Raw genomic sequence first — 70,815 nt, forward strand, 5'->3', positions numbered from 1 at the left:
TCCCTCAATGGACTCTCAACAGACTCATATGCGAACTGTGATTGCATTCATGAGGCGTCAGCGCGCGTGGCTCGGCTTATTAACGGCTGCCCACACATAATGGGCGCGCAGTGCAGGAAGCGCCACCCATCCAATTAGTGAATCCTCGCGCTGATTGGCTCGCGATAATTGCCTTATCCCTCCCACCCCCACGATTGGCCAGGGATGGGAAGGCACGCCCACGTGATTGTACCACGTGATAGTGCTCCATTGTATATAAAGGAGGGCAGAACCAACACAGAATATCTGCGCTTCACGGAGTTGGCTCCTGAGGTAGGCATGGTGCCTAGAGGAATTCGGTTTTGGTACAGTGGTTGCTTTGACCTCTTCAACCCATTTGTGAAGTGCTCACGAAAAATTTCAGTTGCGCCTTTTTGTCTTTAGACACATTAACTGGGTGCTTTTGCCGTTTAATGGTTTGCAACGATCTTTTAAAAAATTCGCCGGTTTCATCTCCCCGCATTTTTCTCACACCATCCCTCCTGTACCGTTTCTAAATCTCACCTACCACGGATAATTTCCGCGGTTGAGAATCTGCTGTAATTTGGGTCATTCGCATAGTGTGCCTATCCACTGGGGAAACTCGTTTAAACTGACCTGAAATCTGAGGGTTTCATGGAGGAAGCTAAAAACCCAATGTTTGAGACTTGTCTAATTTGACAAGTTTACAAACCCGTCTTATCTTGTATTGCCTTAACCCTAATCTGATTCGATACCTAAAATGACTGGTCTGGATTTTTCCTACTAAAAGACCTCTACTAGGCATTTTTGAGCCAGGATGGTTTTGTCTGGGCGATCTGCGTATTGATATTTGATTGTTCTTGGATTAAAGGATTAATCTGGTTTCCCCTCGCCACCTTAACCCATCTGCTTTTGTTGCGATAACCCGTGTAGGTCGACCTGCAGCCAAGTGCCTGGATCGTCTCGCTGAGCTTTTGACTTCGTGGAAAGAAAAAGGTATCTGTGCTACCGCTCCCTACATGACGCGTGCAGCCCTATTACATTCCCAATGCTAGATGGGTTACTCTGACCGTGTGGCTTGAGGGTTGTGGAATGGGCCTGTACTGTATATCCTGCTGGTTGATGTAGGAAGATAAGGTAGAGTTAATTATTTGATACTCCTGGCCACCAATAATGCCCTGCAGTTCCATGAGCGTGCCTAAAAGTAACTGTTAATTGTTCAGTGGTGGGTTCACAAGAGTGCACTTTGTGCTGTAAGATTTCTCAATGTAAAATAGTTTATTAAGTTTGCTTATTTTAATTTCCAATTTGCAAAAGCATAACTATAATGATGAACATGAAATGAATGTCTATTGGGTATTAATCTGGTGCCAATGGTTTGCAGACCTGAATTGCAAAATGTTCAACTTTAAGATGAATGGTACATTGTTCTATGGTGCACTGTACTAATGCTTGTGTTTACACTCGGGCAGCCATAATGGTTCGTGCTTTAAGCATTCTTGCCATGCTCTCCTTTCTGTCTGCCAGGTTGACATAATGTCGTACCCACTTGCGCTGCACATCATTGGAGGCCAAGGTGGAAATGCTTTCTCGTTTGATGGAAGGAGCAATGCGGCCACGCTGCAGAAACTCTCCGTGAGCGTTGGAGGCTGGCAAGTGAGGGGTGTGGAGGTGCGGCTGACTGACGGGCGAAGGCAGACATTCGGCACCGTGGACTCCTCTGCTCAGCAGTTTGAATTCCAGTCGGGCGAGTTCATGTCGCAGCTCTCCCTGTGGGGCAATGGGGCCGGCACGCGTCTGGGTGCCATCAAGTTCAGAACGAGCCGCAACCGCGAGTTCTTTGCCAAGATGACGGACTGGGGGCTCAAGACCGAGTACAAGATCGAGGTGGGCTCCGGCATCTGCTTGGGCGTTCAGGGCCGAGCGGGGGCTGACATTGACTCCATGGGCTTCCTTTTCATCAATGATATAAAATCGTCGGTGATCCAGAACATGAACTACCCAACTTTGCACCAGGTTCTGCCTAACGTGCAGATGGAGGAGATTAAACAAATGGAGTACATAAACGACACCAGCGTCATGCAGTCTCACACCTTCGAGAGCTCCAAGACAATAACTAAAACGTCATCGTGGTCTACGACCAACAGCATCGAGTTCACCTTCAGCCTGACCGTGTCGGCAGGCATCCCGGAGGTCGTGGCGGTGGAGACCGGCTTCAGCTTCACCGTAGGCTCTTCGAGCACGTACAAGATCGAGAACACGGAGGAGCGGATGGAAACTCTCACGTTCCCCGTCTCTGTTCCTCCGCACAAGACCGTCACCGTTGTCGCCAGCATCGGGCGTGCAAACATCGACCTCCCGTACACGGCCCTGCTGCGCATCACCTGCATGAACGGCGCTCTCTTTGACGTTCCCCTGCGTGGCGTCTACAAGGGGCTCACTTACACCAAAATGACCGCCCGTGCTACTGAGAAATAGAGCTGCGTTTTGTACCGTTTTTCATCAAATGTTCTGAAAGAATAATTGTGGCTGACTACGAATAAAAGCCTTCTGCACTGCAGTTTTTGCCTTTTCCGTGTTTTGTGGTCGCCATGTAAGGAAAATTCATTTTATTTTCCCTTTCAGTTTAAGTGTTTAGAGACATGAGCATCTCATTGGCCAGCAGGCCTATAGTAGATCTACGCTGCTCACAAGCTCCCACATTCCCATTCTTGACCTGGGTTGGTTGGCATGGTATATTTCTACTAGATTTCAGTATTGTCAAATTGCTATGCAGAGCATCGATTCGAATTTCATTTCGAGCTGGGGAGTAAATTGTGCAACGGTTGCCGGCCATTGTACCCCACTGGCTAATAACCATAAAATGAATGGGAACGTCACTTCAATCATATTTAAGGCTTGCCAAGCCACACATTACTGCTTCAGGTAGCAATGCGTGTGTCTCAATTGTGCAAAGAAGTACTTTCTCCAAAGGGCGACCGAATTTATTGCTTTTTGACAATGAGTTGCTCTGGCTTATGCCCTGTAGAGGTCTGAACAAGGCACGGAGAGAATGCATCGAGCTCCCTCCAATTGTTACGGCATTAACAGTTCTACCTTCAACCTTGACCATATTTGTTGCTCAATTGTTTTTCCATGAATAGATCTCGCCTGGATTAGCACCTTGGTACAGAACTTAAACGTAGTGATTGCAATTCCTTTTTTTAAAAGGACTCCTTCTGCATGTTCACGATCAGGGGTCGCGTCAATCGGGATTCCAATGCTTAACTTTTTAGAATGGTTAAAGTATGACTAGGTTTCCTTACCAGGCTATTGTGACCTGTGCCTTGATCTTTCCTGGCTGCAATTGTTAGAGGACATGGTGGTCATCAACTGACGATATAAACGTTTTAGGTAGCACTCTGCCTTTTTCCTGGGTTCCGCTGGATGATCTTGTTAACTGCGATATGCCTCTCGCTCCCAACACTGGCCACATGCACACACACCAGGACTGGGAGAGGTTGACGAGGGTCCAGAAAGGGCATCTGTCCATTCGTGAGGCACACGAGGACACCAACGGGGACTCCTGTAATGTCGACGTGGTGGTGTCACGATTGGCCCTTCTACAGAATCTCCCTCCCCAAAGTCCCCTGTCCAGTGGTCACGTGACTGCAAATTGAATCACGTGCCTGTCTATCCTGAAGTGTGTGGCCTATTTATCCCAGCAATAAAGGTTTAAAAAGCAATTATATTGCAGTGCGAAGAGATGTATCATTTATTCGCAACACAAACATCGCTGGGTACACTTTCAATCCCACCGTTGCGCTTGCTGCCATTTAGCTGCAACTGAGACCACAAACGAATAATGGGCGTTATTTGACGATTGTTATTGGTGTGGTTAATTACAAATAGCATCGACAACGTCAATCCCTGTACCGAGTTTACCGAGAGTAAACTCCCATAAGTGACGACAGGGAATTGGTGGCTGAGAAATGATCACAGAGATGTGAGTGGAGGGAATAAGATAGGGGCAATGGAGATGATAGGGGACGTCGGCAAGAGTGACGAGAGCTCAGATCTGTGGATTGAGATATAATGGTACAAGGAGGGAGCTGTGTGGGATGGACGTGGAATAAAGGGACTGGAACCCTTACCTGTCTTTGGAATATTCCCCCCCCCCCCCATTATTGAGCATTATAATAGCTTCGCAATGGTACAGTCAGATTATTAAGTCACATTATAATGAATAAATGAGACCAGACATGAAAGTATGTTTCATCTGTTACGTCGATTAACTACGTGCAATAGGGACACACTTTTACCACATCCTCAATACGTCGTTTTAGATCATGTCGTTCCATTTGAATGTATTTGATCTCAATAATCACATTATATCAGAATCAAATGTTTAGTTCCCAAGTAAAACACCCTGAGGTGAGAAGGGATTTTTCAAGGGAAACTCGGCCGGCAGACAACATCAAAGCATTCCACAATTGAACAAATTAGTTACAAGAGTGCAACACTAGTTACTACTGGCCAAGACTAATTCGAGAATCTATAGAAATTGATAGAAGTAAAAATAATTTAACCGTTCGGATAGCTACAAACTTAGTGCTTCTTGGAAGCGAATCATCAAATAATACATTGTTTAAATGCATGCCGATACAGGTCACCATACTTCAACGGGGATCACCGATGAACAATAACAGGGACATCTATTTAGTGCACACAATCGACAGTAGGAACAAGAGCAATGAGCTTGCATAGACAGCATGCTTAATGTACGTGGAGTAGCATATAAATAACTCAACTTGTAATGGATACCCGTAATAATTTATACGCATTCCTAATCCCCATCCCCCTAAATTCGCGCAAGAAATGCTCACAAGTGATGTCATCACATCTAGCTATCTATTTAAGGAACGAAACAAGAGGATTTATCCACAAATCTGTTTGGCAGCCTGATGCAGCTAGTTATAATGATTGGCGAAACGTACTACTCGGATTGTAAATGTTGTGGCGTTGCTCTCCAATCCACCGGTGTGCTGTACGAGTAACGAATTGGCATGTTGTGTTAACGTAAGAAACCTTAATAATTGGCTTTGTAAGGTGCTGGCAGGTTTCATGACACATTTATATATTTACGCAATCTAACAAAAAAAACTTGTATATGGATGGTATTTGTCACGAAAGCCTACGTGTTAAACTAGTAACGGTAGAAAGTGACCAGAGGCACGTACAGTTCTAAGGTCATTACTTAATATGGCACTCATCAACACTATGCATTTCAAGATGGCGATGATACTGAGGCTAATTTGACCTTTTACTTTGGGGCTGTGTTAAAAAGTTTAAACAAAAACTCTAAAAATAACTTGAATCCGCAAATCAATTGACTATCAAGGCCTCGTATCGGGACCGTGATTGCATTAACGAGGCGCTTGTAAGTAGCTCGGATGATAAACGGCGGCTCACACAATGGGCACGTGTGCGCGGAACGACCACCCATGCAATGAGCGAATCCTCGTGGTAATTGGCTCGCAGTGATTGGCCTGGAGAGGAAGATGGACGGAGGAACGCGTGCGTAATTATGCCACGTGACATGAGCTCCCTCAATGGACTCTCAACAGACTCATATGCGAACTGTGATTGCATTCATGAGGCGTCAGCGCGCGTGGCTCGGCTTATTAACGGCTGCCCACACAAAATGGGCGCGCAGTGCAGGAAGCGCCACCCATCCAATTAGTGAATCCTCGCGCTGATTGGCTCGCGATAATTGCCTTATCCCTCCCACCCCCACGATTGGCCAGGGATGGGAAGGCACGCCCACGTGATTGTACCACGTGATGTGTGCTCCATTGTATATAAAGGAGGGCAGAACCAACACAGAATATCTGCGCTTCACGGAGTTGGCTCCTGAGGTAGGCATGGTGCCTAGAGGAATTCGGTTTTGGTACAGTGGTTGCTTTGACCTCTTCAACCCATTTGTGAAGTGCTCACGAAAAATTTCAGTTGCGCCTTTTTGTCTTTAGACACATTAACTGGGTGCTTTTGCCGTTTAATGGTTTGCAACGATCTTTTAAAAAATTCGCCGGTTTCATCTCCCCGCATTTTTCTCACACCATCCCTCCTGTACCGTTTCTAAATCTCACCTACCACGGATAATTTCCGCGGTTGAGAATCTGCTGTAATTTGGGTCATTCGCATAGTGTGCCTATCCACTGGGGAAACTCGTTTAAACTGACCTGAAATCTGAGGGTTTCATGGAGGAAGCTAAAAACCCAGAACATTAGAATTGCAGTTCATGGGAGTTCTCCGAATTCCGTTTTTGAATTGTGGTCTGCCGCTGAATGTTTGAGACTTGTCTAATTTGACAAGTTTACAAACCCGTCTTATCTTGTATTGCCTTAACCCTAATCTGATTCGATACCTAAAATGACTGGTCTGGATTTTTCCTACTCTAAAAGACCTCTACTAGGCATTTTTGAGCCAGGATGGTTTTGTCTGGGCGATCTGCATATTGATATTTGGTGGTTATTGGCTTATAGGATTAATCTGGTTTCCCCTCGCCACCTTAACCCATCTGCTTCTGTTGCTATAACCCGTGTAGGTCGACCTGCAGCCAAGTGCCTGGATCGTCTCCCTGAGCTTTTGACTATTCGTGGAAAGCAAAATGTATCTGTGCTACCGCTCCCTACATGATGCGTGCAGCCCTATTACATTCCCAATGCTAGATGGGTTACTCTGACCGTGTGGCTTGAGGGTTGTGGAATGGCCTGTACTGTATATCCTGCTGGTTGATGTAGGAAGATAAGGTAGAGTTAATTATTTGATACTCCTGGCCACCAATAATGCCCTGCAGTTCCATGAGCGTGCCTAAAAGTAACTGTTAATTGTTCAGTGGTGGGTTCACAAGAGTGCACTTTGTGCTGTAAGATTTCTCAATGTAAAATAGTTTATTAAGTTTGCTTATTTTAATTTCCAATTTGCAAAAGCATAACTATAATGATGAACATGAAATGAATGTATATTGGGTATTAATCTGGTGCCAATGGTTTGCAGACCTGAATTGCAAAATGTTCAACTTTAAGATGAATGGTACATTGTTCTATGGTGCACTGTACTAATGCTTGTGTTTACACTCGGGCAGCCATAATGGTTCGTGCTTTAAGCATTCTTGCCATGCTCTCCTTTCTGTCTGCCAGGTTGACATAATGTCGTACCCACTTGCGCTGCACATCATTGGAGGCCAAGGTGGAAATGCTTTCTCGTTTGATGGAAGGAGCAATGCGGCCACGCTGCAGAAACTCTCCGTGAGCGTTGGAGGCTGGCAAGTGAGGGGTGTGGAGGTGCGGCTGACTGACGGGCGAAGGCAGACATTCGGCACCGTGGACTCCTCTGCTCAGCAGTTTGAATTCCAGTCGGGCGAGTTCATGTCGCAGCTCTCCCTGTGGGGCAATGGGGCCGGCACGCGTCTGGGTGCCATCAAGTTCAGAACGAGCCGCAACCGCGAGTTCTTTGCCAAGATGACGGACTGGGGGCTCAAGACCGAGTACAAGATCGAGGTGGGCTCCGGCATCTGCTTGGGCGTTCAGGGCCGAGCGGGGGCTGACATTGACAGCATGGGCTTCCTTTTCATCAATGATATAAAATCGTCGGTGATCCAGAACATGAACTACCCAACTTTGCACCAGGTTCTGCCTAACGTGCAGATGGAGGAGATTAAACAAATGGAGTACATAAACGACACCAGCGTCATGCAGTCTCACACCTTCGAGAGCTCCAAGACAATAACTAAAACGTCATCGTGGTCTACGACCAACAGCATCGAGTTCACCTTCAGCCTGACTGTCTCGGCCGGCATCCCGGAGGTCGTGGCGGTGGAGACCGGCTTCAGCTTTACCGTGGGCTCTTCGAGCACGTACAAGATCGAGAACACGGAGGAGCGGAAGGAAACTCTCACGTTCCCCGTCTCTGTTCCTCCGCACAAGACCATCACCGTTGTCGCCAAAATCGGGCGTTCAAACATCGACCTCCCGTACACGGCCCTGCTGCGCATCACCTGCATGAACGGCGCTCTCTTTGACGTTCCCCTGAGTGGCGTCTACAAGGGGCTCACCTACACCAAAATGACCGCCCGTGCCACTGAGAAATAGCGAAGCAAGTTGTACCGTTTTTGATCAAATGTTCTGAAAGAATAATTGTGGCTGTCTACGAATTAAAGCCTTCTGCGTTGCACTGCAATTTTCTCTTTGAATGTTTGTGGTTGCATGTAAGGAATTTACATTTTTACAAGGTTCTAATGTTTGTACACCGATATTTCGCCATTTACTGTTGGCAGGGATTATTTTGTAGTTACATTGATCTTCATACCCTCTAGTCCCCATTGAATGGCCATTATTGAAACTGAGTTAGTGGCATGGTATGTTTTTACAATTTTTGCGTCGAATGACCATGTTATGCACCACTTAAAATAGGATGGGCATAATTCCAAAACGGACGCCTGCTACAGTACAAATTAAATTGAAATGTCCTTTTCCAAGCATTAACAGACTTGTTAAGGCACACTTCATTCTTTCTCCCAGGGAGCAATGCATGTCTCGCAAATAATTATGCAGGGATGTGGTTTCTAAGAATGACCATCAGTTGCTTGTTATTTAACAATGTGAAGCTCTGCCTTGTGACCTTTACAAGGTCTCGTGCCAGGGCACATGTAGTGCATGGTGACTTCCCATAAAAAAAAAATTTTACGGCTTTGAACTTCCCAGTAAGTACATTAGTTGTGCACGTATTTTTCTGGGGTTGCAACTTGGGATTGACATTTGGTTACATTTCTAAAGTATGGCGATTTCTTTGTCCAACGGTTGCTTCTACATGGGCATGTGACCTGGTGCACGTCAAACTGGATTCCAATTCCGATCCTGTGTTAGGAATTGGAAACGCTTGCAAGGGTGGAGTGACAAGGTTTCTTAACCAGACTATTGAGACCCTTGTTCCCTGTGCCTTGATCGTTCAAGAACACGAGTGGTCATCGATACATTATTAAAAGTATTGGGTGCACTGCATTGCTTTCATTGTTTTATCTTTCCAATTACGACACGGTTCTGGCTCTCGTTCCCAACACTGGCACGTGCAAACCAGGACTTTGAGCGGATGACAAGTGGCCCACGTTTTTTTGTTGGTCTGGCTTGGGTGAGCGTCTACATCATGGGACTACTGTTGACAGTACCAAAATGAGAAAGGGGAAAACCTATTCTCATATTTTAGAACTGAAAAAGGAGGTCCCATGATGAAGGTAGAGCATGTTTAAAGCCGAAACCATTATGGTTGCCAGATAATCAATAAACAATCAGAGTTCACCATCGAATGGAGTGTAGTGTACCATTCATATTAAAGTTGTGTTTTTTGTACTTCAAAAGGGTTGAAAAATATTGGGCACCAAATCTATACCCAATAGCCATTTATTTTATGTTCATAATTAAAGTAAATTATGGTTTCACATTTTGGCAAGTAAAATAAGCAAACTTCACGCCATCCATGCGAGATTGTAATAATGCTTCTGCAAGGATTGCTCAGTAAAAAGTTCACGCTTTTGAACCCACCACTGAGTAATTAACAACTGTTAGGCACAAGCATGCATGCTCATGGAACTGCGGGGAATTATTGGTGGCTGGGAGAATTTTTTTTAAACTTTACTTTACCTTCCTACATCCATCAGCATATACAGTATAGTCAATACCACAACCCTCGATCCACACGGCCACAGTAACCCATCTAGCATTGGCAATACAAGGCGGGCTGAACATGTCAGGTTGTAGGGAGCGGTTGCACAAATACCTTTTTCTTTCCACGAACAATAAAAAGCTTGGATAGACGATCCAGGGACTTAGCTGAAGCAGTTGGTTTAACATAGTGTGGGGAAATCAGATTGAACCCTACAATCCAAGACAACCAAGTTTGCATACGCAGATCGCCCTGGCAAAAATCATCCTGGCTCAAAAATGCCTAGCAGATGCCGTTTAGAGAGCAGGCACAATCGAGATGGTCATTAGGTGTGTAATCGTATTTAGGGTTGGGGCAATTTGATAGGATGGTTTGCAAAACTTGTCATATTAAACCAGCCTTACATTTTAAACAATTAAGAGAACTCCCAGAAACTGTCTTAGAGGTGGATGTGACGATTTAAAAGTTGCAGGGCTTTCAGCTTCCTCATACAACCCTCAGATTTCAGGTCAGTAAAGAAGAGTTTCCCAATGGATAGGCACACTATGCTAATGAACCAAATTACAGCAGATTCTCACCGCGGTAATCATCCATGGCAGGTGAGGAATATTAACAGTACAGAGCATGGGTGGTTTGCGAAAAATGCAGGGAGAGCAAACCTACGAAATTTTTTTAAAAAAAATTAAAAGCACCCAGTTAATGTATCTACGGACAAAGAGACGCAAGTGAAACTTTTCAAGTACGCTTAAAACATGGTTTGCAAAGGCCAAAGCAACAACTGTTCCTAAATCGTGTAACGTTAGGCCCCACACTTATATAAGAAGTCGACTCCGTGAAGCGCAGATATTCTGTTGGTTCTGCCAACCTTTATGTACAAGGGAGTGCACATCACGTGGTACAATCACGCGGGCGTGCCTTCCCATCCCAGGCCAATCATGGGGGTGGGAGGGAGAAGGCAATCATCGCAAGCCAATCAGCGCAAGGATTCACTAATTGGATGAGTGGCACTTCCTGCACGCGTTCCTATTTTGCGTGAGACTCCATTAACGAGCCCAGCCATTCGCGCTAGCGCCTCATAGACGCAATCACGGCCCCCATATGTGTTATCAACCACGCAAAAAAGACTTAATTACACTTTTTTGGACCATCTTATCTGACAGGCACTATTTTACTTTACTTTACCGAGTGTTAACATCCCCAGTGTTTAACAGTACTCTCTTCATTGTTCAGCCAGCATTGGTATAAACATGGGCATTTTCGTTCTTTTCTATCATGTGTATCTGGCCTCCCCTCCCCCTCTCTGTCCAATGCGTTGGCGTGTGCAGCAGTAGTTGCTTGCGCACAACCGCGTCCACGCCGTCGTCCATCCTTTTGGCCCCGCCCCCCTCCCCCTCCCGATGCGTTGTACGTGGCACTCCGTGCCGTCCTTGAGCCCCGCCCCCCTCCCTCCCGATACGTTCCATTCATTGGCTACCACATTCTGATGAGCTCCCCCCCCTCTCCTCCCCCCTCAACTTGCTTTTAAGGGATTACATCTTGAATCATTGCCTCACTTGATGCAGCAAATCTGGCTGTGACGGTCCCACCTGATGACGGAGACTTGTGTTGCCTCCGAAACGTCGTGATTTTTATTGTTTTATTTTTATTAATTTGAACTTCATTTTTTACCTACGTGGCTTTACCGAAAGAACTAAGAGTATGAATCCTTGCAGTCACGAAAGCTTCAAATCTAGGTAGGAACGTGGTTCAACCAATCCGGAAGCGTACATGTTTGGGAGGGGCTACCTCTGGTTGGCTGCTGGCTCGCGGTCACGTGACGCACTTCAACCAATCCGAGAGCGTACATGTTTGGAAGGGGCTATGCAAGACACAGACAAAGAATCCCTGGTGGGCAGTGTGGAACTGTTTTTCCTACCTGTATAAATTTTATTTTATTTTTATTAATTTTGATGTTTTACCTACGTGACTTTACCGAAAAAACCTAAGAATATGCCCCCATATGAGTCTGTTGAGAGTCCATTGAGGGAGCTTACGTCACGTGGCATAATTACCCGCGCGTGTCTCTCGCCCATCTTCCCCTACAGGCCAATCACAGCGAGCCAATCACTGCGAGGATTCGCTCATTGCACGGGTGGTAGTTCCGCGCACGCGCGACCATTGTGTGAGGCGCCGTTCATGAGCCGAGCCACTGCCACGCGCTTCGTTAATGCAATCACGGTCCCGATACCAGGTCGTGAGAGTCAATTGAGTTGTGTATTCAAGTTATTTTTTTATTTTTAACATGACCCACACGCAAAAAGGTCAAATTAGCCTCGCTACCATCGCCGTCTTGTAATTCACATTGTTAATAAGTGCCTTATTGAGTATAGACATTTGAACTGAACGTGCCTCTGGATATATTTTCTGTAACTTATTTGTTCAATTGTGGAATGCTTTGATATTGTCTGCTGGTGGGTCTCCTTCAACAATGATATTTTGAGTCAAGAGGCTCTACTCTAGAAATACACTTCTCATTCTGATTTGATGTTTTACAGGTAGAAACAACAGTTCCACACTGCCCACTAGGGATTATTTGTCTGTCTGTCTGTCGTGCATGGCCCTGCCCCACCAGAGCCCTCCCATTGGCTCGCGGGCGCCTACCAATGGGAGCGGTGGGTTGGTAGAGGGGGGGTTAGTTGTGGGGGGGGGGGGTTAGTGGTTGGGGGGGGTAGTGGTGGGGGGGGGGGCACCGCCGCGACTCGGGCCAATGAGCAGACGGGCGATATTTCATTCACAAAATGGAACTGGGGAAGGGTGGCTCCATTCATAAAATGGAAACCTTGAAAAGAAAAAAGCGGATCTTTTTGCCTCGTGTTTCATTCAACATTCCCAGCCTTAAGGTGATTCAGTTGGGGGTGAGAGGGGTGGGGCTGGGTGGAGAGGGGAGGGTGGGGAGGGGTGGAGTGGGGAGGGTGGGGAGGGGCTGGGTGGGGAGGGGAGGGTGGGGAGGGGCTGGATGGGGAGGGGAGGGTTGGGAGGGGTTGGGTGGGGAGGGGAGGGTTGGGAGGGGTTGGGTGGGGGGTGGGAGGGGTGGGACTGGTCACCCCGTGGTGCCCTTATAAAACTCAACGTTTAACCTACTCACTACACTATACACGACACACTTATGCAGGTAGGAACAACAGCTTCCACACCGCCCACCAGGGATTATTTGTCTGTCTGTCGTGCACAAATGCGCTGTCCAACCAAGTTCCCACCTGTCCTCTCCAAAGGAACGTGTTTTCTGACGTCAAGCACCTTTAAATGGAATGACATGACCTAAAACTACGTAATGAGGACGTGTGGAAGGTGTGTCCATCTTGCATATATGTAATAGACGTAACAGATTAAACATACGTTAATGTCTGGTCTAATTTCTTCATCAGAATGTGACTTTATAATCTCGCTGTACTATTGCAAAACCATTATGCTTAATGATGGTTACCAGTCTTAATGGGGTGGAGCGGGTATTCAAGCCAACACGCAGACAGTAAAGGGTTCCAGTCCTTTTTCCACCTCCATTACACACAGCTCCACTCCTTCCTGTCCAGTTCTCTCCATCCACAGCGCTCGCCCCTCTATCATTCCCTCTCGTCACACATCTCCTCAATCTCCTGCCTTCACATCTCAGAGTTACTCCCGGTAATGTCGGTCCAGGGATTGATGTCAATGCTTTATAATTAACCGCAATAAGAAAGATAATGTTCGGTCACTTTTACGTTTGTGGTTTCAGTTGCCACGAAATGGCAGCAAGTGCAACTGTGGGATTGATAGTGCAACTAATAAAAGTTGCATAGTCACACCGAAAGTATTAGTCGATGTTAATCTCGTCATTTGACCATTGCGAGCATTTAAAATTCCTAACTGGTTAAGAATTGCAATCCAAATTGAAGTGCACCTGATCACATGACCATGTTGAGGCAACCGTTGTACAATGCAGTAGACGTATTTAAAAAGGTAAAAGTGTCAATCCAGCGAAGTTACAAACCCAGAAGTCACAATTTTGAGCAACTATTGTAGCGACTGAAGTTTAACGCAATGGCAATTTTTAAAGGGAGAGTCACCATGCACTACATGTGTCCTGACGTTAGACATTGTCAAGGTCATAAGGCAGAGCTGCACATTGTTAAAAAACGAGCAATGTTGTTGGTGATTCTTTGAAACCGCTTCCCTGCATAATTATAAATGAGATCTGGGAGCAAGAATAACGAAGTGCCTTGTGACAAGTCTTTGTTAATGCTTGGACAGGGACATCAATTCAATCTTTACTATTATCCACCAACAGGGCATGACAAGCAGCCATTTAGGAATGTATTGATCATCTCTAAATGCAATCCTATTTTACATGGTGCATAGCATTGTCATTTGACAATGCTAAAATTCAGTGGCAATATACCATGCCACTAACCCACCATTTCAAGAATGGGGAACAAGATATGAAAGCTCAATGGAACTACAAAATAAGCCCTGCCAAGAACCACAGCAAATGGTGAAATAAAGGTCTATAAAGTATAAAATGAGTAGACATGTAAATTCCTTACATGCAACCACGAACATGCAAAGAGAAAATTGCAGGTGCAATGCAGAAGGCTTTTATTTGTAGTCGCCACAATTATGCTCAGAACATTTGATCAAAAACGGTACAAAATGCTGCTCTATTTCTCAGTAGCACGGGCGGTCATTTTGGTGTAGGTGAGCCCCTTGTAGACGCCGCTCAGGGGCACGTCAAAGACAGCTCCGTTCATGCAGGTGATGCGCAGCAGGGCCGTGTACGGGAGGTCGATGTTTGCACGCCCGATGTTGGCGACAACGGTGACGGTCTTGTGCGGAGGAACCGAGACGGGGAACGTGAGAGTTTCCATCCGCTCCTCCGTGTTCTCGATCTTGTACGTGCTCGATGAGCCCACGGTGAAGCTGAAGCCGGTCTCCACCGCCACGACCTCCGGGATGCCGGCCGAGACGGTCAGGCTGAAGGTGAACTCGATGCTGTTGGTCGTAGACCACGATGACATTTTGGTTATCTTCTTGGAGCTCTGGAAGGTGTGAGACTGCACGATGCTGGTGGCGTTTATGTACTCCATTTCTTTAATCTCCTCCATCTGCACGTTAGGCAGAACCTGGTGCATAGTTGGGTAGTTCATGTTCTGGATCACCGACGATTTTATATCATTGATGAAAAGGAAGCCCATGGAGTCGATGTCCGCACCCGCTCGGCCCCCAACACCCAAGCAGACGCCAGAGCCCACGTCGATCTTGTACTCGGTCTTGAGCCCCCAGTCCGTCATCTTGGCAAAGAACTCACGGTTGCGGCTAGTTCTGAACTTGATGGCACCCAGACGCGTGCCGGCCCCATTGCCCCACAGGGAGAGCTGCGACATGAACTCGCCCGACTGGAATTCAAACTGCTGAGCAGAGAAGTCCACGGTGCCGAATTTCTGCCTTCGCCCGTCAGTCAGCCACACCTCCACGCCCCTCACTTGCCAGCCTCCAACGCTCACGGAGAGTTTCTGCAGCGTGGCCGCATTGCTCCTCCCATCAAACGAGAACGCATTTCCACCTTGGCCTCCAATGATGTGCAGCGTAAGTGGGTACGACATTATGTCAACCTGGAACAGACAAAGGAGAGAATGGCAAGAATGTTTAAAGCCCAACGACATTATGGTTGTCCGAGAACAAACACAAGCATTAGTACAGTGCACCATAGAACGTATCAGTCATCTTAAAGTTGAACATTTTGCAATTCAGTTCTGCAAACCTTTGGGCACCATATTAATATCCAATAGACATTCCTTTCGTGTTCATCATTATAGTTGTGGTTTCGCAATTTGGAAATTAAAATAAGCAAACTTCAGGTCAACCATTTTAGATTGTTATTTTGCTTGTACAAGATTGCTCTGCACAAAGTGCACGCGAGTGATCCCACCACTGAACATGGAATTGTGGTAGCCAGGAGTATCAAAAAAGAATTAACTCTACCTTATCTTCCTACATTAACCAGCAGGATATACAGTACAGGCCCATTCCACAACCCTCAAGCCACACGGTCAGAGTAACCCATCTAGCATTGGGAATGTAATAGGGCTGCACGCATCATGTAGGGAGCGGTAGCACAGATACCTTTTGCTTTCCACGAATAGTCAAAAGCTCAGGGAGACGATCCAGGCACTTGGCTGCAGGTCGACCTACACGGGTTATAGCAACAGAAGCAGATGGGTTAAGGTGGCGAGGGAAACCAGATTAATCCTATAAGCCAATAACCACCAAATATCAATATGCAGATCGCCCAGACAAAACCATCCTGGCTCAAAAATGCCTAGTAGAGGTCTTTTAGAGTAGGAAAAATCCAGACCAGTCATTTAGGCATCGAATCAGATTAGGGTTAAGGCAAGACAAGATAAGACGGTTTGTAAACTTGTCAAGTTAGACAAGTCTTAAAACATTCAGGGGCAGACCACAATTCAAAAACGGAATTCGGAGAACTCCCATGAACTGCAATTCTAAAGTTGCAGGGTTTAGCTTCCACCATGAAACCCTCAGATTTCAGGCACGTTTAAAACGAGTTTCCCCAGTGGATAGGCACACTATGCGAATGAACCAAATTACAGCAGATTCTCAACCACGGAAATTATCCGTGGTAGGCGAGATTTAGAAACGGTACAACAGAGATGGTTTGAGAAAAATGCAGAGATATAAAACCTGCGCATTTTTTAAAAGCTAGTGCACACCATTAAACGGCAAAAGCACCCAGTTAATGTGTCTAAAGACAAAGAAGCGCAACTGAAATTTTTCGTGAGCACTTTACAAATGGGTTGAAACGGTCAAAGCAACCACCGTACCAAAATCGTATTCCGCTATGCGCCACACCTACCTCAGAAGTCAACTCCGTGAAGCGCAGATATTCTGTGATGGTTCCGCCCTCCTTTATATGCAATAGAGCACACATCACGTGGTACAATCACGTGGGCGTACCTTCCCATCCCTGGCCAATCGTGGGGGTGGGAGGGATAAGGCAATTATCGCGAGCCAATCAGCGCGAGGATTCACTAATTGAATGGCTGGCGCTTCCTGCACGGCGCGCCCATTTTGTGTGGGCAGCCGTTAATAAGCCGAGCCACGCGCGCTGACGCCTCATGAATGCAATCACGGTTCGCATATGAGTCAGTTGAGAGTCCATTGAGGGAGCTCATGTCACGTGGCATAATTACGCACGCGTTCCTCCGTCCATCTTCCTCTCCAGGCCAATCACTGCGAGCCAATTGCCACGAGGATTCGCTCATTGCATGGACGGCAGTTCCAAGCACGCGTGCCCATTGTGTGAGCCGCCGTTTATCAGCCGAGCTACTTACAAGCGCCTCGTTAATGCAATCACGGTCCCGATACGAGGCCTTGATAGTCAATTGATTTGCGGATTTAAGTGATTTTTTGAGTTTTTGTTTAAACTTTTTAACATGGCCTCAAAGTAAAAGGTCAATTTAGCCTCACTATCATCGCCATCTTGAAATTCATAGTGTTGACGAGTGCCATATTAAGTAATGACCTTAGAACTGTAGGTGCCTCTGGTCACTTTCTACCGTCACAAGTTTAACACGTAGGCTTTCGTGACCAATACCATCCATATACAAGTTTTTTTTGTTAGATTGCGTAAATATATAAATGCGTCATGAAACCTGCCAGCACCTTACAAAGCCAATTATTAAGGTTTCTCACGTGAACACAACATCCCAATTCGTTACTCGTACAGCACACCGGTGGATTGGAGAGCAACGCCACAACATTTGCAATCCGAGTACGACGTTTCGCCAATCATTATAACTAGCTGCATCAGGCTGCCAGACAGATTTGTGGATAAATACTCTTGTTTCGTTCCTTAAAAAAGATAGGTAGATGTGATGACATCACTTGTGAGCTTTTCTTGCGCGAATTTAGGTGGATGGGGGTTAGGAATGCGCATACATGATTACGGGTATCCATTACAAGTTGAGTAATTCATATGCTACTTCACGTACATTAAGCATGCTGTCTATGCAAGCCTATTGCTCGTGTTCCCACTGTCGATTGTGTGCACTAAATATACGTCCCTGCTATTGTTCAACGGTGATCCCCGTTGTGTAGGTATGCATTTAAACAATTTGTTATTTCATGATTCTCTTCCAAGAAGCACTAAGTTTGTAGCTATCTGAATGGTTAAAATTATTTTTACTTCTATCAATTTCTATAGATACTCAAATTAGTCTTGGCCAGTAGTAACTAGTTTTGCGCTCTTGTAACTAATTTGTTCAATTGTGGAATGATTTGATGTTGTCTGCCGGCCGAGTCTCCCTTGAAAAATCCCTTCTCACCTCAGGGCGTTTTATTCTGGAACTAAACATCTGATTCTGATATAAAGTGTTTTTTTACATCAAATACATTCAAATGGAACGACATGATCCAAAACGACGTATTGAGGATGTGGTAAATGTGTGTCCCTATTGCATGTAGTTAATCGACTAAACAGATGAAACATATTTTCATGTCTGGTCTCATTTCTTCAATATAATGTGACTTTATAATCTGACTGTACCATTGCGAAGCTATAATAATGCTCAATAATCGTTTCCAGTTTTAAAGCGGGGGTGGGGGGGGGGGTGAATATTCGTCACACCAACATGCAGAGACAGGTAAGGGTTCCAGTCCCTTTATTCCACGTCCATCCCACACAGCTCCCTCCTTGTACCATTATATCTCAATCCACAGATCTCTGCTCTCGTCACTCTTGGCGACGTCCCCTATCATCTCCATGACCCCTCCCTCATTCCCTCCAATGACATCTCTATCATCATTTCTCAGCGACCAATTCCCTGCCTTCACTTATGGGAGTTTACTCGCTGTAAACTCGGTACAGGGATTGACGTTGTCGATGCAATTTATAATAAACCTCACCAATAACAATAGTCAAATAACGTCCATTATTCGTTTGTGGTCTCAGTTGCAGCTAAATGGCAGTAAGCGCAACGGTGGGATTGATAGTGTAACCAGCGTGTTTGTGTTATGAAACCCGTTCCTTCGGAGTGGGCAGGTAGGAACGTGTATACTCTTAGTTCTTTCGGTAAAGTCACGTAGGTAAAAAAATAAATTAAAATTAATAAAAATAAAACAATAAAAATCACGACGTGTCGGAGGCAACACAAGTCTCCGTCATCAGGTGAGACCGTCACAGCCAGATTTGCTGCATCAAGTGAGGGAGGGATTAAGTACCAGTTGAGGGGGGAGGGGGGGAGGGGCTTATCAGAATGTGGTAGCCAATGAATGGAACGTATCGGGAGGGCGGGGGCTAACAGAGGGACGGGGTACTCGTGGTTGATAACATCTTTCCAATGATTACTAAGTTTGTACCCATCATCACGGTTGAAATTATGTCTGTGTTTGTATATCTGAATGGCTTCGTGTACAACCCTTTGATGGTAGCCAGAGGGTTTGCAGAGCACCTTAGTCTCGGAGAAAACAATCTCATGAGAGCCCACCGCGTTGTAGCAATGATCGGCAACGGCGGAAGACTCAATTTTGCCGTGTTTCAAATCTGACTTGTGCTCGAGGACACGATCAGAGACATGACATTTCGTTTCCCCAATGTAACAGTCACCACAGATGGACCATCTTATCTGACAGGCACTATTTTACTTTACCGAGTGTTAACATCCCTAACGTTTAACAGTACTCTCTTAATTGTCAGCCAACACTGGTATAAACATGGGCATTTTCGTTCCTTTTCTATTATGTACATCCACAGTAACATGCGCACAAACATGTCGTTGACCACGACCACGAGTACCCCGTCCCTCTGTTAGCCCCCCCCCCTGGTACTTAAGAGCTTACACCTTGAATCCCGCCTTCACTTGATGCAGCAAATCTGACTGTGACGGTCCCACCTGATGACAGAGACTTGTGTTGCCTCCGAAACGTCGTGATTTTTATTGTTTTATTTTTATTAATTTGAACTTTATTTTTTACCTACGTGGCTTTACCGAAAGAACTAAGAGTATGAATCCTTGCAGTCACGAAACCTTCAAATCTAGGTAGGAACGTGGTTCAACCAATCCGGAAGCGTACATGTTTGGGAGGGGCGCACCTCTGGTTGGCTGCTGGCTCGCGGTCACGTGACGCACTTCAACCAATCCGAGAGCGTACATGTTTGGAAGGGGCTATGCAAGACACAGACAAAGAATCCCTGGTGGGCAGTGTGGAACTGTTTATCCTACCTGTATAAATGGTACATCTCTTCATACAGTTGCTGGGATAAATAGGCCACGCCCTTCAGCATAGACAGGCACGCTATTCAATTTGCAGTCACGTGACCACTGGACGGGGGACTTTGGGGAGGGAGATTCTGTAGAAGGGCCAATCGTGACACTACCACGTCGACATTACAGGAGTCCCCGTTGGTGTCCTCGTGTGCCTCACGAATGGACAGATGCCCTTTCTGGACCCTCGTCAACCTCTCCAAGTCCTGGTGAGCATGTGGCAAGTGTTGGGAGCGAGAGGCACATCGCAGTTGACAAGATCACGCAGCAGAATCCAGGAAAACAAGGCAGAGCGCTACCCAAAACGTTTAGAGTCAGTTGATGACCACCATGTCCTCAATAACAATTGCAGCCAGGAAAGCTCAAGGCACAATAGCCTGGTAATGAAACCTGGTCACACTTAACCCTTCTAAAGAAAGGTTAAAAATTGGAATCCTAATTGACGTGACCATGCAGAGGGAGTCCTTAAAAAATAAAATGCAATCACTACGTTTAAGCTCTGTGCCAAGGTGTTAATCCAGGCGAGATATATTTATGAAAAAACAATTGCAAGCAACAAATATGGTCAAGGTTGTAGGTGGAGTGGTGTTAATGCCATAACTGGAGGGATCTCAATGCATTCTGTATGTGCCTTAATCAGACCTCTTCAGGGCATAAGCCAGAGCAGCTCATTGTCAAAGAGCATTATTTTTGTTGCCCTCATTGCTCCCCGAAGCAGTAATGTGTGGTTTTACAAGTCTTACAAATGCTGGAACAGCAACGTTCCCATTCAGTCTGTACGATTATTAGCCAGTGGGGTACAATGGCCGGCGACCGTTTAAGAATTCACTCCCCAGCTCCAAATGACATTGTATTCGATGTGCTGCATAGCATTGTAATTTGAAAATACTGAAATCTAGTGGAAATATACCATGCCAACCAAACCAGGTCAAGAACGGCAATGTGGGAGCTTGTGAGCAGCGTGGACCTATAGGCCTGCTGGCTAGTGAAACGCCCATGTTTGTAAACCCTTAAACTGAAGGAGAAAAGCAAAATGAATATTCCTTACATGGCAACCACAAAAATCGGAAAAGGCAAAAACTGCAGTGCAGAAGGATTTTATTCGTAGTCAGCCACAGTTATTCTTTCAGAACATTTGATCAAAAACGGTACAAAATGCTGCTCTATTTCTCAGTAGCACGGGCGGTCATTTTGGTGTAGGTGAGCCCCTTGTAGACGCCGCTCAGGGGCACATCAAAGACAGCTCCGTTCATGCAGGTGATGCGCAGCAGGGCCGTGTATGGGAGGTCGATGTTTGCACGCCCGATGTTGGCGACAACGGTGACGGTCTTGTGCGGAGGAACCGAGACGGGGAACGTGAGAGTTTCCATCCGCTCCTCCGTGTTCTCGATCTTGTACGTGCTCGATGAGCCCACGGTGAAGCTGAAGCCGGTCTCCACCGCCACGACCTCCGGGATGCCGGCCGAGACGGTCAGGCTGAAGGTGAACTCGATGCTGTTGGTCGTAGACCACGATGACGTTTTAGTTAACTTCTTGGAGCTCTGGAAGGTGTGAGACTGCACGATGCTGGTGGCGTTTATGTACTCCATTTCTTTAATCTCCTCCATCTGCACGTTAGGCAGAACCTGGTGCATAGTTGGGTAGTTCATGTTCTGGATCACCGACGATTTTATATCATTGATGAAAAGGAAGCCCATGGAGTCGATGTCCGCCCCCGCTCGGCCCCCAACACCCAAGCAGACGCCAGAGCCCACGTCGATCTTGTACTCGGTCTTCAGCCCCCAGTCCGTCATCTTGGCAAAGAACTCACGGTTGCGGCTAGTTCTGAACTTGATGGCACCCAGACGCGTGCCGGCCCCATTGCCCCACAGGGAGAGCTGCGACATGAACTCGCCCGACTGGAATTCAAACTGCTGAGCAGAGAAGTCCACGGTGCCGAATTTCTGCCTTCGCCCGTCAGTCAGCCACACCTCCACGCCCCTCACTTGCCAGCCTCCAACGCTCACGGAGAGTTTCTGCAGCGTGGCCGCATTGCTCCTCCCATCAAACGAGAACGCATTTCCACCTTGGCCTCCAATGATGTGCAGCGTAAGTGGGTACGACATTATGTCAACCTGGAACAGACAGGAGAGAATGGCAAGAATGTTTAAAGCCCAACGACATTATGGTTGTCCGAGTACAAACACAAGCATTAGTATAGTGCACCATAGAACGTATGTCATCTTAAAGTTGAACATTTTGCAATTCAGTTCTGCAAACCTTTGGGCACCATATTAATACCTAATAGACATTCCTTTCGTGTTCATCATTATAGTTGTGGTTTCGCAATTTGGAAATTAAAATAAGCAAACTTCAGGTCAACCATTTTAGATTGTTATTTTGCTTGTACACGATTGCTCTGCACAAAGTGCACGCGAGTGATCCCACCACTGAACATGGAATTGTGGTAGCCAGGAGTATCAAAAAAGAATTAACTCTACCTTATCTTCCTACATTAACCAGCAGGATATACAGTACAGTCCCATTCCACAACCCTCAAGCCACACGGTCAGAGTAACCCATCTAGCATTGGGAATGTAATAGGGCTGCACGCATCATGTAGGGAGCGGTAGCACAGATACCTTTTGCTTTCCACGAATAGTCAAAAGCTCAGCGAGACGATCCAGGCACTTGGCTGCAGGTCGACCTACACGGGTTATAGCAACAGAAGCAGATGGGTTAAGGTGGCGAGGGGAAACCAGATTAATCCTATAAGCCAATAACCACCAAATATCAATATGCAGATCGCCCAGACAAAAACCATCCTGGATCAAAAATGCCTAGTAGAGGTCTTTTAGAGTAGGAAAAATCCAGACCAGTCATTTAGGTATCAAATCAGATTAGGGTTAAGGCAATACAAGATAAGACGGTTTGTAAACTTGTCAAATTAGACAAGTCTCAAACATTCAGGGGCAAACCACAATTCAAAAACGGAATTCGGAGAACTCCCATGAACTGCAATTCTAAAGTTGCAGGGTTTTTAGCTTCCACCATGAAACCCTCAGATTTCAGGCACGTTTAAAACGAGTTTCCCCAGTGGATAGGCACACTATGCGAATGAACCAAATTACAGCAGATTCTCAACCACGGAAATTATCCGTGGTAGGCGAGATTTAGAAACGGTACAACAGGGATGGTTTGAGAAAAATGCAGAGATATAAAACCTGTGCATTTTTTAAAAGCTAGTGCAAACCATTAAACGGCAAAAGCACCCAGTTAATGTGTCTAAAGACAAAGAAGCGCAACTGAAATTTTTCGTGAGCACTTTACAAATGGGTTGAAACGGTCAAAGCAACCACCGTACCAAAATCGTATTCCGCTATGCACCACACCTACCTCAGAAGTCAACTCCGTGAAGCGCAGATATTCTGTGTTGGTTCCGCCCTCCTTTATATGCAATAGAGCACACATCACGTGGTACAATCACGTGGGCGTACCTTCCTATCCCTGGCCAATCGTGGGGGTGGGAGGGATAAGGCAATTATCGCGAGCCAATCAGCGCGAGGATTCACTAATTGAATGGGTGGCGCTTCCTGCACGGCGCGCCCATTTTGTGTGGGCAGCCGTTAATAAGCCGAGCCACGCGCGCTGACGCCTCATGAATGCAATCACGGTTCGCATATGAGTCTGTTGAGAGTCCATTGAGGGAGCTCATGTCACGTGGCATAATTACGCACGCGTTCCTCCGTCCATCTTCCTCTCCAGGCCAATCACTGCGAGCCAATTGCCACGAGGATTCGCTCATTGCATGGACGGCAGTTCCAAGCACGCGTGCCCATTGTTTGAGCCGCCGTTTATCAGCCGAGCTACTTGCAAGCGCCTCGTTAATGCAATCACGGTCCCGATACGAGGCCTTGATAGTCAATTGATTTGCGGATTTAAGTGATTTTTTGAGTTTTTGTTTAAACTTTTTAACATGGCCTCAAAGTAAAAGGTCAATTTAGCCTCACTATCATCGCCATCTTGAAATGCATAGTGTTGACGAGTGCCATATTAAGTAATGACCTTAGAACTGTACGTGCCTTTGGTCACTTTCTACCATTACTAGTTTAACAGGTAGGCTTTCGTGACCAATACCATCCATGTACAAGTTTTTTTTATTAGATTGCGTAAATATATAAATGTGTCATGAAACCTGCCAGCACCTTACAAAGCCAATTATTAAGGTTTCTCACGTGAACACAACATGCCAATTCGTTAATCGTACAGCACACCGGTGGATTGGAGAGCAACGCCACAACATTTACAATCCGAGTACGACGTTTCGCCAATCATTATAACTAGCTGCATCAGGCTGTCAGACAGATTTGTGGATAAATCCTCCTGTTTCGTTCCTTAAATAGATAGTTAGATGTGATGACATCACATGTGAGCTCTTCTTGCGCGAATTTAGGGGGATGGGGATTAGGAATGCGTATAAATTATTACGGGTATCCATTACAAGTTGAGTTATTTATATGCTACTCGACGTACATTAAGCAAGCTGTTTATGCAAGCCCATTGCTCTTGTTCCTACTGTCGATTGTGTGCACTAAATAGATGTCCCTGTTATTGTTCATCGGTGATCCCCGTTGAAGTATGGTGACCTGTATCGGCATGCATTTAAACAATGTGTTATTTGATTATTCGCTTCCAAGAAGCACTCAGTTTGTAGCTATCCGAACGGTTAAATTATTTTTACTTCTATCAATTTCTATAGATTCTTGAATTAGTCTTGGCCAGTAGTAACTAGTGTTGCACTCTTTTAACTAATTTGTCCAATTGTGGAACACTTTGATGTTGTCTGCCGGCCGAGTTTCCCTCGAAAAATTAGTGGTTTTTAAACCTTTATTGCTGGGATAAGTAGGCCACGCCCTTCAGGATAGACAGGTACGCGATTCAATTTGCAGTCACGTGACCACTGGACGGGGACTTTGGGGAGGGAGATTCTGTAGAAGGGCCAATCGTGACACCACCGTGTCGACATTACAGGAGTCCGTTAGTGTACTCGTGTGCCTCACAAATGGACAGATGCCCTTTCTGGACCCTCGTCAACCTCTCCAAGTCCTGGTGTGCATGTGGCCAGTGTTGGGAGCGAGAGGCATATCGTAGTTGATAAGATCACGCAGCAGAATCCAGGAAAACAATGCAGAGCGCTTCCCGAAACGTTTATCTCGTCAGTTGATGACCACCATGTCCTCAATAACAATTGCAGCCAGGAAATATCAAGGCACAGGTCACAATAGCTTAGTAAGGAAACCTGGTCACACTTACCATTCTAAAAGGTCAAGCATTGGAATCCCGATTGACGCGACCCCTGATCGTGACCATGCAGAAGGAGTCATTTAAAAAAAAATGCAATCACTACGTTTAAGCTCTGTACCAAGGTACTAATCCAGGCGAGATCTATTTATGGAAAAACAATTGAGCAACAAATATGGTCAAGGTTGTAGGTAGAGGTGGTGTTAATGCCGTAACAATTGGAGGGAGCTCGATGCATTCTATACGTGCCTTGTTCAGACCTCTACAGGGCATAAGCCAGAGCAACTCATTGTCAAAAAGCAATATGTTTGGTCGCCCTTTGGAGAAAGTATTTCTTTGCACAATTGAGACACGCATTGCTCCCCACAGCAAGTGTGGCCTGACAAGTCTTACAAATGCTGGAACAGGGACGTTCCCATTCATTCTGTATGGTTATTAGCCAGTGGGGTACAATGGCCGGCTACCGTTTAAGAATTTACTCCCCGGCTCCAAATGAAATTTTATTCGATGCTCTGCTTAGCATTGTAATTTGACAATACTGAAATCTAGTTTAAATATACCATGCCAAACCAACCCAGGTCAAGAATGGCAATGTGGGAGCTTGTGAGCAGCGTGGACCTACTATAGGCCTGCTGGCCAGTGAAATGCCCATGTCTGTAAAACTTAAACTGAAAAAGGAAAATCAAAATGATATTCCTTACATGGTGACCACAAAACACGGAAAAGGCAAAAGCTACAATGCAGAAGGCATTTATTCGTAGTCAGCCACAATTATTTTTTCAGAACATTTGATCAAAAACGGTACAACTTGCTGCGCTAATTCTCAGTAGCACGGGCAGTCATTTTGGTGTAGGTGAGCCCCTTGTAGATGCCATTTAGGGGAACGTCAAAGAGAGCGCCGTTCATGCAGGTGACGCGCAGCAGGGCCGTGTACGGAAGGTCGATGTTTGCACGCCCGATTTTGGCGACAACGGTGATGATCTTGTGCGGAGTAACAGACAGGGAACGTGAGGGTTTCCATCTGCTCCTCCGTGTTCTCGAACGATCAAGGAACAGAGGGCAAGGGTCACAATGGTCTAGGAAACCTGGTCACTCCACCCTTGCAAGTATTTACAATTCCTAACACAAGTTTATCATTGGAATCCAGATTGACGTGCACCTGGTCACAGTGTAGTCGACATGACCATGTATGGGCAACCGCTGTAAAACTGCAATCGCCATGCTAAAGTAACGAAGTGTCTATCCAGCAAAGTTGCAACCCCGGAACACACAATTGCGAGCAACTAATGTAGTTACTGTGAAGTTTAACGCCGCAAAACATTTTTTTAAAGGGCGAGTCCATGCACTACATGTGCCCTGACACGATACCTTGGTCAAGGTCACAAGGCAGAGCTGCACATTGTTAAAGAATGAGCAAGTGTTGGTCATTCTTTAAAACCGCGTCCCTGCATAATTCTTAGCGATTCATACATTGCTACCTGGGAACAATAAAAAGTAAGTGTGCTTCGTAACATGTCTGTTAAATGGTTGGACATGGACATTTCAATCGAATCTGTACTGTTAACCACAGCAGGGCACAATAGCAGGTGGCCGCTGAGGAATGTATTGCCCATCTCGAAAGACAATCCTTTTTAAAAGGTGGTTGCATAGCATGGTCATTTGACGATCTTAAATCTAGTTAACAAGTTCCTTTGGAGTAGGCAGGTAGGACCTCGGTTGGATAGCGCATTCGTGCACGGCAGAAAGACAGATAATCCCTGGTGGGAAGTGTGGAACCTTTTGTTTCTACCTGTAAATTATACCATGCCACTAACCCGTTTCAAAAATGCAATGCAGAATAGAGGATATGACGCTCAATGCTTTGGTTCTTTCGGCAACGTCACGGTGAAAAAAAAAAAAAATCCAAAGAGTATGGATCCTTGCAGTCACGAAAATGTCTAATCTAGAACGATATGAAGCTCAATGCAACTACAAATATCACTGCCAGCAAATGGTGAAATATCCATGTCTATAAACATTAGAATCTCGTAAAAATGTAAATTCCTTACATACAAAAACATGCAAAGAGCAAATTGCAGTGCAATGCAGAAGGCTTTTATTCGTAAATCAGCCAAAACTATTCTCAGAACATTTGATCAAACACGGTACAAAATGCTGCTCTATTTCTCAGTAGCACGGGCAGTCATTTGGGTGTAGGTGAGCCCCTTGTAGACACCACGCAGGGGAATGTCCAAGCGAGCACCGTTCTTGCAGGTGATGCGCAGCAGGGCCGTGTACGGGAGGTCGATGTTTGCACGCCCGATTTTGGCGACAACGGTGACGGTCTTGTGCGGAGGAACAGAGACAGGGAACGTGAGAGTTTCCAGCCGCTCCTCAGATTCCACCAATGCGTGCGTGGTCTCCGAGCTCACGGTGAAGCTGAAGCCAGTCTTCACATCCACGACCTCAGGGATGCCTGCAGAGACCTCCAGGCTGAACGTGAACTCGATCTTGTTGGTTGTAGACCACGATGACGTTTTGGTTATTTTCTTAGAGGTCAGGAAGGTGTGAGACTGCACGATGCTGGTGTTGTTTGTATACTTTAGGTCTTTAATCTCCTCCATTTGCACGTTGGGGCGAACCTGGTGCAAAGTTGGATAGTTCATGTTCTGGATCACCGACGACTTTACATCATTGATGAAAAGGAAACCCATGCAGTCTATGTCGGCCCCCCCTCGGCCCCCAACGCCCAAGCAGATTCCAGAGCCCACGTCAATCTTGTACTCGGTCTTGAGCCCCCAGTCCGTCATCTTGGCAAAGAACTCGCGGTTGCGGTTCGTTCTGAACTTGATGGCACCCAGACGCGTGCCGGCCCCATTGCCCCACAGGGACAGCTGCGACATGAACTCGCCCGACTGGAATTCAAACTGCCGAGCAGAGGAGTCCACGGTGCCGAATGTCTGCCTTCGCCCGTCAGTCAGCCACACCTCCACGCCCCTCACTTGCCAGCCTCCAACGCTCACGGAGAGTTTCTGCAGCGTGGCCGCATTGCTCTTCCCATCAAAAGAGAACGCAGTTCCACCTTGGCCTCCAATGATGTGCAGCGTATATGGGTACGACATTGTCAACCTAGAACAGACACAAGCAAGGGAGAGCATGACAAGAATGTTTCAAGCCCAACCCATTATGGCTGCATTACTAGCATTTAAATAAACAGAATTACTGCAATTTACTAGCAACTGGAGTTCCGTGTACCAGTTTATATATTTAAATACTTTTGAAAAGTTGAAAAAAACTAGGGGGCACCAAAGTGCACAATAGCCATTTCACATGTATATAATAGAGTAATTTATTGCATCAATTTTTGGCACGTTTGCAAAGTAAACCTAATTTTAACATCGTCAAAATTACCATTCTAGATTTAATAATTTGTGTAAGCAATACAGCAAAGTGCATCACAATTAACAATTAGTTCTTTCAGGCACAAGTGTGCGTGCTTTTGGAAGTGGGACATTGAGGCAGGGGAGTAGCTAAAAAACACAACTGCATCTTACTTTATCATCTGCCTACTACAAAGTGGAATATAAAAAAAGGTATGGAACGTTCCACACCAAAGTAGGCCATCATGCAGAGGTGGCAATCCAAAAAGGGCTGCACGCATCTCATTGAAGAGTGGTAGCACAAACCTTTTTCTCACGCCAATAAACGAAAGCTCGGACAGGTGACCCAGGCACTTGGATGAAGCGGACCTGCATAGATCGTAGGCACAGAAGCAGTTGGGTTAAGGTGGCAAGGAAACCAGATTAAAGCCGACAATCTAATGACAAACACAATGATTTGAGAATTCCCAGTAACTGTGAATCAAAGTTTAAAGGGCCGTCAGCTTCCTCCATACAACTCTGATTACAGGTCAGTAAAACGGAAATAGTTAAGCAATATTCTACGAAGCCATTTTCTTTTTACAACATTAGACTGAACAGCCAGAATTGTGGCAGGTGAGAATTTATATACGGTACAAAATAGGCATGGGTATAAAATATGTCGTGGAAACGACACAAGCCCACCTGTTGATAGAAGGGAAAATTAGGTAAACAATCGTTTCAATGCAAACTTTATTTGGCAAAGTAGAAAACGTACCGACACCGAAATTAAAATCAAATGGTGTTTAAAAAGTGGTTGTCTTGCATAAAAGAAAACGGCGAAAAAAAGGTAGGTTTCATTAATTCGTGTACATTTTAGTTTAACTGCGATAAGAGTACAATGTGCGGGACATGGACAGGGTTTCTTTTTTAAGGAAAACTTGAATCGTCATGCGCGCCGAGTGCATGTAGAAATCTTCAGCTCGTTAGGCTTCAAAGATCAGAAGATACTAATGCTCAGTCAACTAAAAAAAAGTCCATAAAAGACAACACAGAATAAAAGTTAGAAAAAAAAGACAACCCACACGATCCCAACATGGTCTGAAAAGGGGTACAACTGTAAAACCTAAAGCAAGCCGCGCACTCTACACGCCCCACCCACCACTTACCTAAGCAGCCTACCCCGTGAAGAGCAGATTAAGTGTGCCATCTGCTCCCTCCTTTATATCGGGGAAGCCCACGTCACGTGGTACAATCACGCGGGTTTGCCTTCCTATCACTGGCCAATCATGGGGGTCGGAGGGAGAATGCAATCATCACGAGCCTGGCACTTCCTTCATGCGTTCCTAGTTTGCGTGAGACTCCGTTAACGAGATGAGCCACGCGCGCGAGAGCCTCATAGACGCAATCACGGTTACCATACGAGTCTGTTGAAAGTCCATTGAGGGAGCTCACATCACGTGACATAATTACGCGCGCGTGCCTCCGCCCATCTTCCCCTGCAGGCGAATCACCGCGAGCCAATCACCGCGAGGATTCGCTCATTGCACGGGTGGCAGTTTCGCGCACGCGCGCCCATTGAGTGAGGCGCCGTTCATGAGCCGAGCTACTGGCACGCGCCTCGTTAATGCAATCACGGTCCAGATTCCAGGACGTGAGTCAATTGAGTTGTGTATTCAAGTGATTTTAAAGTTTGTTTCTTTTTAACATGGTCCACACGAAAACGTTCAAATTAGCCTCGCTACCATCACCATCTGTAGTTCATGTAGTTAATAAGTGCCTTATCGATTATAGACCTTTGAACTAAACGTGCCTCTGGATACTTTTTGGTAACTCATTTGTTCAATTGTGGATTGCTTTGATATGTCTGCTGGCCGCGTCTCCCTTCAAAATGAGATTCTGAGTCGCTATTTTTGAAAATGAACTTCTCGTGCTGATTTGATGTGTTTTCTGATATCAAACACCTTCAAATGGAATGACATGAGCCAAAACTCCTTAATGAGGACGTGTGAAAGGTGTGTCCATCTTGAATGGATGTAATAGACGCAACAGATTAAACATACGATAATTTCTGGTCTAATTTATTGATTAGAATATGACTTTATAATGTCACTGTACTATTGCAAAACCATAATAAAGCTTAATTATGGTGTCCTGTCTTAATAGGGTAAAGCGGGCATTCTTCACACCAACATACAGACAGTTAAGGGTTCCGGTCCCGTCATTACACCATCACACATTGCTCCACTCGTTCATGTAAAGTTATCTCTCCATCCACAGCGCGCTCCTCTCTTTACTCTTGCCGGCGGCCCCTCTTTCATTCCCTCTCCTCACACGTCTCCTCAATCCCAGCCACCAATCCCCTGCCTTCACATCTCGGAGTTACTCTCGGTAAACTCGGTACAGGTATTGATGTCAATGTTATTTATAATTAACCGCAATAATAAGAAAAATCATATTATTGGTTCTTTCGGTAAAGTCACGTAGAAGGGAAATAATACAATAATATAAATATAAAACAATAAAAATTCTCACGACGTTTCGAATGCAACACAAGCAATCATCATCAGGTGTAAAATCCACAGAAAGAAACTTTTTTCAAATTTTCAAGAAACTTTTTTCAAATTTTCTTGCTGTGGATTTCACACCTGATGATGATTGCTTGTGTTGCAGTCGAAACGTCGTGAGAATTTTTATTGTTTTATATTTATATTATTTTATTATTTCCCTTTTACGTGACTTTACCGAAAGAACCAAGAATATGAATCCCTGCAGTCACGAAAGCTTTAAATCTAAATTTAATTTAAAAAAATAATGTTCGGTCCCTTTTCGTTTGTGGGCTCAGTTGACACTAAATGCCCGAGAGTGCAACTTTGGGATTGATAGTGTAACCAGTGCGGTTGAGTAACTAATAAATGGTTAATCTATTCACACTGAAATATTGTTAGACGTTGTTAATGCTTGTGAATGTTGCTGGGTTAGGATTGACAGAGGATAAATGGGTGGTATGGCTAGGCCACGCCATTCAAACTTAGAATAGGCAGGCACGTGATTCAATCGCAAGTCATGTGACCATTGGACAAAGATTTTGAAGAGAAAAAATCGGTATGGGGTAGTTGGCAATTTTGATGCCTGCACATCGATATTATAGGGGTCCATACTCTTTGGTTCTTTCTGTAAAGTCGCGTCGGTAGAAAAAATATACATCACGACGTTTCGATAGAAACACAAGCAATCGTCCTCAGGTGAAAAAATACAGTAGAACTGCTGAGGCAGGAGAAATGTAGCAAGAGAACTGCTGCAACAATAGGTTATACAGGTAGGAACAACAGTACCACACTGCCCACCAGGGATTATCTGTCTGTCTGTCTGTCGTTCATAGCCACGCCCTCGATTTGTATTTCATAGAGCGCTTCGGGCGGGCTCAGCACCACGTGACGCGCCGCCCCAGGCAGCTTGCGCCGCGTGACACGGATCGCACGAATGCGCTGTCCAACCAAGTTCCTACCTGTCCACTCCGAAGGAACGTGTACTCTGCCACAAGAGTGGCCATTGTATTGCTAGAGATTAGCAGAGGTGTGGACTCGAGTCATGTGACTTGGACTCGAGTCAGACTCGAGTCATGAATTTGATGACTTGCGACTCGACTTGGACTTGCATAACAATGACTTTGTCCCACCTCTGGAGATTAGCATGTCAATCTGTTAATGTAAGATTAACCTGTCCGCTTGAGAAAACCGGGTGCCAGCTAAGCCTTGAGGGTGGCAATTGTGTTGTGAGAGATTAGGGATTAATTTCAACCGAGAAGATGGGTACAAACTGAGCAATCATTTGGAAGGACATCATGGACCAGGTAAAGTCACAACTCCGTGACATTTTCATCCTAACTTAGCCACCACTGCTCCCTTTTCCTCGATGAGGCCGCAGCTCACGTTTGTTTAATCGGCTGAATGGCTCACTGGCACAGCCACCGTTACATTAGTTCTATTGCGTTGACATGCTGGTATCTCAGTGCAGCGACCAACGCTGCTATATATTTTTCCACGAGGTGGCGTTTTCCCCGTTTTTTTTACACTGATATTCCAATTTTCTCAAACAACCGCTACTGCAGCCGTCTTTCATTTACATAATCTCTCAAACACAATGGCCACCCTCACGGCTCTGCTGGCACCCGTTTTTCTCACACCGACAGGCTAATCTTACATTAACAGATTGACATGCCAATCTCTAGCAATAAAATTGCCACTCTTGTAGCAGCGTGGTCGTGGGGTCTTTATAACCTTTTGTTGCAGCAGTACTCTCGCTACATTTCTCCTGCTATATTTTTTCACCCGAGGACGATTGCTTGTGTTGCGATCATAATGTGATCAATAATTGTTTCTACCCAAGTGACTTTACCGAAATAACCAGAGTATAGATTCCTGCAGTCACAAAAGCTTCAAATCAAGATTGCAGCGGTTAGTTGGCATACCTGTGCCGAGCCAGACGAACAAAAAAAAGACGTGACCGCTCAACCTTTCAAAGTCCTGATCTGCACGTGGCCAGTTGTTGGGATCGAACGCCGTCACATTTGAGATCACGCAAAGCAAGCAATGCAGTGCTACCAATACTTTGTCATTTTTCGATGACCACCCGTGGTTCTCCAACGCTCAAGGAACAGGGACCTCGGGTCACAGCCTGGTTTGGAAACCTGGTCACTCCACCCTTTCAAGCATTTACAACTCCTAACACAGGTTAGAAATTTGAATCCAGATCGACGTGAACGTGGTCATATGACCATGTAGAGGCAACCGTTGGTGCAATGAAATCGCCACTCAAGAAATGTAACGAAGGGTCAAGCCAGCAAAGTTGCAACTCGGGAAACCGGAATTGAGCAACCAATGTAGTTCCCTTAAATTGGAGCTGGTCAATGTAGAGAATTTAAGTAAAACTACCATGCATTTAAAAGTTGTGACAGACCTACGTCATAGTCATAAGGTTGAGCAGCACATTAATTTTTAACGAGATATGCATTGCTGCCTGGGAGCAAGAATAATGAAGTGTGCCTTGTGACAAGTCTGTTAGTGCTTGGACAGGGACACTTACAGTCAATATGTACTGTTATCCACCAGTAATTCATTGCCCATCTCCAAATCAAATCCTATTTTAAGCGGTGCATAACATTGTCATTCGACACCGCCAAAATCTAGTTGAAATATACCATACAATGGGGGAATTGAGGATATGAAGCTCAGGTGAAAACACAAAATAAGCCCTGCCAACATCAACAGCAAAACGGTAAAATAACCACATCTGGCAAACAATACAACCTATTAAGTAAATTCCATACATGCAAACAGAAAATTGCAGTGCAATGCAGAAGGTTTTTATTCGTAGTCAGCCACACTTATTCTTTCAGAACATTTGATCAAAAACGGTACAAAATGCTGCTCTATTTCTCAGTAGCACGGGCGGTCATTTTGGTGTAGGTGAGCCCCTTGTAGACGCCACGCAGGGGAACGTCAAAGAGAGCGCCGTTCATGCAGGTGATGCGCAGCAGGGCCGTGTACGGGAGGTCGATGTTTGCACGCCCGATGCTGGCGACAACGGTGACGGTCTTGTGCGGAGGAACAGAGACGGGGAACGTGAGAGTTTCCATTCGCTCCTCCGTGTTCTCGATCTTGTACGTGCTCGAAGAGCCCACGGTGAAGCTGAAGCCAGTTTCCACCGCCACGACCTCCGGGATGCCCGCCGAGACGGTCAGGCTGAAGGTGAACTCGATGCTGTTGGTTGTCGACCACGATGACATTTTGGTTATCTTCTTGGAGCTCTGGAAGGTGTGAGACTGCACGATGCTGGTGTCGTTTATGTACTCCATTTCTTTAATCTCCTCCATCTGCACGTTAGGCAGAACCTGGTGCATAGTTGGGTAGTTCATGTTCTGGATCACCGACGATTTTATATCATTGATGAAAAGGAAGCCCATGCTGTCAATGTCAGCCCCCGCTCGGCCCTGAACGCCCAAGCAGACGCCAGAGCCCACGTCGATCTTGTACTCGGTCTTGAGCCCCCAGTCCGTCATCTTGGCAAAAAACTCGCGGTTGCGGCTCGTTCTGAACTTGATGGCACCCAGACGCGTGCCGGCCCCATTGCCCCACAGGGAGAGCTGCGACATGAACTCGCCCGACTGGAATTCAAACTGCTGAGCAGAGAAGTCCACGGTGCCGAATTTCTGCCTTCGCCCGTCAGTCAGCCACACCTCCACGCCCCTCACTTGCCAGCCTCCAACGCTCACGGAGATTTTCTGCAGCGTGGCGGCATTGCTCCTCCCATCAAACGTGAACGCATATCCACCTTGGCCTCCAATGATGTGCAGCGTAAGCGGGTACGACATTATGTCAACCTGGAACAGACAAAGGAGAGCATGGCAAGAATGATTAAAGCCCAACGACATTATATAGATTGCCCGAGTATAAACACAAGCATTAGTACAGTGCACCATAGAACAATGTGCCATTCATCTTAAAGTTAAACATTTTGCAATTCAGGTCTGCAAACCATTGGGCAACAATAATAACCAATTACACATTCCTTTCATGTTAATCATTATAATTCGCAATTTGGGCAGTAAAATAAGCAAACTCCATGCTAACCATTTTCGAGCGTATTTTTGCTTATGCAAGATTGCTCAGCAAAACGCGTACGAGTGAACAATCAAAAGTTAAACTTATGCTCATGTGTGCATGCTCACGGAACTGGGGGGCATTATTGGTGGCCAGGAGTTTCAAAAATAATTAACTTTACCTTATCTTCCTACATCAACCAGCAGGATACAGTACAGGCCATTCCACAACCCTCAATCCGCACGGCCACAGTAACCCATCTAGCATTGGCAATTTAAGAGGGATGCACGTGTCATGGAGGAAGCGGTAGCACGGATACCTTTTTCTTTCCACGAATAATCAAAAGCTCGGAGAGACGATCCAGGCACTTGGCTGCAGTCGACCTACACGGGTTATAGCAACAGAAGCAGATGGGTTAAGGTGGCGAGGGGAAACCAGATGAATCCTAGAACAACCAAATATCAATACGCAGATCGCCCAGACAAAAACCATCCTTGCTCAAAAATGCCTAGTGGAGGTCTTTTAGAGAGTAGGCAAAATCCAGACCGGTAATTTTAGGCATCGAATCATATTAGGGTTAAGGCAACATAAGACGCGTGGTAAACGTGGCAAATTAAATAAGTCTCAAACATTAAGGAGTACACCACAATTCGGAGAACTCCCATGAACTGCTTCCTCCATACAACGCACAGATGTCAGATCCGAAAAGGATGATTTTCTCCAGTAGATAGGCACACTATGTTAATGAAACAAATTACAGCAGATTCTCATCCGCGGAAATTATCCGTGGTCGCTGAGATTTAGAAACGGTACAGAGCAGGGATGGTTTGAGAAAACCTGCGAATTTATTTAAAATATAGTGCAAACCATTGAATGTCAAAAGCGCACAGTTAATGTATCTACTGACAAAGAGCCACAAGTGTAACGTTTCGTCAACGCGTATGACATGGTTTGAAAAGGCCGAGGCAACAAATTCATATTCAGCTAGGCACCACACCTACCTCAGGAGTCAGCTCCGTGAAACGCAGATACTCCGTGTTGGTTCTGCCCTCCTTTATATACAATGGAGCACACATCACGTGGTACTATCATGTGGGTGTGGCTTCCCATCCCTGGCCAATCGTGGAGGGGAGGGATAAGGCAATTAGTCCGAGCCAATCAGCGCGAGGATTCACAAATTGGATGGGTGGCGCTTCCTGCACGCGCGCCCATTTTGTGTGGGCAGCCGTTAATAAGCCGAGCCACGCGCGCTGACGCCTCAAGAATGCAATCACGTTTCGAATACGAGTCTGTTGAGAGTCCATTGAGGGAGCTCACGTCACGTGGCATAATTACGCACGCGTTCCTTCGTCCATCTTCCTCTCCAGGCCAATCACTGCGAGCCAATCACCGCGAGGATTCACTCATTGCATGGGTGGTCGTTCCGCTCACGCGTGCCCATTGTGTGAGGGACAATTTCAACCGAGAAGATGGATTCTGGCTCAGCACTCATTGGAAGGACGTGATACACCGTTTCGGGTCTTGATTGATTTTGTTTTACTGACTTTCGGACTGCGGTCCATTCGCTGGCATTGTCTCTTTGGACCGTTCACGCGACGGTCAATGGTATGGTTTATAACAGATTGTATAATAATAAATAGTATAATAATATAATGTTTAATATAATTCATGAGGTAATATATAGTATCGTAATTGCATAGTGAGAATACAGCAGTGTGGTATACAGTAGGGTTGATAGAATAATACCAATATTACAAGTATTATTATAGTCTATAGTAACGCAGTGTATAATTCAATGTTGGGGTCTGTCTATGGCAGTTTATAATACGGGGTATAGTCGTGTGATGTAAGAAAAAAGATGAAATGAAGGCATATTATAATCGTTTTTGCGACATTGAAGTGTAATGTATAATGACTTATTGTTAGTAGCTCGACTTATTGAAGATTATATTGAGTATATTGATGATATTGATGTAGTTTATATTTTAGTTTTTTTATGGGTTCACTATATGATAGTCATTATATAGTGTATTGTATACCCAGTTACTTAATGTAGATAGCTCAGCTTATTGGAGAATATGTTGAGTACATTGATTATATTGATGTAGTTTATATTTAGTTCTTTCACATCGGTTTATTGTATGATAGTGGGTGGTTGCAGTTCTTTAGCATCAATATACTAAATGCCTCTGTTGATATGTAAACTCTGACTTTAACATAGCCACTTCCGTGACCAGTTACATGATAATTCCTCGCATTAACATCATGCTAATCTCCCAGTTACATGCTATTTTCTGACTTTAACATCCTGCTAACTCTCTCACATTAACACAGCTTATTCAATGCTAAATTCTTCTGTAGATATGTAAACTCCTTTGTCAAGGCGCTCTTCTCCTCCCACCCAGCTTAAAATACAATGCCAACCTTAGCAGTGTTCATTGGAGCACTGTCTTTCAGACAGCTCTGTCTTCACCTGAGCACGGCTGCTTGTGTTGTGGCCGAAACGTCGTGAGAATTTTATTTTTTAATGTTTTACTTTTATTATTTTATTATTTCCCTTCAATGTGACTTTACCGAAAGAACCAAGAAGATGCTTATTGATGGTTACCAGTCTTAATGGGGTGGAGCGGGCAATTAAGGGTTCCAGCCCCTTTTCCACCTCCATCACACACAGCTCCACTCCTTCATGTAAAGTTATCTCTCCATCCACAGCGCTCTCCTCTCTTCACTCTTGCCGACGGCCCCTCCCTCATTCCCTCTCCTCACACGTCTCCTCAATCCCAGCCACCAATCCCCTGCCTTCTCCTCTCAGAGTTACTCCCGTTCAACTCGGTACAGGGATTCATGTCAATGTTATTTATAATTAACTGCAATAATAACAATAATGTTACGTCCCTTTTTCGTTTGTCCACTCAGTTGCTGCTAAATAGTTGCAAGCGCAATCGTGGGATTGTAACCAGTGTGGTTGGGTAACTAATAAATGGCGCTTATATTCACACTACAATGTTATAAGTCATTGCTAATCCTTGTGAATGTTGCTCGGTTATGATTGACCTCGGATAAATTGGTGGTACGGCTATGCCACACCCTTCCATCTCAGAATAGGCAGGCACATGATTCAAATGCCAGTTAGGAGACTTGACAGGGGTTTTGAAGCGAAACAAATCTGTAGGGGGGGGGGGCAATAGTGATGCCAGCACGTCGATATTACAGGGGTCCATTGGCATACATGTGCTGGGAGCGGGACAAATGTCGTTGGACAATCGTCAACCTCTCAAAGTCCTGGTGTGCAGGTGGCAGGTCCTGGGAACGAGCCAGAGCAGTGTCGCAAGATAAGATCACGCAATAGAAACAAGGAAAGCAACAGAGTGCTACCAATACTTGCAATCATTTATCAAGGACCTCCCTGGTCCTCCAACGATCAAGGCACAGGTCATAATATCCTGGTTAGGAAAAGGTGGTCACTTCACCCTTGTGAGCATTTACAATTCCTAACCCCAGAAAACATAATTAAGCACCTAACGTAGTTACCGTGACGTTTACCGCCGTGTGACAATTATTTACAGGAGAGTTACAATGCACTGTGCCCTGACATGAAACCCAAGTCAAGGTGATAAGGCCAAGCTGCAAAATTTAAGGAGCTAGTGTTGGTCATTCTTTGAAACCGCTTCCCAGCATTATTAAAACACGTCTCTTCGGAGTGGGCAAGTAGGAACTTGGTTGGACAGCGCATTCGTGCGATCCGTGTCACGCGGCGCAAGCTGCGTGGGGTGGCGCGTCACGTGGTGCTGAGCCCGCCCGAAGTGCTCTATGAAATACAAATCGAGGGCGTGGCTATGCACGACAAAGAAAAAGAATCCCTGGTGGGCAGTGTGGAACTGTTGTTCCTACCTGTATAAATGGTGCATATATTCGCACTACAGACTGATTTTTTATTATTGTGAATGTTGCTGGGATTAATGGGTGGTACACTCGTCCATCCCCTTCATCCATCAAACTTTCGTAACAGGCAGGCACGTGATTCAATTGCCATAGTCGCGTGACCACTTGATGGATTTTGGAGAGATTTGCATCAAAAGGCCAATCGTGACACCAGCAGTTGGATTGTAGAGGTGTCCATTGGCGTACCTGTTTGCTGTGAGTTGGACGAATAAACCCATGCCAGGTTGGACCCTCAACCTCTCAGAAAGTCCTGGTGTGCACGTGGCCAGCGTTTGGAGCGAGAGGCTTGACACAGTTGACAAGGAAGATCAGGCAGTGGAACCCAGGAAAAAGCAGTGGTACCAAATATTTTATTTCATCATTTCTTGAAGACCGTCTACTTGACAACAATCGCGGCCAGGAAAGATCGAGGCACAGGGGGCACAATAACCTGGTTAGGAAACCTGGTTACTTGACCCTTGAGATCATTTACAATTCCCAACACTGTTAAAGGTTAAGAATTGGAATCCCAATAAATGCCCCTAATCACAACCATACAGAGGCAGCCATTTTTAAATGCAATCTCCACGTTTAAGCTCTGTAACAGAGTGTCAATCCAGAGTTGCAACCTTATAAAAAAAATGTTAACTAAATGTGGTTATCGTCGTAGGTTGAGTTTATTATTACCGCCGTGATAATTTTAAAGGGAGTGTTCCATTCGTTACACATGTGCCCTGACATGGGTCCTAGCCAGTCATAACACAGAGCAGCTCATTTTGTTAACGGAGCAATATGGTTGGCTTTATCATAATATTCTTGGCGATATAAGCATTGCTCCCTGGCGCAGGAATAATGAAGTTGGCCTTGTGACAAATCCCCCCCCCCCAAAAAAAGAGGCCAAACGCCAAGTGCATAAAAGCGAATATTTTTATTTAATTTTTAAAAGCTTTACAGATTGTATCCTTTATTTTAATCGGGAGATGAACCGCAGGCATATTTAAAACACGCGATAAGTGATTTGGCTCCTTTTGCGCAAAAGGCCAATGCTGTGTAGCGTGGATAAGAACTTACTTCGGGAAAGAAATACGCGACAAAATGCTCCATCCAACAAATCCATAGACTAAATTTAACAATTATTCAATGTAAATTGGAAAATAGCTAATCATAGAAGGCGAATTGGACTTATTTTTTACATTTAGAGAAACTTATACAATATATGTGGTTGTCTCGTGGTGTGCCTGGGTTTTCTTGCTGACATGGACATCTGTGAACAAGAGCTTCATAGCTCACAGGATTCATCCTGATAATTGTTTTTTACCCTTCTATCTGGCAACAAAACTGACACCTTTTTTTACAAGGAGTCATGTTTGCATAGACCACAATACCTGCAGCCATAATGCATATAAAAAACATAACTCTGATAATATATGCAATGTCCTTGAAGTTGATTGGTCCATATCCGAGACAGCTTTCCTTAGAGCCTAGTCTCACATGGGTTGGACCAGATGACGCCAAAAGGTGCACAACTCAAAGACAATGCACCATCAGAGTATGAGAGCTCGGCGTAAGCATTTACATCATTGGAACCTCATTTGCCAGTAAAAAATATGATGATTGTTTTTTTACCCTTCTATCTGGCAACAAAACTGACAATTATCATATTTTTTACTGGCAAATGAGGTTCCAATGGTGTAAGATGATTCATCCTCCCTCCTACTCTTCCCTACTCCCTCCCTCTCCCTCCTCCTTCCTCCTGCAGTCGAAAAAAGATGGGGATTTTTGGAAACTGGGTAGTGTTAGTTCATGGGCAGTGTTGAATCTACATGGGTAGTGTCAGTCTATGGGCAGTGTTGAATCTATATGGGTAGTGTTAGTCTATGGGCAGTGTTGAATCTATATGGGTAGTGTTAGTCCATTGGCGGTGTTGAATATATATGGGTAGTGTTAATCCATGGGCAGTGTTGGATCTACATGGGTAGTGTCAGTCTATGGGCAGTGTTGAATCTACATGGGCAGTGTTAGTCTATTGGCTGTGTTGAATCTATATGGGTAGTGTTAGTCCATGGGCGGTGTTGAATCTATATGAGTAGTGTTAGTCTATTGGCAGTGTTGAATCTATATGGGTAGTGTTAGTCCATGGGCGCTGTTGAATGTATATGGGTAGTGTTAATCTATGGGCTGGGTTGAATCTATATGGGTATTGTTAGTCTATGGGCGGTATTGAATCTATACGAGTATTGTTAGTGTATGGCTGTGATCGCTGCGTCTGTACATGCGACTGAATGTCCGGCGGTATAACTGGTCAGTGAGCAGTTGCTCGACCTGTAGCTGCAGCGTGCTGGGCCCACATGCGTGTGGACATGTCCCGATGCTCAGTAACAGCTCCCTCTGCTCTGAGGTTAACGGAGCAGCCGGGTAGCTGGCTCAAGGAAACCCAACATCGAAGTCTCCCAGCTACCTATCCTGGTCTCCCGGCAAGAGACCGGTGGAACACAACTGCCAAGAATTCCCCCACGAGTGACACGACCAAGTACATCTTCATGCCGCATTGCCAGTTGCGCGGGTCAACAAGGAGCGCAAAGTCTGGTTTTCACCAGCCAGCTGTGACGAGTGCGCTACACTAGCCCTAGAGATCATGCATCGTGAAGCCCTCCCATGTGGCCTGGAAATAAACTGGAGCTAAAAAACTAAGAATACAGACCACTGATGAACCTTCACACAGATTGCCTGAGGTTACAAATAGCGGACAACAACGTTAAATTGGTAAAATCGTTCATCTATCTCGGCTGCACTATTCAACGAGATAGAACTTAAAAGGAGAATCTCGATTGCACGCGAGTGCATGAACCAGCTCGACGGACACATCTTGCGCTCCAGTATTACGACAGCAACACATATTCGACTTACACAATGCATCCCTTACAACTGTACGGCTCGGAGACGTGGTCAATGACGGCGTCCCTGAGCAGGGACGCTGGATGCCTTCGACCAGTGGGTGCCTGCGATGGACACTCCGCGTCCACTTCAGTGAACGCATCGCCAATGCTGGGGTCCGCCTTCGCACGGGATGCCCGGCAGTGCATGAAACGGTCAGAGCCACTAGACTTCAAGCTCTTCGGACACGCTGCCCGGGCGGACGCATCTATGTATCACGCCAGGGACCTGAGCGTGATCATCGACGGCCCACTGCTGGACTTGAGGCGCACCCGGGGCAGACCACGGCTGACGCGGACACGCACGATCGAGGCTCGTGGGGACTGCTACGCCCCGAGGGGCATGCACAGGATGATGATGGGGCTTGGGGCGGGGGGGAAGGAGAAAGGTTGTCTACGTCTAACGCAAGTCGATGCACGTCACCGATCCGTCGTGCAGGTGGACCGCGAAACACAGGGGCCTGGCGAAATTGGCGTGGAACGAGTGGAACAACCGCCTGGGCTCGGCGATGTAGAACGCCACTACGCCCTCGTCGCAGTTCACGTAGACGCCCACCCTCTGTGGAGCCTCGTGCACCACGTGGCACACCGCCAGCCTCCCGTGCATCGCGATGCACCTGGCGCCGTCCTTGCGCAGCGCCCACGAGTCACGGTTGCAGCCCAACGCGCAGCCGAGTTCCGCCCCCTTCCGCGAGATCGTCTCGTAGGCCACACCCACCCGGCAGTCCCACGAATTGCTCACGTCCACCTCCCAGTAGTGCTGACCCGTCGAGAAATAGTTGGAGCACAGCGCCTGGTGCCAGTGGTCGAACCTGCCTTCGTGCGCTCGGCACGGTTGAGCCTCTTCCGTCTTCGTCGCCATCTTCAGGTCTTCGGAGATCAAGAGGTTTGGATGGGCGGTGCTTTTGTTGAACGTTATTGAGCAGCCATCTGTCAGCATAGACACATTACTTGTTTGTTAGATCGTTTTCTCTTCACGCGTGTGTTATATATATGTGTGTGTGTAGAGGCAGACTTCGCTTAGTGTGACCCTGTGTAAAGCTGATTCGTTATAGCACTCTTTTGTCATTGATATAATTTTTTACAAACCAACACAATAAAAATCGAACCATCATACAAAAAAACTCTTACGAGTGAGAACACACAGTGGCAGCACTGGCCGAGCAAACGTCCCCACCCCCATCATTCGCTCGGCCAATGAGAGAGCGGCGCACTCTTGACAACCAACCAGATCTCACCTCACTCCCCCACCACAATTCGATCATGAAAATTCGTGGTCACGATTATTATTATTTTAAATATATAAAAATCTATTTTTCTTTCCGTTTCAACATTAACCAGGGCGAATTTGTTCCATTGAAGGGGGGCGGGCAAGAAGAGAAAGAGAGAACGAAAGCATGGATTAAGCGCAAGGAGAAACAGAGAGACAACAAAGATTGAGAACGTAGAGAGGGAGCGAGAATGCAACGCGTGGAGAGATGGCAAGATGGCAAGATACGGGCTGGGCAAGACCACGGAGGGATGTGTAGACCCCCCCCCCCCCTCCGTGGGTCAGCTCAGCGCAGCTTTACTTATGTAGGGGTGTCGGGAAGGATTCCCACCAATAGGAGGGTTAGTGGGAGGGGTAATCGAGGAGATATAAGGGGAGAACGGGCGGGAAGAGGGGGCTTTTGGCGGGAACGAGATTGGGACGGCTGGGGACAGGTGTGGAGAAGAGGAAAGGATTAAAAGACGAACCCCCCTGCAATCTTGTGTCGGCTCTCCTTTACACTTACATCGAGAGGCGAGCGCTTGCATGGCCGATGCCTGCTCCCTCATGATGCCGGAGAACATGTCCAGGAGCTTCTGCGCACTTGCCTCCCCTCTCTCCACGACGGTCTGCAGGATGTAGTCGGTGCGCCGCCACACGTTGGACTGCGCGGCCGCCACGTCGCGCGCTTCTTCCGTGATGATGCCCTGGCCGCACAGCCTCTCCGTGAACAGCTGAGGACCCAGGTCGATGCATTCCCGGAGCTGCGGCAGGTTTTCGCCCATCGCTTTCCACACCGCCGCCTCGCTCGCGTCGATCTTGCCCTCTATGATTTCCTTAACGTTCTTCGGTGTTTCGAGTTCGTACCACAGCATTGGCACGGTGGGGGGGGGTGGAGGGGTGGTCAGACATAATTCAATAATAGTTCAAGGTACTGTATAGGCATCGCACATTGATGCTGCAAATAACCCCAACTTAAATTTCGATTTAAAGCTTTTGTGACTGCAGGGATTCATCTTGGTTCTTTCAGTAAAGTCACGTAGAAGGGAAATAATTAAATAATAAAAATAAAACATAATAAAATAATTCTCACGACGTTTCGGCCACAACGCAAGCAGCCGTCCTCAGGTGAAGAACATGTCTGTCGGAAAGACAGTGTCTGAATGTGTCTGAATGACACTGTCTTTCCGACAGACTTGTTCTTCACCTGAGAACGGCTGCTTGCGTTGTGGCCGAAACGTCGTGATAATTATTTTATTATGTTTTATTTGTATTATTTTATTATTTCCCTTCTTCGTGACTTTTCCGAAATAACCAAGAAGATTAACCCCAACTTCTTACTCTGCTGCAGTAATCGGGAAAAAAATCTAGCACAAACCACGACACGCAACAACCAAAATACAAAGACAAAAGATCCCCCGTACAGCCAGAACAAACTCTTGGGGTAAGTGCTGTTAGCGAGTAGCACTTATGAAGGCCGCACTGCGGCAACACGAGGCGATTTGGGAGGCCAGCATCACGCCCGGCCGCCTTTGTCTCCTGGGTGGCGATGCTTATTACACACTGCACCAGGTGCTCATTTGAGGCCGAGTCGACCTTGGGGGGAGGACCGGGACCGATTCAGATAATTGCTAAACACTGCTGTTGGCATGCCCGTACAGTGCTAATACTTACGTGATCCGGGGGTACAAATACCCACGGGATCCTAAGTTACAGGTAAGATGACGTCACGAATGAAAGGAAAGAGAAGGCCGGGGGCGTGAGAGAGAGATGGAACGCACAGGGATGGGAGCGGTGACGTCACTGTATGAGGCGGGGCGATCAGGGCGGGTTCCTGGAGGGATTAAGGAGCGGAGTGGTCCATCCGCAGCGTGAGCTCGTGCGATGAATAAAGAAGCATGTGTCATCCTTATCTTCGTCTGGTGGACTAATTAAACACGTATCAATATGCTGCATTGGCGATATGTTAACTACCTCGTCGAATCTGACGCCTGCTGTATATTTTGGAATCTGCATCTCCTCGCGTGCCCTCTCTCTGCCCGTCAACGGGACCATGGCCCTCTCGGGCCCATTTCCCTGCCGTGCCTACGCCTGTGCCAGAGGCACAAGATGCGCAGTTACAGGCTTGTGACCCATAGATGGCGTACACGCCGTAGATCAGCCATTAATGTCTCTATATATTTACCCTAGAGAGAAATTCCTTCTTCAGCGGTGGATCCTTTGGCAAAATCTCTTCACATTGCACTTCCGTTTCCATCGGTCTCCCTGTTTGGGGGGGGGGGGAGAGGGGGAATTAAATAAATATATGCACCTTAATTTGTATTGATTCCTTCCAAAAAGATATAATTTATTGTGGTGTTTGAACATCTTAACACAACGCCTGTTTTGTTACTGCAACAAAGGGTAACAAAAGCCATCTTCTTATTATTGCATGATGTATTATTGAGTGTTTTAAATGTGTTTACCGTGTGAAATTGGCGTAAACAATGACACAAATGAGCAAAACAAATAAACACCCTATTTCAACAAAAGTTAACATGCTTGCTGTACCGTGATGCGTACACAAGTGGGCAGTACTTTCATTGTTTTGCATTGCATGTAGTGTACGATGTAACGTATGTAATATTTGTCGCCGTGGCGAATGTCGGTACAGGACTTGCATCTTTGTACACGAATGATTCAGCCGGTGCAAGAGTTTGTGGACCAGAGAGATCGTCAAAGCCACCCAGAGTACTCTCGCACGCTTCATTGAACTTGCAGACTAAGTCGATTGCTTTTGTCACAAATATAACTATGTCAGATGCAGCACATTTTGACCCTAGCGGCTTCATCAATTAACATGAATGCAGGTTCTGGGGTTCATACGTAATGATATCAGTGTTGAGTGTATGGACAGTGTTGAATCTATATGGGTAGTGTTAGTCTATGGGCAGTGTTGAATCTATATGGGCAGTGTTGAGCCTATGGGCAGTGTTGAATGTATATGGGTAGTGTTAGTCGATGGACAGTGTTGAATCTATATGGGTAGTGTTAGTCTAGGGGCAGTATATATGTGTGTGTGTGTATGTTGAACTTCTTTCGCACCACCGTACGTGGCCAACCGTGTGCCGATCAGAGGTGCAGTGTCGGGTCGTGAAACGGTCACGGATGATGAAATGGCAAATCGGCAATGGACCCCACTTACGTCGTTTGCGTTGCTGGTTGCGCCGCTTGCGATAGCAACAGAAGGCGGCAAGGGACGCAAGGACGACAAACACGGTCCCGCCACCGACGGCCCAGAAAATCCAACCGTTCACTCCTAAAAATAAAAAAAATTAAACAGAACACAGCAGTGATAACGAACACAAAGATCATCCCTCTCTCTCCCACCCCTCCCGTCCCGTGTAGCCTCTAAGGGACAGTCAGCGGCAAGTGCTGTTAGTAGAGAGTAACACCACCTGTAAAGTCCGGTATTGTGGCACACACAGAGAGGGTGGGTGGCCAACACCACGCCCGGCCGCTTTTGTCGATACTATACACAACACTACTATACACTAGACTACTATACACTACTACACACTACACTACTATACACTACACTATACGCTACCCTATACACTACACTATTAAACCCTACAGGTAACTCATTTGAGGCTGAGTCGACCAAGGAGATGGCCAAGGACTGGTTCAAACAATCGCTATCACTGGTGTTGGCCATGAGTGGGAATCGAACTCAGGTCTTTGCCGGGTTCGTAGCGCAGCGCTGACCGCTATGCTATAGCATGACGTCAATTCTAAATGTGGAGACAAAAAACCAGGAGGACCCCCCCTCCCCGACCAGCAATCGTTACGCGACCACGGGGGGGGGGGGGAGGGAGGGGGGGAGAGGAGACACACAAACTCTCCAAATGTCCGGCAGGCATCGTCAGTCAGTGTCGCGGCCGAACCCTCGACCGCTCCCCCGCATGCCAGGCGAGGAAGATACCACCGGAGAACCGTCACCCACAATCTGCTGTCCTTCTCTTGCAATGCGGCGGTAGTGGTAGTGGTCGCGCTCCCCCGATGAACGCCGCGTTATGGTGAAAGATCGCACCGTGAGGTACCATGGTAAATGACGTACCACTTGAAGCGCGGTCCACCGTTTAACGAGTGTGATGATGGCGTAACGCGGGGCCTGAGTGAAGGCAGAGGTGCGCGGTGGGTGGCGTCTACTAGAAGCATCCAGCAGCATCCCAGCGCCTCGTGCAATGATGACGACGAGGATGATGATGACGATGAGGATGATGATGACGATTATATTGATGACGATGATGATGATGACGATGATGTTGATGACGACGATGATGATGACGATGATGATGACGACGACGATAGTGACCATGATGATGATCATACTTGATTTGAAGCTTTCGTGACCGCAGGAATTACTCTTTCGTTCTTTCGGTAAAGTCAAGTAGAAAGAAAATAAATTAAACATTAATTAAAGAAACTAAATTAAATATGATTTAATGTATTTATTTTCTACGTGACTATACCGAAAGAACCAAAGAGATGATGATCATGACGACGACGATGACAATGATAATGATGATCACGATGATGACGATGACGATGATGACGACGACGATGATGACGACACCACGCCGATCAGCCAAACTACAAACCACCGCATGTTCCTAACTTGCACTCGATCGCGTTACATATCTTCAATTCGCGTTGCGCGTTAAGACAGCAAGAAAAAAATGTGTTTCCTCACGCAGGAACTCCTCTACTTATGAACATTCGACTTTCAGAGATATGAACAAACCTGTCCGTTATGTCCAGTTGCCCATTCGGACCGAGGGCTGTAAGTTCAACTGGTGCGCAACAGATGCCGATGGTGGAATCGACATCTTCAGAATATGAAGAACCAGTGGCATCTACATCTGCATAACGTGAAGAACCAGTGGCATCTACATCTGCAGGACGTGAAGAACCAGTGGCATCTACATCTGCAGAATGTGAAGAACCAATAGCATCTACGTCTGCAGAATGTGAAGAACCAGTGGCATCTACATCTGCAGAACGTGAAGAACCAGTGGCATCTACATCTGCAGAACGTGAAGAACCAGTGGCATCTATGTTTAAAGCCATTCCCCGTGTTTAGTGTAAATGCCGTTACATTGCGTTTGGAATTGACGGGAGTAACTTTGGACTTACGAACATAATCGATTTACAAACACAGACCTCTAGAACCTAACTGGTTCGTAAATAGAGGAGTCCCTGTATAGTGCAGTAGTGTAGTGTTTATAGTAGTGTCGTAGTATATAATGCAGTGTAGGAGTGTATAATATATAGTAATGCTTTAGATGCCATGCAGCATGTGAGGAATCGACGGGAGTAAAGTTGCACTTACGAACTGACCTCTGGACGCCAACTCGTTCGTAAGTAAGAGGAGCCCCTGGCAGACATTCATCCAAAAGTCCGCGCCATTAAAAAACCTCCACGGCGGCGTTCACCCAAAGGGACGGAATCGTTGCGCCTCTGACCTGTGCCTTGCTCGCTGCAGGGCCGGTCGGGTTCGAGGCGCCCGTATCCCTCCTTGCACCGGCACACAGTGGCGGTCTCTGCCGTGCATTCGCTCACGATTTCTTCATCTACACGGCGATGAGGTGGGGGGGTGGGGTGGGGTGGGGAAGAGACCACATAGACAGCCATCCCCAACATTTCCCGTGTACTGTTGGGGCGAGGGTTCCTCACACAGCCCCAGCAGACGGCGATGCTGCTTCTGTTCCCTTCACAGCCCCAGCTGGGTGAAGTAAATTATTTCTATTGCCAATTTGTACCCCTTTTACGGCATTAATGGCATTGGCCATAATGACCTCTTGACCTTCTCCAATATAAAACACTGTTTCATTCCTGTCATGTCTACTCAGGTGGATACTGCGTGAGAGGAGTCAGAGCTCACCTCAGCACATGAACTCAAAAAAGTTCCAGAGTCCGTGGCCCCAGCTGAGTGAAGTCAAATATCACTCCTTTTTTCTCCAGCTCTTCAATATTCTCTGTCTTTCTAAACAACTTTTCTCATGTTGCAGAATGCTGTTCGTAGCGAGTGCCTGTTCATGGCGAGTGCCTGTTCGTGGCGATTGCCTGTTCGTAGCGAGTGTCTGTTCGTAGCGAGTGGCTGTTCGTAGCGAGTGGCCACGCCTATGACGGCTGGCACCGGTTTGTGTTGGAGAATCAACTCGATTTGTAAATGTGGCGGTGGGGTTTACTTTCCAACCCACAACAACCGGTTTAGCGCTGTACCATTCAACGAACTGACACCACGTTTTGTTTACGTGACGCAAACCTCCTTACTGATTTGCCGTTTCGGGTGGTGGCGGGTTTAACGACACATTTATATTCACGCGATCTAACACAAAATACCTTCAATTACGGATAACATTGTCCGCAAAGGCCACCTACTGAGTGTTAAACTCAAAAACGAAATCTGTTCAAGAACGGCCTTCTCTCATTTTAGTTTTATTTTTTCCCTAAAGCCTTGAACTCGCTCATCGTTAACTATTTTCCACCCTTTTCCCATGCGTAGCGCCCTGACAAGGATTGTTTGAGGGCGCTTTATGAGTTTAAATCATTATTATTATCACTACTACCAGCGGCATTCGAGTCCAAAATGCATTTTATGGGGAGGCGGTGGTGGTGTTGTAGGGGTTAGCGCTACATTGCGAACCCGGAAGAGATCCTAGTTCCATTCCCGCTCACGGCCACCAACACCAGTGACGATTATCTGAATCGGTCCTGGGCCTCCCCTAGGTCGACTTAGCCTCAAATGAGTACCTGGTGTAGCAGTGTGTAGTAAACATCGCCAGTACTGGGGAGACAAAGCTGACCGGGCGTGGTACTGGCCACCCACTCCCTCGTGTGCCGTGCCGGCATTCATAGGTGCTGCTACTCGCTAACAACACTTGCCCCAAGAGTCTGTTAGAGGCGAAACGTGGGGTGGGGTGGGGGGTGGTGGTGAATCTTTGTTACCTGGCGAACAAAGCGCACAGCAGAAGCCGGCCGCCGACTTGTACCGGCCCTGAGTTTGGCACTCATCCTGTACATCCACACGATGAAGGTTCAACGAGTTAACAACACAACAGAGTGAGGGCGGGGGGGGTAGCAGTGGCGCAACGGTTAGCACTCCACTTTAACACGAAGGCTTTCGCGACCAATATTATTCATAATAAAGATCTTTGGGTTAGATCGCGTTATTTATAAATGTGTCGCAACCCTCCACCACCCGACACACGGACAATCAGTAAAAAATGTGTCACGATAACAAAAGACAAAATAGTTCACTACTTTAGCCCACCGGTGTGTTGAAGAGTGAATCCACAACATTTACATTTTTTGACTACGACGTTTCGCTGGGCGAGCGGGGGGGACTGTTGCCTAATGAGCCATGCGGTGTGTTTCTTGCCTGATTTGAAGGCGAGGGTTGACCGCAGCTCACATCGGCCATCCGTGATACGATCTGGGCGGCAAAAAACGGGAGGGAGAAAGGCAAAGCATCGTCAATGTGCCACGCAAGTTACGAACGTGTTGGCGGTAACACCCGGTGGCGATCTCATCGTCTTATCTAGCATTTTACATAAAGTGCTTTTACCAAAGCGCCTTACAGGAACTATGGTGACGGCACCTGTGGTCATGAGATAACCCTCCGACGACGACCAAAATTCCTAAAATTTCGGGCTCCGACGTCTCGTTTTCTATTTGCACCTGGTCACATCTGAACCTTATGGCGGGTTCCCCGGGGTCCCAAATAAACGGAAGTCGAAATCGTGATTAATTAGATAGAAAATTAATAGATCACGAAGTTTCGATCGCAAGCAACCTGCTGCGTTTGTCTCACTTGATGACGGTTGCTTTTGTTGCGATCTAAACGTCGTGATCTATTAATTTTCTACCTACGTGACTTTACCGAAAGAACCTAAGAGTATGGATCCCTGCAGTCACGAAAACTTCAAATAAAGATTGTAATTAATTAATTTATTTTTGGCGACTCCATCCCCACCGCGCACACAAACGCCGTGATCATTCTGTTGTCACGTTGTTTATAACTGCGGCATTCGTCCAAGCGCAGCGAGGACGAATGCCGCAGTCATAAACAAACCTTTGAAACTTTGATTGGCGCATCGCGTAGAGCTCGCCGAGAGGAGGGATAGACTGCCTTCAACGGACATAAAATGAAGTCGCAAACGCAGTTCACGCGAGAGTCGGGGGCTTATGGGACCCCGGAGATACGCCCCAAGCTTTGTCGCTCCCCCAGCCCTACTCTGCCTTCCTCCATCAGCTCAACTGTCCGGCCACCAGACCTCTGCTCCCCTACCACCCTCCACTTACCCTCGTCCATGCCCATTTCGCAACTTCACGTTGCACCCATCGGACACCCTCAACTCACCATCACACTCCACCTTATTCCGCCTTACCTACCCCTGCAACATCAGCAGCTCCATTCCCAGTCCCTGTCCCTCCATAGTATTGTGTATAGTAGTGTAGTGTGTAGTGTATAGTGTAGTGTATAGTAGTGTAGTGTATAGTAGTGGAGTGTATAGTAGTGGAGTGTATAGTATTGGAGTGTATAGTAGTGTAGTAGTGTATAGTAGTGTAGTAGTGTATAGTAGTGTAGTGTGTAGTGTTGTTCATAGTAGTGTATTTTATAGTCTAGCATGAAAAATAAGAATAGCTTTTACCCTTCCTGGCAATAAAACGGGTGTTAAGATGTTCAACACCCGTTTTATTGCCAGAAATTGTAAAAACCTATTCTTTTTTTTTCAAACTTTGCTGCTCGAGGGTGGATGGGGGATTGAGGTGCCGCCCGGCCTCACGGGCAGAGTGCAGGGACGCCTGCTGCAGGTAGGGAAGGGTTATGATGTGGGCTCGCAGGTAGATTTCAAGGATGCCAGTTGCAGGTGATGAAGTGCTGGGGTTTTGGCAACAACTGTCCCACTTTGTAACTGCTCACCCCGAGCTATACGTGTGGCATTGCCCTTGTACTGTTCGCCTTTTGGCGTTCTCTGGTCTGACACTGGTGAACGATGCCATAAAGAAGGATGTCTCTGGTGCAGGCCAATCAGTTTCAAAGGCAATGCCATATATTAATTATCAGAGCCATGTTTGTTTGCAAGTTCACCACAAGTAATGTGTGTGGTTAATGCGAACTTTATTCCTTGCAAAATGTTTCTATCCGGTGTTTGAACACCTTAACACAACTGTTTTATTGCAAAAAAGGGGTAAAATATATTATTATTATTTTTTCATACTTTGATACCGGCAAAAAGGTCCCATTTTATAGTGTAGTAGTGTATGGTAGTGTATCGTGTAGTAGTGTGTAGTAGTGTAAAGTAGTGTAGTGTATAGTAGTGTGTATCGTAGTGTATAGTGTAGTTATGTACAGTATTGTATAGTGTAGTAGTGTGTAGTAGTGTAGTATATAGTAGTGTGCAGCGTAGTGTATAGTGTAGTCGTGTATAGCAATATATTGTGCTGTAGTGTGTAGCGTAGTGTATAGTGTAGTAGTGTGTAGTAATGTATAATGTAGTAATGTATAGTTCTGGTAGTGCTGGGGTCTGTCGCCAGGGAAAAGGACCGCCACTCCTCAACACGCTGCTACCGCCGCGACCCTTGCCAGGACAAGCGAACTGAGAAATGAATGAACGAGCATTCGTTATTGGCCAATCGGGGAGAGGGGTAGGATTTGAGTGTTGGGGAAGGGAAGGGATGGGCACACGAAATGCTCCTTTCCTCGCCCCGATGGTGCCAGGTTGTTGATGGAATTGTCGGCGACATGTCGCGGTGCTCTAATTGTAAAAATGTTGTCGTGGTGGGTTTACTCTCTCACACAACACAGCTGGTTTAGTGCTGTACTAGCATAATACACTATACACTACACAACTATACACTACACTACTATACACTACTATACTATACAATACACTACTACACACTCTACTACTACACACTACACTATACACGACTATACACTACACTACTATACACTCTCTTGTTCGTCCATCATAGTTGATGATGACCATGGCACGTTTGTCATTTTGTTGGGTTTTGATGAGTGCGCAGATGGCTGAACAGGAAAATCCGAGCCCGGAATTATCTGTGGCACACTGGACAGGTCAGGGAGGATGTAGAGCTCTGAAGTGAAGCCACCAGTCCTTCCTTGGTAGATTTGCGCTGCTGCCTCTTCAATATAGCACAGGAGCTTCACTACTATACATTACACTACTACACACTACACTATACACTACACTATTATACAATGCACTATACACTACTACACAATACACTATACACTACACTATTATACAATGCACTATACACTACCATACACTACACTATAAAATACACACTACCTGTAATTGTAAATGTGTGTAGTGAGGTTTAACGCTCCAACACACAACCGCTTTAGTGCTGCATCAATAACTAGTTGGCCACCACGTTTTGTGGTGACGCGACAACACAACCCTCGCTGGCGATTGGACCATGTCGGATGGTGGTGGTGGCGGATTTAACGACACACACAAACACATCACATTAATACATTGACGCGTATTGTAACCCGACTCCCCCAAAAAAAAACTTTGTTGTGGATAAATATTACGTTGACGAATGTCTCTCTCTCTGTCTTGAGTCCTGGGGGCTTATGCCGTGGTAGCGAACAAGGAGGCCCTAACCCAATCAACTTTTATTTTCGATAATAAAACTCAAATAAATCCGTAAACTAATTATGTATCTCTCCCTTCTTGCCTCCCTATTGAATTTATAACGGTAGCCAAATTCTCGAAACTCATTGAGATGCATAGAAACACTCAGAGACCCACAGATTGAACAATTTATTTATTTGTATTTTACCAGGTAAGGCCCCACTGGTCAGAAGCGACCCTGGCCATAGCAGCTCAACCAAGTGGCTGATGATATCATCATCACGGTGTGGAAATTTATAGCAGCGAAATATTCTAAACACGTGGTGATGTTAATTCTAAATCTGAAAGGGAAAAACAACTGAAGAGGAAACAGAGACAAATCCAAGCGACCACGGAGAGAGACGCAAACTCCAAATATACAGCAGGAGTCGGCATCGGGATCGAACCCACGACCTCCTGTAGACCAGGCGAGGGAGTTAACATCTCCTAGCCACTGTGATGATGATGAGAGAGACACGGAAACTCCAAATATAAACCAGCAGGCATCGTCAGGGTCGGGATCGAACCCACGACTTCCTGTAAACCAGGCGAGGGAGTTAAAATCTCACCACCGTGATGATGATGAGAGAGAGAGAGAGACGCAAACTACAAATATACAGCAGACATAAGGGTCGGGATCGAACCCACGACCTCCTACATACCAGGCGATGTAGTTAACATCTTGGTGCCACGGGTACCTATATATGTAATAAATAGTAATTTAATATACAAAAAAAATGTCCCACTCACCAGAACTATTAGCAGTCGGGATTTCGCGTCGTTAAGGAGTCCCATTCTGATGAGCGTGCCTTGAATCAACCCCAACGCACCCCTTGGGCTGGTACGAGCGAGGTGTGCGCGTGTGGCGGTAACGCGACGGATATTCCTACGCCTTCACGATCTCCAAGAAACTCGATTAATCTACGGGGCTGCCTTCCCTCTCTCCCTCCCCACTTTCCCTTTCCCCCTTTGTTACATCAACACGAAAAACAACCCCGCAACCGTTCAGTAAGGTGACTTAAACGACACGGCTCCCGGGTCTGTGTGTGTGTGTGTGTCGGGTCGGGTAGCGTGGAGTCAGAATAATTTGTGTGGGTTTCCTGGCACCCACGGGTACGACCAACCCTGGGAGGGTAAGGACCTTTGGCCAGTGGGAGCGGCTGATCAGAGGAAATTACAGAACGGGAGGTGCCCTTTGCCCCATAGGCAGGTTACTCAACTTGAATGTAACAGGCAGTTTAACACTCAGCAGGAGGCTTTGTCGCGACCAATGTAATCCATAGTATAGGTTTATTTTTTATTGGGTTAGATTGTGTAAATATAAATGTGGTGTTGAACCCACCACCACCCGACATGGTCAATTAGTTAGAGGGTTTGTCACGTAAACTGAACGTGCCAATTCGTCACTAGCACAGCACACCGGTTCTGTGTTGGAGAGTAAATCCACTACAACATTCACAATTTGAGTACTCTGCCAACTCGCTGCGTTTTAGCCGCTCGTTGTTGTGAGCGCCGCTCCTCTGCCCCCCGTTGTTGTTGCTGCTGGAAGACGGCCGCCTCCAACTGTCCAGTAGCAGCGTCCTCAACGTGCACCTAGCCTGGCACTGCCCAGTGTCGTCACTTACGAGCCTCCTCCATGGAGGCAGAGATTGACACCGCTGGTACAAATCTATAAACGAATTACTAAAGTATTATTATTTTACCAGTTAAGGCCCACTGACCTATGTAGTAGCTCTTTTTCAAAAGCGGCCTGGCCATAAGTGATAGCTCAACCATCATCATCACGTGGAAATGTATAGTAGTAGCCAAAACACCCTAAGAAGCGTGTCGTTGATTCTAAATGTGGAGGGAAAACACGGAGAACCTGGAGAAAAAGGCACGCGACCACGGGGAAAGAGAGACGCAGGCTCCAAATATACAGCAGCAGTAGGCGTCAGTCGGGTTCGAACCGACGACCTCCTGTATACCAGGTGAGGTAGTTAACATGTCCTATCCACCGTGGTGATGATGATGAGAGAGCGAGACACACAGACTCCAATGATACAGCAGGCATCATCAGAGTTGGGATCGAACCCACGACCTCCTGCATACCAGGCGAGGTAGTCAACATCTCGTCACAACAGGACGCACGAGAGGGAGCATCACGAGAGAGGCCCTCCAGTCGGCATTTTTGGGTCTCCTCTTCCACGCTGCGCCAACGACGTTGTAAGAGGCGGGGGTACCCAAACCTCAGACCACCGTGCGGGGGCGCGGACCTGTAACGCAACTTTAATGGTTTTACAACACTGCCGTGCCTAGCAAACCCCGCGAGCTCTCTTTCTCTCTCTCCCTCTTGTGTGAGTTCACAACGCATCGATCACTGCCCTCTGGCTCAAAGGTCGCCGACGAGGCACAAGACGACGACGATGACGGAGACCATTTTGGCCATTCTGTCAGCTCTCTCTTCAGTCGGCGCCGCTTAAGCGACCTCACGGGGAGTGTCCCAGAGCAGCTTGGCACGACCGACAGCAAAGAAGCCGCAGCGCAGAGGAAGAAAAATCACCGACGTGGGGCTGGCGGGCGTAAAAAATGAATATTCCGTCGTGTTTCATCGCCCTTCAATTGTTCACGACTCTGGTGAGTGAACTTACGCACGGCGCCTTCGCAAACCGGAGGACGCCTGGTGTGGTCTGGGACTGTTGTTGTCTTGGTGTGGTCTGCGACTGTTGTTGTTGTCTTGGTGTGGTCTGCGACTGTTGTGTTGCCTTGCCCCAAGCTTGCATTTAGTGTTGATAAACCGCCACTAATTTATGTCTAGTAGACTCTCGTTTCTTCGCGCGAATTTTCCCCAGATGTCTATGTCAAGAAACAATAATTTAGGGTTATAAATTATTTTTAAGCTTCTCTGCCATGTCAAAGTTTAAAAAAGTAAAAACTCACAATTTGAATGACCGGATAAGTCGCTCACAATGAAGCACAACTGATGACGATTTCAATTGTTACTCTTTCGATTGAAAATGTTCGACCGATGGATGATGCACATTCTCAGTGATAATATCAATTTCCTGTCACCCACCCAGCAGAAGATTCGGCCCCCTAAGTCGATGATAGCAGAGCCACAGCCAATCAACATCAATCAAACTCAGCCACACTAAGTGGATGATAGAGTGACAGCCAATCAACGTCAATCAAACTCAGCCCACTAATTGGATGCTAGCGGAGCCACAGGCAATTATCATCATTCAATCTCAGCCCACTGAGTGAATGATTGCAGAGCCATAGCTAATCGATATATGGGGCATCCTGGTGGTATTTATGAAGATGTTGACTACCTAGCCGGGTATGCAAGAGGCCATGGGTTCGATCCCGACCCTGACATCACGGTGGCTAGGAGATGTTAACTATCTCGCCGGGTATAGACGATGTTGTGGGGTTGATCCCAGACCCTAACGCCTTGCTGCTGTATATTTGGAATCTCTCTCCCCGTGGTCGCGTGGATTTCTCTACAGGGTCCTCCAGTTTATCCCTGCCACATTTAGAATCAACATCACCACGCGTTCCGAGTCTTTGTTTGCTGCTATAAATTCCTAAGTGACGATTATATCAGCCACTTCGTAGAGCTGCGATCATTTGTGATGGCGAGGGTCGCTTCTTAAAAAGAGTTACACAGCTCAGTGGTACGTAAAATCGTTAAGTTTATGGGTCTCTATGGATCTCTGTGTGTCTCTGTGCACTTCTATGTGCCCCTATGGTTCTCTATGTGCCTCTCTGGGTCACTAAGTATCTCCATGAATCTCTATGCGTCTACATTTTTTTGCTGCCGCTATAAATGTCCACACTAATTGGTTGAGCTGCTATAATTGGATGTAGTGGCCAAGGGTCGCCTCTGAACAAACATAGCAGTTGAGTGGTGGCAGCCTTACACATGGTTAAATAAATCCATATGTTGTTTAGTTTATGATTCTCTAAGAATATCAATATCTATGGATTCACCACTTTCTCATTTTCCGTTGTGCATTTTTGGTCCAAATTTTTTTTCTTTGGAATTTGAAATCGACGTAGTTTTCGTTTAAATGGCTCAGAGTGTGTTTTTTTTTACATTTCCTGTTGTCTGCAGATACTTCCCTCTGAAAGTGTGACGATCAGCAACGTTCTACGAGAGGTAAGGTGCAAACATACATGTGTGGCCACCAGGAATATTGTAGGGCTCGTCAATAGCCCCCCAGCATCTCGCAGCGCCCTAGATGACTTTTCAAGTGGGACGATTCACGTGAACATTACATCCAACTCAGCAATTACACCCTTTCCCATCCACCCCACTGTGTGCGGCGTTTTTTGAAGTGGGGTAGGCAGGGTTATCGCCAATTCTAGTACTCGCCATTAGCTACGAAGTGACGGTGACGTCACCATGGCGCCTGTGCCAGGCCAGATGCACTTTGAGGCCACGGGAAGTGTCAAAGGCTCGCTGCTGACAGGAGGTCTCGGGAGAGACCCAGCAGGTGCCATGGGTTGGCTGACTGAAATGACCGGTAGATGTACCACCAGCTGTGCCCCCTACTGTGCCAGGCTAGGTGCAGGAGGTCACGGACAGATCCAGCAGGTGCTATGGGTTGGCTGACTGAGATGACTGGGCGATGCACCACTAGCTGTACCCCCTACTGTGCCAACTTGCAGCACTTTATCCGCCCAGCGCTCGACTCGTTGTTGTGAGCGTCGCTCCTGTGCCCTCAGTTATAGCACACACTTAAACACACAAACACACACACATGTACAGCCTTCAAAAACAAAGATTCACCCATTTGAGGCTGGGTCGACCTAGAGGAACCCCTCAGCCCCCGGGTTGTAGATCCTCGTCCTGTAACTCGATGACACGGGCGAAGGCAGAATGAATAACGTGAAGTGGAGCGTGCGCAGTGTGGCTGGGAGGTCTGCGGTTTGTCCCCACCCAAAGCGGCCCCTGTTGGCAGACGAATTCACGGTGGGCGAGGATGCTGAGAATTGAGGCGTCCCCGTGGTGGAAAGGGACGTCGTGGGTTCGATGCCGACACTGACACCACGGTGGCTAGGAGATGTTAACTACCTAGCGGGGTATGCAAGAGGTTGTGGGTTTGATCCCAGATCCTCTTGGTCTATATTCGATTCTATGGGTCTCTCTGTATCTCTGTGGGTATCTATATATCTCTATGGGTCTCTGTTGGTCTCTACGTATCTCTGTGGGACTATATGTATCTCTACGGTTATCTCTGTCTCTGTCGGTCTCTATGTATTTATATATATCTATATGGATCTCTATGTCTCTATGAGTCTCTGTGTCTCTGTGGGTCTATATGTATCCCTAAGGGTCTCTGTGCCTCTGTGGGTCTCTATGTATCTTTATAGGCCTCTATGGATCTCTATTTGCCTATATGGGTCGTTGTGGGTTTCTATAGGTCTCTATGTATATATCTGTGTCTCTACGCAACTCTATGCGTTTAGAGTATTAGGCGGCTGCTATAAATGTTCACACATTGATGGTGACATCAGCCACTTCGTTAAGTTGCTATCATCATTTGTGATGGTCAGGGTCGCTTCTGAACAAAATAGCCACTACACAGCAGCTCAGTTGGGTCTCGTTACAACTAGTAACATAAATTACTTTGGGTGTTACATTTTCCTCGTATTGAATGTTTTTTTTCTCCACGCAGGTTATCAAAGGCAGATGTAACGAAACGACGCACTACTTGTCAAGAAGTGGCATCTGTTGTGAGCTCTGCCAAGCAGGTAATGCGCACAGACCGAAAGGCCTGACTCAAATACCATCATTGAAAGTTTTTAATGTGGGCACGTTGAACTTATTTCGCACCGCACGTAGCCAACTGTGGCTAATCGGAGGTGCAGTTTTGAGTCGATAGGCAGTGTTTAATATATATGGGTAGTGTTAGTCTATGGGCATTGTTGAATCTATATGGGTAGTATTAGTCTATGGCAGTGTATATGTTGAACTTATTCGCAACGTGCGTAGCCAACCATGGCTAATAGGAGGTACGGGATGAAAGACAACGACACTGAACACAACAACAACAACACTGAACACAACAAACATTGGACATAACAACAACACTGAACACAACAACAACAACAACACTGAACACAACAACAAAAACAAGCAGCAGTTCTAAACGAAATGACGTTTCAATCTGGATGATTAAATGGTGAATTTCATCACTCCGAGTTACCAGATTCGAGTTAACACTTTACGTGAATTGAGCACGGGGTTGGCAAACATAAAAAATGTTGAAGGAAAACACTCAAATTAGTGCAGAAATACAATCGTTTGAGCTGCGTAGTGGTGGTGGTTGTTGGTTAGCTGCTCGTGAAGGACGCTGCTGCTGGGCAGTTGGAGGCAGTCGCCCTCCAGCAACAACGGAGGGCAGAGGAGCGATGCTCACAACAAGGAGCGGAGTGAACAGGTGGCTAAAACGCAACAAGTTGGCAACAGTAGGGGGGTACAACTGGTGGGGCATCTACCGGTCATTTCAGTCGGCCAACCCATGGCACCATCTGGGTCTGTCCCGTGACCTCCTATCAGCAGTGAGCCTTCGACCTAAAAGTGCACCTGGCCTGGCACAGGCGCCGTGGTGACGTCACCGGCACTTAGTTGTGAATGGCGGCGGCTGTATTGGTATTGGTTGGGAGAGCAACGTGAGTGGAGCAATCAGTGAGCGAGCGATTTCTGGATTAGAGGTGTCCGTGCGCTCACCGCTACGCCACGCCCGACATTGTCTAGTTTTGATTCGGGAAACAACAACGAATGACAACGACCATTGTTTTGTACTCGTGATGAAATGCCAAGGAAATACAGTTGCAGGTTACTTGTCAAGACATCGGTGTCCCTGCAAATCGAGGGATGACAATGATTTTGGAAGCGAGGAGTGGGGAACTGTAAATGTAGAGGCATGTGGGGACCTTCGACCGGGTTTATGGAGGGTTGCATTAAATGGAGGCAGAGCAATAACTGCAATCTATTGCACTTTGAAACAATCAGTACTCTGCTCTTGTAAACTTTTACTACTGCTCATGAATAGAGGATTTTGGGTTAGATCACGTACATGTAAATGTGTGTCGTTACACCTGCCACCACCCGACACACCCAATCAGTGAGGAGTTTTGTGTCACGTAAACTGGACGTGGTGCCAATTACTGGCACAGCACTAACCCGGTTGTATGTTGGAGAGAAAACCCAACTACAGCATTTACAATTATAGTGTAGTATATAGTAGTGTATAGTGTAGTGTTTAGTGGAGTGTATAGTAGTGTAATGTGTAGAAGTGTAGTATATAGTAGTGTAGTGTGTATTGTATAATATTGTAGTGTACAGTGTATAGTAGTGGATGGGCAGTCCTCGGATTATTAATCTAATTCTTTCCTGAGATCCGTTCGTAAGTGGAATGGTTCGCGAGTCTGAAACACAGCAAGGCGGTGAAGGGCAACAAACACCAAAACCTTTTTATTTGTATTCTCATTCAGTCGGTGCGTCTGTTTCCCTCCTCAAACTCACACACCCCTTTGCTGCCAACTTGCAGGTGGCAAGAAGGTGATGGATTGCGAACCAAACATCGGCACGTTTTGCACGAGTTGCGAGCCAGGAGAAGACTACACGGACGAACCGAACAGCTCCAACGAGTGCAAGAAGTGCACTGTTTGCAACGTGAATTGTAAGAGGGCTGGGTGGTTGTTTGTGGACACGACGTGATGGACGGGACGGGTTTGGAGGAATCGGGGGGTGTCCAGGATTCATGCACCGCTCGCGATACAAAGTCAAATCTCGCCACTGTTGGTGCCATTGCAGCAAGGGAGATATTAACTACCTCGCCTGGTATATTTGTAGTTGACATGTCTCTCTTTCTCATCATCATCACAGTGGCTAGGAGATGTTAACTACCTCGCCTGGTACGCAGAAGGTCCTGGGTTTGCTCCCAACCCTGACGATGCCTGCTGCTGCACATTTGGAGTTTGCGTCGCTCTGCATTACCGTGCGTCCGAAAACGCTCTTTTCTGTATGTCCGCGTACGCGAGCAGCTCTGCTGCATTTGCAGACGCTGCCCAAATGTACTACCCACGTGAGGTGGTGGTGGTGTTGTTTTGCAGTCGCGTACACCGTGAGCAGATGCACCACCAGGCAGGACACTCGCTGTCGCTGTAAAGACGGCTTCCAGAGAGCTGCCCCGTCGGAACCCTGCACGAACGCAAAGGGAGATGCAGGTTCGGACGACCAGTCGCCGCACCCACGCGGCTCTAACGCGCTCACAATCGACGCTGGCGGGTCGGGGAGAGTAAGGGGGACACGCACGGGGATCGAGAAAGCTGTGCTGGATTGCTGGAAAGATGAACGACGATCGTGATGAGAAGTGTAGTGTACAGTTTAGTGTTAAGTTTAGTGTATAGTGTAGTGTATAGTAGTGTAGTGTATAGTGTAGTGTATAGTGGTGTAGTGTACAGTGGTGTAGTGTATAGTGTAGTGTAAAGGAGTGCAGTGTATAGTGTAGTGCATAGGAGTGTAGTGGAGGGTGTAGTGTATAGAAGTGTAGTATACAGTGTAGTGTATAGTGTCAAGTAGTATATATAGTGTAGTGTATTATGCCGTGTAGTGTATAGTGTAGTGTATAGTGGAATGTATAATATAGTAGTGTAGCAAAGTAGTGATGTGTAGTGCATAGTCGTGCAGTGTACAGTAGAACCTCTGGTCACGACCATAATTCGTTCCATAACTTTGGTCGCAACCCAATTTAGTCTTGACTCGAACCTAATTTCCCCATTGGATTGTATGTAAATACGATTAATCCGTTCCAGACTCCTACGAACTGTATATAATATTGTTTTTAAAAGATTTTTAAGCACAAAAATAGTAATTATGCCATAGAATTCACAGTGTAATAGTAAAGTAAATGTAAAAACATTGAATAACACTGAGAAAACCTTGAACAACAGAGAAAACTAACATTGCCGCGTCAAGGTTTAGAATCGTTCATCAAGATGATTATTTTGTCTGCTGCATCAGTCGGTCGATTCTGAGAGAGAGAGAGAATATTCGTATGAGTAATTGATGTTTCTATTGAAAGTAAGTTAACAGTAATATTTGGGTACAGTATTGTTTTTGGAAGCATTCACCGTAATATCGTATGAACGTTTACTTCACCGCATCATCATATGAATGATGCGAGAAGAGGTTAACGGGTTCTTATGTTAGCGATTTACGTACTCAGTGCTTTCGCTCTCTAAATTACGGCTTGAATGAGAGGGGAGGAGTATGACTACACTCACAAAATTAATATCTTACGAAGCGAGACTGACTGAGCAAGCGGCCACACGTGGGTCACTGTTGTTTGTAAACAAACAACAGGAAATTTGGCGCTTACAAAAAAAATGGCGCGGAAGGGGAAATCGGCCGCGGCCGTGTTTGATCGCCACCCGAGTTTGTGTTCGTGACCAGATTAAAAAAAAATTGTGAAGTTTTTGGTCGGAACCCGATTTGGTCGTGGTCAGAAGCGTTCGTGACCAGAGGTTCTACTGTATAGTGTCGTGTATAATAGAGTAGGGGCTTGCACGAGGAGGGATCCGAGGAGCTATGAAGCTCTTTGTTCACAGACGTCCCGGTGAGGCGCACGCGGTGAGCGAGTTACAGGAACGAGCACACAAACACACGATAGGGGTGCAGGCCAGAGGACAGTCCCAGTCCACACCAAGACATCAACAACAGTCTCAGATCACACCAAGACATCAACAGTACCCTCGATAAAATTGCACATTCGAATGTAACTATCGGTGATGTTCGCGTGGCCAATGATCAGCGTTACAAATCAGATTTGCCAATGCGATTTGGAGCATCATGGGACCTCCCTTGCCAGTACCAAAATCTAAGAAGAGGTTTTAATCTTTCTGGCAGTAAAACAGGAGGAGTGTTAAGATGTTAAAACATGTGGCCCAATAAGTTTTAAAGACAATAAGTACATTACCACAGCATGTTTTTGTTTGCATGCTCACCACAAGTATATTTCGTTAATACAGTAACTTGACTCCTTGCATAAGGTTTCTGTTTGGTGTTTTGACATCTTAACACCTGTTTTATTGCCAAAAAGGGTAAAACCTATTCTGCGATTTGTAGCGTTGATCATCGGTTGCGTATGTCGGTTTTAGAGCAGGACACAACAAATAACCTTCGTGTTGCAAGTGCTAAGTGTGAAGGCCTACCACCCATACCCCTACCCCCAATTCGTTGCCATCTCTCGCGATCTACCAACAACAGCAGCTGCTCAATTCTAAGTGGCAGTGACGTACCCACTGCGCCTGTGCCAGGCTAGGTGCACTCTTCGGGCCACGTGAGGTGTCGAAGTCTCCCGTGACCTCGTTGCTAAGTAAGAGAGAAACTGATGGCAATCGCACCGTGACAATTCACTGCACCAGTGGTGGTTCTTAGCCTGGGGGGTTGGGGAGGTGGCAGGACATGGCCAGATTTTTTTTTTGAATGTGAATCATCGAAACACAAATTAAGCACGGGGCACGTTAGGTTACAACTTACTTTGTTTCGTGAAATTCTATGTATTTATTACACTACACTCTACACTACACTATGCACTACACTACTACACAACTACACTACTATACAAGTACACTACTACACTACTATTCACTAAACACTACACACTACACTACACACTTTACTATTATACACTACACTAAACACTACAATATATACTATACTATACAACTACACTACTATACAACTACACTACTATACAATTACAAAACTACAATACTACACAACTTGACATTATACACGACACACCAGACGACTATACAATACTATACACTAAACTGCACACTACACGACACACGACACTACTATACACTACACACACTGCACACATACTACACTATACACACTACTTTACACTACACTCCTATACATGACTATACACTCCACTATACACGACGCTACTATATGTGTACGATCCTCAGACGTTGCTGGATTAATCGCCGGTGCTCTCATCGGTGTTGTCATCAGTACTGTCGTGCTCTTCATTCTACTTGTGGTGACCGTGGGCCTCCTTCTCTACAGAATCCGCCATAAACGCTTCCCCTGGGGTAAGTCGCGGTGGCTAGGATGATGTTGACTCCCTCGCCCGGTATGCAGGAGGTCGTTGGTTCAATGCAGGACCCTGACGATGCCTGCTGCTGTATATTTAGAGTTTGCATGTCTCTCTGTCATCATCATCATCACGGTGTAGTGTAATGTATATTAGTATACTGTATAGTAGTGTAGCGTATAGTAGTATATGGTATAGTGTAGTGTATAGTGTAGTATATTACTACTTAAGCCCGCCAGTGCGTTGGAGAGTAAATCCACAATATTTACAATTTCAGTACCGTCCTCCTTGAGTGGGAGTAATATTACACTTAAAATGTACCTTTTAAGCCATATGAAGAAGAGAATAGCATGATAATCATCGTCATCATCAACATAAGCCCATCACGACAGGTATATATGATGTAATGTATAATCCTCAAGCATGTATATGTTAAAAAGTTCAATAATGTATTTTTCTCTCTTATATAGGAAGAAATCCTGTTACAAGTGAGAACATAGCTTTGAATAATGAAGAGCGTTTGAATGTAAGTCATTCCACCTCGCCAAGTCTGTGAGCTGACCAAAAATCACTCCTGTTATTGGTGTCACTGCTGAATGAGAACCTCGGCAGACCGCGTGAGTCCCCAGGGTTATTTGTCCGTCCTGTATCTCGATGGTCAGTGTGGGTCGGTGAAGCATTAGGCGTAGCGGCACTCATAATTATAATCTGCAGCAACCGGTCCGTGTTGACGCTCCAACGAGGTCCCTCGGATCTTCAGACTTCTTTCTAAGGAATGAGGTCGAGGCTCTGATCCTGGGGTGATTGGGCTGAGTGAGTGTGTGTGGTTGAGTGGGTGGATGGTTGAGTGACTGGGTGAGTGTTGTGGGTCAGCGAGTGAGTGGTTGAGTGAGTGGGTGAGTGAGTGGGTTAGTTAGTAAGTGAATGGGTGTGTGGTTGAGTGGTTGAGTGAGTGAGTGAATGGTTGAGTGAGTGCGTGATTGGGTTAGTTTGTGAGTGAATGGGTGTGTGGTTGAGTGGTTGAGTGAGTGAATGGTTGAGTGAGTGCGTAAGTGAGTGGGTTAGTTTGTGAGTGAATGGGTGTGTGGTTGAGTGGTTGAGTGAGTGAATGGTTGAGTGAGTGCGTAAGTGAGTGGGTTAGTTTGTGAGTGAATGGGTGTGTGGTTGAGTGGTTGAGTGAGTGAGTGGCTGAGTGGGTAAATCAGGATTTACCCACCTAATTCTGGCCATCTACCCTGCATGTTCTGTATGTTTCCTGTTTTCCATACACGGTGTTGCATCGGGATTTATGGAGTAAATGCGCCACTTCATGTGTAGTGTTAATACTCACACGATTCTGGGGTCAAAACACCCACGGGATCCCAGGTTACTGTTAAAGATGACGTCACGGACGAAGGGAAAGAGGAGGCGGGGCGTGAGAGAGAGGGAACGCCCACGAGGGAAGTGGGGACGTCACCGCATGAGGCGCGGCGATGGGGGGCGTCTTTCCGGCGGAGTTTGGAGGTGAGTGGTCCGCACCTGGCGTGAGCTCGTGTGGAAAACAAAGAGGTGCTGGTGTCGTCTCAACATTCGTCTGGTGGACTTATTACACGTGGAATGTATTATCATTGCCTACTTTTAAAAGGCAGTTAGCCTTCGTTGTTCATTCCTTTAATATCCAATAAAAAAACATGTTTAGCTAAAACGTACGGTTGTATGTTCGTGTATAATCAAAGTACACGTCATATTTTCACGCGAGCATCTTTCCTGTCACGGTGTGTTCAGTGATAATGGAGCTATGCCACGCAAGTGGCAGCTGATCACTTTGTGTGTTTGACCGGTGGTTCTCGAAACTGGTAATAAAAAACAGCCTGCCATGCGGTAGCTACAACACACAGCAGCAATGTAAGATCAACGTTTACCAAAACGTTTGGAACCAAAAACTAATCCTTCAAAAGAATGTTTACATATGAACCTTACGGCGGGACCCCGGGGTCCCATAAGCCCCCGGCTCTCTCATAAACTGCGTTGCGACGTAATTTTATGTCTGTTGAAGGCAAACGATACGGCAATCTATTCCTCTCGATGAGCTCTACACGATGTGCCAATTAAAGGTTAAAAGTTTTGTTTATGACTACGGCAATTTTAAATTTCGAGGTTACTACTGCATGTAGAATGCATATTAATTTTGAAGTGCCTTGATTGCAATTGAAAAGTTTCTATTTTTTGTTTGTTATCATTTACTCCCCCCCCCCCCTTTTCATATACTTGCAGCCGTTGAGAGATTCTCTGCGCAGTAATGTCTCCAGTCATGATGAAGTGAATGTAAGTCATTCCACGTTACTAAGTCTATCCTACTCTCTTGTTGTGTTTTTCATTATGGCGGTAAGCGCGCAAGCCCTAACACAACGGGTCCATGGTTTTCTGGAGGAAGCTGGGGGGGAAGCTGGGGGGGACAGGGGAGGGGTGGAGGGGGAGTTTAGGTGCTTGAAGTGTTGTCTAGGTGTGGGGAAGGAATTCTCGGTGTCCACCCTTGAAGTTGTTTTCTGATGGTGGTGTAGAGTGGTTGCTGTTATATATATGGAGGGGGGGGGGTGTAGAAATTGTCCAGCATTCTAGGGGGAGATCAGTTGTGGAGAGAGTGGAGAGGTTTTCTGTACCTGGGCATTCCATGGCTGTACCGGAGGAATTCCCATCTGGTAAAGGTAAAATGGGAGGCTGATCGATGCTCGGGTGCAGTCGAGGGGTGGCTCCTTATTGGTCAGCCGTGTTGTGAGAGATGATGATCTGACGATTGCTGCTCACTCACTTGACGTGCCTTTACTCTAACAGAGCGCAGAGGATTTCATCAGTCAAATGATCGCATATGACAAAAAATACAATTGGAAGGACGTCGAGAGGGAGTTGTCAGAATTGCGAGAGTGGATCGGCAAAACTCCCTCCCTTTTCCTGCACGAGCTTAAGAGGAGAAATGTGGTTACGGAACAGGAGTACTGGAGGGCGTTTACAATTCCCGACGCCACCAAGCGCGCGGACTCAATCCTGTTGCCCGTCATGAGACGAGGGGACAGAAAACGCCGAGAGCTGCTGGAGATACTCGATAAACAGCGGAGCAGGGAACGAAATTTCCTGGACATGCTGAAGACGAGCCGTGCGTACACTTTACACACTCGTCAGCGTTGCAATCCATGAAACGGAGCCTTTTTTTTCTTTTCCGGCCAGAGGACTTAATAATAATACGTTTTAATAAAGCTACATTTACGCGAATTATGTCTCCACAGCACTTTACAAATCCTATTATATATATCAATTACCGATCATATGAACTACCTTAGAAAGTTAAATAATAGTAATAAAATACATAAATGTTACCAAAATTAAAGAGACACAAACAACAACGACAAAAAAGTAATCACAACAGAGAAATTAGTCCACTAAGTCTCAGCATCGCAGTCCCACAGTCCAAACGTCTCACTCAGGCAGGAAAACCTTTAAAGGCGGGGCAATGGGGAAGTGGCCAAAAATAGTTGACTAATTTAGGCCGATCTCAGTGGACACTGGATACATATCATACTTATCACCTTTACATCATCATTAGCCAAGGTCAATCCACTGTTGGATGAAGACCTCCCCAAGCCTCCAATACCTATCACGACCCTGCTATGCAACGATTCACTTAGCACTCGCACGTGAGCTGATTTAATCGCCGGCAATAGCTCCATGCGTATATAAACATACATCCGCAATTCGATGTAGCTTCGGGAAATGCAATAGTTTGAATACATTTATGAAAAAGTAAGCGTAGTATTCCTCAATTGTCTGATTGCATTCCGGGGAGCCTCGGGAATCAATGTTCGAACAACACGGCACGGCACCACGTGCTCCGATGCTGCCGCAGTGTAATGGTTTGGTACACGACGAGGCAATACCGCTGGCTACAGCACAATGAGTGATCACCGGTAGTTGAGTAAACTAAACTAAAACTTTTTTAAGCGAAGCTATTTAATTTTACTGGATGAAGCCCTCTGAGCTGCTATGTAGTAGTTCTTTTTCAGAAACGACCTGGCCACAAATAACAGCTCAAGGAAGTGGATTTTCCATGATCACCATGTGGTCATTCATAGTAGAAGCCAAATACTCTGAACTGAGCTATCTAACTCTTTTTCAGAAGCGAGCTGGCCATCACAAATGATAGATCAACCAAGTAGCTGATATCATCATCATGTGGAAATTTATCGCAGTCTAATGCTATAAATGCGTAATATTGATTTTAAATGTGGAGAAAATCCACGAGGAGAGAGAGACATAAACAGACTACAAATATAAATTAAGAGTCATGGTCAGGATTAAACACGCGACCTCATGCATACCAGGCGAGGTAGTTAACATCTCATAGCCACTGTGGCAAATGTAACCAGCTGGGAAGGGAGGGCCAAATATCCTCAAGAAGGGGGCTCTAAAGCTGCTTCTAGTCGAGATCCTTCCACCAGCAGTAGCATGGGCAAGACATTTCAGGTGCAGCTTTGCCTCTCATGGCGACCACTTAATCATGGCTGACGATAATGAGCAAAAAACTGAGTCTTCATTGTGGATATTTACACGATGATTTGCTTATCTTGCAGATGTGTGCTCACCCACTCTGAACCCAAACTCGGCACATCGACAGCTTCAAATTTCTGCCGATCTCAGCACAGTGACGTGGAACCAGGAAGAGCAGCCTTACTCTGATCACGCAGAGAGGTTTGAGTCGTGGCCAATAGTCCTCTGCTTCGAGAACTTCTCGTCGGGTGACCACTACTGGGAAGTGGACGTGAGAGCCTCTAAAAAATGTTCTATAGGCGTTGCACGTGGATCGATTCCTTGGAAATGTCAAGAAAATTCTGGCAGGCTGGGCTGGAATGAGTCTTCTTGGGCGTTCATTCAATGGGGTTTTAATTTCAAAGCAGCACATCACAAACAACGCAAAACCATTACAGGTGTTCAACTTTTGGAGAGAGTCGGCGTTCGCTTGGAATTCAATGCAGGAAAACTTTCGTTTTACAACGCCAACACCATGGAGCTGTTACACGCATTCGACGACATTCCAAGTGGGCCGCTCTGTCCGGCTATGCAGGTGAAGTCGGGCTCAGTCGCGATTTACGAAGGTGAGTACAAGGGCGTGTCACGCATAGGGAATCCTTGACACTTACTTGGAGTGTATTCATACCCGGAAAAAAAAAAACGATTCAGAATTGTCGTCGCCGAGTGTTCCTGTAGGCGATGTAGCCACAGCAGTAGAGCACGTGAACATCCCCTTTGTCAATCCACTGCTGGATGAGTGCCCACCCACATCCTATGGGTCGATCGTGGAGGGTATTTGGCCCTACTTCACCCTGCTGGTCTGTGTGTGGTGGGGGTAGTGAAGGCGAGGGAGTATAGACGCGAGGTCATAGCAGAACACACCCACAGCGGGGGTTCCTGAAACACTGCAGCAGTTTTCGTTTTACCGCCCAGGAAGCGAACAAGGCAGATTGTCTCAATCTGAAACAAACAAACAACAACATCCAATTATCTGAAATTTCGTATAGAGGTTTGATTTTTTTTCAACTGAATGCTAAAATCGGGAGCACAGATGCCGAATGATGAAAACGGAAATTAAATAAAAATCTAAAACTAATGGGATAGAGGAGGTGACTGTTCTAAATTATACTGGGAGATATAAAGATAATGTATTAAGC

The 70,815-nt window shown here is 46.2% G+C and overlaps 6 protein-coding genes across 9 annotated transcripts; 2 read left to right on the forward strand and 4 right to left on the reverse strand.

Moving 5' to 3' along the window:
- Window positions 1–204: 204 nt before the first annotated feature.
- On the forward strand, window positions 205–2,478 carry LOC144953781 (aerolysin-like protein). 2 transcript variants are annotated; one of them, XM_078884420.1, is made up of 2 exons: window positions 205–312; window positions 1,528–2,478. In XM_078884420.1, the coding sequence occupies exons 1-2, from the start codon at window positions 205–207 to the stop codon at window positions 2,476–2,478; spliced, it is 1,059 nt and encodes a 352-aa protein (XP_078740546.1). The 2 variants fall into 2 exon arrangements, with proteins under 2 accessions (XP_078740546.1, XP_078740547.1); XM_078884421.1 differs by lacking the exon at window positions 205–312 and adding an exon at window positions 932–996.
- A 4,712-nt stretch (window positions 2,479–7,190) lies between these two features.
- LOC144953792 (aerolysin-like protein) lies at window positions 7,191–8,170 on the forward strand. Its single transcript, XM_078884436.1, has one exon. The coding sequence runs from the start codon at window positions 7,191–7,193 to the stop codon at window positions 8,130–8,132; it is 942 nt and encodes a 313-aa protein (XP_078740562.1). The 3' UTR covers window positions 8,133–8,170.
- Window positions 8,171–14,329: 6,159 nt separating this feature from the next.
- LOC144953786 (aerolysin-like protein) lies at window positions 14,330–16,660 on the reverse strand. Of its 2 annotated transcripts, XM_078884427.1 has the most exons (3): window positions 16,586–16,604; window positions 15,835–15,899; window positions 14,332–15,323 (listed from the first exon to the last, which is right to left on the reverse strand). In XM_078884427.1, the coding sequence occupies exon 3, from the start codon at window positions 15,312–15,314 to the stop codon at window positions 14,373–14,375; it is 942 nt and encodes a 313-aa protein (XP_078740553.1). In that variant the 5' UTR covers window positions 15,315–15,323; window positions 15,835–15,899; window positions 16,586–16,604; the 3' UTR covers window positions 14,332–14,372. The 2 variants fall into 2 exon arrangements, with proteins under 2 accessions (XP_078740554.1, XP_078740553.1); XM_078884428.1 differs by lacking the exon at window positions 15,835–15,899 and having other exon boundaries at window positions 14,330–15,323; window positions 16,586–16,660.
- A 4,419-nt stretch (window positions 16,661–21,079) lies between these two features.
- Window positions 21,080–22,676, reverse strand: LOC144953788 (aerolysin-like protein). Its single transcript, XM_078884432.1, has 2 exons — window positions 22,616–22,676; window positions 21,080–22,108 (listed from the first exon to the last, which is right to left on the reverse strand). The coding sequence occupies exon 2, from the start codon at window positions 22,097–22,099 to the stop codon at window positions 21,158–21,160; it is 942 nt and encodes a 313-aa protein (XP_078740558.1). The 5' UTR covers window positions 22,100–22,108; window positions 22,616–22,676; the 3' UTR covers window positions 21,080–21,157.
- Window positions 22,677–27,364: 4,688 nt separating this feature from the next.
- On the reverse strand, window positions 27,365–29,596 carry LOC144953780 (aerolysin-like protein). The gene is made up of 3 exons (XM_078884419.1): window positions 29,525–29,596; window positions 28,940–29,002; window positions 27,365–28,382 (listed from the first exon to the last, which is right to left on the reverse strand). Exons 1-3 carry the CDS (start codon window positions 29,578–29,580, stop codon window positions 27,434–27,436), a joined length of 1,068 nt encoding a protein of 355 aa, XP_078740545.1. The 5' UTR covers window positions 29,581–29,596; the 3' UTR covers window positions 27,365–27,433.
- Window positions 29,597–34,011: 4,415 nt separating this feature from the next.
- On the reverse strand, window positions 34,012–36,290 carry LOC144953787 (aerolysin-like protein). 2 transcript variants are annotated; one of them, XM_078884431.1, is made up of 3 exons: window positions 36,216–36,290; window positions 35,526–35,597; window positions 34,012–34,994 (listed from the first exon to the last, which is right to left on the reverse strand). In XM_078884431.1, exons 1-3 carry the CDS (start codon window positions 36,288–36,290, stop codon window positions 34,044–34,046), a joined length of 1,098 nt encoding a protein of 365 aa, XP_078740557.1. In that variant the 3' UTR covers window positions 34,012–34,043. The 2 variants fall into 2 exon arrangements, with proteins under 2 accessions (XP_078740557.1, XP_078740556.1); XM_078884430.1 differs by having other exon boundaries at window positions 35,534–35,597; window positions 36,216–36,232.
- Between the last annotated feature and the right edge of the window lie 34,525 nt (window positions 36,291–70,815).

This window comes from Lampetra fluviatilis (genome assembly GCF_964198595.1).
Source record: "Lampetra fluviatilis chromosome 45 unlocalized genomic scaffold, kcLamFluv1.1 SUPER_45_unloc_1, whole genome shotgun sequence".
NCBI lineage: Eukaryota > Metazoa > Chordata > Hyperoartia > Petromyzontiformes > Petromyzontidae > Lampetra > Lampetra fluviatilis.

What these genes read in the sequence shown, in the direction of transcription:
- LOC144953792 (XM_078884436.1), top strand. Translation starts at nt 7,191, where the DNA reads ATGTCGTACCCACTTGCGCTGCACATCATTGGAGGCCAAGGTGGAAAT.
- LOC144953780 (XM_078884419.1), bottom strand. Translation starts at nt 29,580, where the DNA reads ATGCACTCGGCGCGCATGACGATTCAAGTTTTCCTTAAAAAAGAAACC. An exon ending in AAAAAAGAAACCCTGTCCAT is followed by an intron (nt 29,003 to 29,524) that starts GTCCCGCACATT and finishes CGATCTATGCAG; the next exon opens with GTCCGCTTCATCCAAGTGCC. An exon ending in TTTATTGGCGTGAGAAAAAG is followed by an intron (nt 28,383 to 28,939) that starts GTTTGTGCTACC and finishes TGTCTGTTCTAG; the next exon opens with GTTGACAATGTCGTACCCAT.
- LOC144953786 (XM_078884428.1), bottom strand. Translation starts at nt 16,660, where the DNA reads ATGTGTGCTCTATTGCATATAAAGGAGGGCGGAACCATCACAGAATAT. An exon ending in TCACGGAGTTGACTTCTGAG is followed by an intron (nt 15,324 to 16,585) that starts GTAGGTGTGGCG and finishes TGTCTGTTCCAG; the next exon opens with GTTGACATAATGTCGTACCC.
- LOC144953781 (XM_078884420.1), top strand. Translation starts at nt 205, where the DNA reads ATGGGAAGGCACGCCCACGTGATTGTACCACGTGATAGTGCTCCATTG. An exon ending in TCACGGAGTTGGCTCCTGAG is followed by an intron (nt 313 to 1,527) that starts GTAGGCATGGTG and finishes TCTGTCTGCCAG; the next exon opens with GTTGACATAATGTCGTACCC.
- LOC144953787 (XM_078884431.1), bottom strand. Translation starts at nt 36,290, where the DNA reads ATGTGTGCTCCATTGTATATAAAGGAGGGCAGAACCAACACGGAGTAT. An exon ending in TCACGGAGCTGACTCCTGAG is followed by an intron (nt 35,598 to 36,215) that starts GTAGGTGTGGTG and finishes TAACCCGTGTAG; the next exon opens with GTCGACTGCAGCCAAGTGCC. An exon ending in GGAAAGAAAAAGGTATCCGT is followed by an intron (nt 34,995 to 35,525) that starts GCTACCGCTTCC and finishes TGTCTGTTCCAG; the next exon opens with GTTGACATAATGTCGTACCC.
- LOC144953788 (XM_078884432.1), bottom strand. Translation starts at nt 22,099, where the DNA reads ATGTCGTACCCACTTACGCTGCACATCATTGGAGGCCAAGGTGGAAAT.